Here is a 72,089-nt window from a genome sequence, read left to right on the forward strand (position 1 = left end):
GGCTGATTAACCTCTTGATCGTCTTCACCAACTGCGACGATATCATCTTCATTACCAGACGTACTGTTCTCATGACGACAGGCAGCACCTGGTGGACATACATAGTTTTCATTTGCGAGGTGGCCAACCAATCTCTTGAATGGTTCATCCGGACCTCTCTTTTGCTTGACTCGATTGAAAGTCAAATCGTTCAGATGATTTAGCTTAATCTCATCCTCCCAAACCTTATTCAAACCTTGCATTTGCTTTTCAATCATCAACTGCAAGAACCTAGGAAACATTAAGTGGCTCTTCTTTTTCACGTTCACCAACATGCTTCTGAAAATTACTTCGGAGAAGTTGAAGTCCGCATGAAGAACTAGTGCTGCAAACATTGAGCTATAAGTCTCATTCAGCTCATCAAAACCGCCTACCATTGGACTCATGCATCTCAACAACACCAAAGTTAGGTATTTGTATTGATGACATAATCGAGTTCTCTTAACAGCTCCTTTCATTGGATCACCAGAGTATCCACATCTTACTAGACACCTTCGGACCTTAGTTCTATTCAGTGTGACTGGCATAGAATCATTATCTGGAAAACCTAAGTCTTCACGAACTGTCTGTGCCGAGATCTTTACAATTGTACCACCAACGCTGCTTCGTATTACCTTTCTTCCTTGTTAAGTGACGATAGAAGCATTGTTCCAGAATTCTCGTTGGTGTGAGTAGTATGCCTTGCATTCTAGAGTTATTGCAGTATGAATCCTGGACCTTTTCAAGAATTTGATAATATCAACGAAGCCTTCCTTTGCTTCAGGTCCTTCCTCGTTTAGACATGCCTCTAGATTGGCATTTTCGCTTGCCGTCAGGCCTGGAAGATTCTTGGACAGAATCACCTCTTTCTCATGTACATCTTCGTTCACTGGACTACCTAGTTGAGCCATTTATTCTGCTATACAAACATATATACAATAATCAAAAAGCGTTAAATCGAAAAATTTAAAAAAAATACAGGAAACAACAGTCGGTCGACATACAATGTAAGTCGGTCGATTTTCAAGGACAGTCGATCGACATACAGGTAAATCGATTGACTTATAAAGTCGGTCGACATACGCTAAGTCGGTCGATTTTCAAGGACAATCGGCCGACTGATTAAACGAAGCAAAACACAGATCTAAACATAAATTCTTCGATTTTATGGTGTTTTGACTCAATCAAAGTCTAATACATGTACAGAGGAGGCCGATTAACATTATCTATTCAACAATTACCAATTACAGGTCCTAAACACCACACATTGAATTGAAACAGAAACGTAAACACGAAAACTTCAATAACTTTCGATTTAAAAAGAATTACCTAGATTGGTTAAGGGCGCTGGAATCACAATTCAAAGATGTATACGAAAAACACGATCAAAAACTCTTCCTTGCAAAATTCGAATTTTTGGTAAATCAACACAATCGCACGAGATAAAGAAAATCGGCCGTCTGAGGCCTTTTTATACTCAGCTCGACAATCGGTCGACTTTGGTGTTATGTCGACCGACATATGTGACAATCGGTCGATACACATGACAAACGACCGACATATGTAACAAACGTCCGACATATGTAACAAGCAAGTAAGTCGGTCGATTTTTGTTCAATGTCGACCGACTTATAGTACAAATCGGTCGACTGTCTCCTCCTAATTAAAAAATTGTTTTTCGATACATAACCCCCGATAATTCCCTCTATTCACATCCACTGGCTGATTTTACACGCAAAATATTTTCGTTTTGAAGACTTTAACAAGTTTATGATTTGAGATGTGTAGTTCGTTTCTTTTTGACGTCGAGACACTATTTGTAACTTCAAGGAAAAATACACATATTCACATAAGCAAACAAATAAAATGTTTTTGTATTTTTCAAAATAAATATCAACACACTGAAAAATCTTTTTGTAGTTTTTAGGATTTTAAAACATTTCACAATAACAATGCAAATGAAGTACAATTCATGTCAGAAAGTCAATGATCAAGGTTAAGAAAGATCCAAGAATGTATGGCATAAAACATGTTATTTACAGGAAGCAGTTTCTGTAAGTCATAAACCTAAAGAAGCTAAATTATCAAAATGTATACATGTTCAATTAACATTCAGACAACAGTATGTACACAAAATTTCACAAGTAAAAGCAAACAATAACAGAGAAAAGATTTTAACCTGGTTTCTAGATTCATTAAACATTTACAGAGTTTCCTCTTAGACATTTTGATGATCAAGTTAATTAATTACATTAACATATTGCTATGTTAGATTCAATCATTGACTTAGACATCATTTGAGATCGCACGATTTATTAGGTAGTCAATTGAGCACAAGTCTATTGACGCTTTTCGTTACCACAAGCACATACGATAGGTCTAATTGAACAGGAAGATTCTCATAGTAATTTTGGAATATCCCTGTCAGCCATTAGCTTCTATCGTAACGTATACTTTTCAATTCATATGATTCTAATGGATCTCATAGTATATTCAATATTCTATCAATCGTGCAATCAACCAACTGCTATCAATCTCATTCCTTCTTTATTATTAAAGTTATTGGAGGAAACGGAATGAAAGACGTAGCTTTCTTAATAAGTGAGTATTCAGAATATCTCTCTGAAAACATCTTTCGCTGTCTAGGCCTTAATGGGTACAGTCCCATATCACAGACAATGATAATAAGTCCAATAGAATGGTTTTGTTGAAGTATGAATGATTTAAGTTCTTCTTGGTAATCTTCACACTCATTTGTATTCTTGCAAAGACTTCTCTTCTTGATTTCATCATTATCTTAACTTTGATATTTTCGTCTTCCATGATTTCACTTTTGTTTTCATGATATAATAACTTGATATGCAATGTACCTTTTTTTTTTTTAACAAACAACACATTGCAGTCTTGACTTTGATTTAGTTCTCGAATTGACTTCCTTGCGATGAAGATCTCTTTTCTTCATTTGTGTATCAATTAACTTAAATCATTCATTCATGGACTGTCTGTAATATAGAACCACACTTTTCAACCCGTTCACAGGAAAGACACTCTTATTGAGATAAACTTACTATTTTGGAGTTTAGGTACGATTCAAGAATTAAAGTTTGATAGAAGTCGGTATGCATAGTCAATTAGAACATTTTCAACGCTTATTGATCGCTTGAATATCCCAATTAGTCGTGAGACTCAATGGTGCAGCAATTTGGAATTTGCTTGGGGATATTCTACATCATGTGTTTCTAGATTATACGTCATGATAGGGGATACCCTCACCTTTTGTTGATTTCCTCAACAATTTTCTTTAAAGTATGCACCTGTGGTAATTAAGTGACTACCCTCAACCGCTGTAAACCTTTCCATGAGTTCCTTATCAAGATATTTACATGATTGTGATTATGATCATCTCATTCTATGATTAAGTCCGTATCCCATTTTTATATAGATCAAACTCGTTTTTTTTTTATTTTCTGAATATCTGATGTTGCATTCATTACTCCCCCTAAAATACTAAAAATCTAAAATCTTTTTGGTTTTTGGATTTTAAACACACAGAAACAATCAGAAAGAAAAGAAATATAACCACACAGTATATACAGCTATGCAAGCAGAACACATAAAATGAAGTTACTCGTTGGTCTCTTCGTCAGGAACGACATCTGACAATATTTTGACACTTAACTCAGTTAACAAGAAATCAAAACGCGGTTTATCAAAAGCTTTTGTGAAAAGATCAGCCCTTTGCGTAGTTGTGCCAATTTGGATAACATCAATTAGCCTTTTCTCATAACAGTCTCGAATAAAATGATATTTAATCCCTATGTGTTTGGTCTTAGAGTGATTCACAGGATTTTTCGTAACAGCTATGGCAGCAGTATTATCAACAAAAATAGGAGTGTTAGAAATATGCAAACTGTAGTCACGAAGCTGCTGTTGTATCCACACAACCTGAGATGCACAGCTTGCTGCAGCAATGTATTCAGCTTCACAAGTGGACAAGGCCACTGCTGTCTGCTTCTTGCACTGCCATGTAACTAGTCTGATTCCAAGGAATTGACAACCTCCTGATGTTGACTTAAAATCTTTCTTGCATCCACCATAGTCGGAATCACTATAAGCCGTCAGTACAAAATCATTATCACAGGGATACCATAGGCCCAAATTCGGAGTTTGCTTTAAATAACTCATAATCTTTTTCACCACAAGCAAATGATGTACATTCGGATTTGCTTGATAGCGAGCACATAAACAAACTGCGAACATGATATCAGGGCGAGACGCTGTTAGATACATCAACGAACCAATGATGGCTCTATATAAGGTTTGATCAACCTTATCACCTTCCTTATCCGGTGTAATCCCGTGATTCACCGATAGCGGCGTCCTTGCAGGACGCTCATCTTCCATTTTGAATCTTTTCAGAATATCTGATACATATTTTGTCTGATGTAAAAAGATACCCTGATTTGTTTGTACAACCTGAATACCAAGGAAGAATTTGATAGTTCCCATTAAACTCATCTTGAACCGTTTCTGCATTACCTCCTCAAAATCATCCACCATCGTCTTATCTGTAGATCCAAAGATAATATCATCCACGTACACCTGTACTAGCATTATATGCTTGCCCTTTTCTTTGATGAAAAGTGTCTGATCGATGACACCTCTTCTGAAACCATTATCAATCATATAGTTGGACAACGTACCATACCATGCTCTTGGAGCTTGATGAAGCCCATACAGTGCTTTTTCTAGACGATATACCTTTTCTGGAGAGTGTGGATCTGTAAAACCCGGTGGTTGTTTAACAAAAACGGTCTCATTGAGAGTCCCGTACAAAAAGGCGCTTTTGACATCCATTTGATAGACCTTGAAGCCTTTAAAAGATGCGAATGCAAAAAATATTCGAATTGCCTCAAGTCTAGCCACTGGTGCAAATACTTCATCATAATCTATATCAGGGATCTGCTGATATCCCTTCACAACCAATCTAGCTTTATTTCGAATTACAATACCTTGCTCGTCTTTTTTATTCTTCCATACCCATCGAAGCCCATAAGGTTTGCAACCATGAGGCGGAGTCACTAGTTTCCATACTCCTAAATGCTTGAATTGCAAAAGCTCTTCTTGCATGGCATTTACCCAATCATCATAAAGAAGAGCTTCCTCAACAGAATTTGGTTCAATTTGACACACAAAGCATGAATATGCATGTAAGAAGAGTTTGCCTGACCTATTTAGTGAAGAATAGAAAGCTTGCATAACATTCTCAGTTGAAGCTTTCTGATTTTCAGACGTTGAGGCATCATTTGATGGTGCTCCAGAAACTCCTTTCGAATCAACAATAAAATCATCTAAGTGTCGAGGTAGGACAACTGTTCGTGATGATCTACGAACGCCTTCAGGTTCTGGTTGTTCTTCCTGAACTTCTACATTTTGTGGCAGATTATGAACACTTTCGCCACTGTCTATAGGTTGTGACTCCTCTTCAGAATCAGATCCATCATAAGATGGATCATCTTGATAATCACCGGATTCTTCATCATCTTGAACAAGTTGTTGTTGCGGCACTGGGTGATGTTGTGGTGTCGTTTGAGATTTCGGAACCATTTGTGATGGAGACGTCTGCATTTCATTCAGTAATCTTGCAATAACTTCATCATCAGTAGCAACAGACGGAAGACCAAAAGAATCAAACAAATTTTCATAATCAAACTGCCATGAAAAACCTTTCCCAGCAGGAATAGCAGCATTTCTTTGAACATCTACTTCGAAATGTTCTTCAACACGTTTAGATACAGTGTTGAAAACTCTTTTGTTTGGATTCCCATAACCAAGAAATATACCAGGAACAGCCTTAGGATTAAATTTTCCTCCAGTATCTCGTATCATGATTGAACACGGTGCACCAAAGGGTTCGAAATGTTTAATGTTAGGCTTCCTTTTATGTAGCAATTCATAGCAAGTCTTTCCATGTCTCTTGACTACTAACAATCGGTTTATTGTATAACATGCTGTAGCCACAGCTTCACTCCAGAAGTCAACCGGTAAACTTGAGTCAGCTAACATAGTTCTCGCAGTTTCAATTAACGTTCTGTTACGTCTTTCAGCAACACCATTTGATTGCGGAGTATAAGCTGGACTGAACTGTTGTTGAATGCCTTTCTCATTGCAGAAACTTTCCATCTGCTGATTCTTGAATTCAGTACCATTATCTGTTCGAGTCTTCCTAACCTTTAACTTGTACAAAGATTCCAGCTTCAAAAAAAACAACTTTATATTGTCAAACGTGTCAGACTTCTTCTTTAACATCACTACCCAAGAGTATCGTGAGTATTCATCAGTCACTACCAAACAATATGAATCTCCAGAGATGCTTGTTCGATTAATCGGACCAAAGAGATCCATATGTAACAACTCTAGAGGAACAACAATTGAATGATGTTTCTTTGTTGCATGTGACTTTTTAGTCTGTTTCCCTTTCTTACACGGAAGACATCCTTCAGGAATTTGAAAACTTTTAACATTTACTCCCTCAATCATATTATTATGAACAAGATTGTTCATCTTTCTCAAGCTCAAATGACCCATACGCTTGTGCCATGAAATTGATTCTTGTTCTGTAGCTTTTGATATGAAAGCTTGATGACCTGTTGCAGCTTTAACATGGGCTGTTGACATATCCAAAATATACAAATCTTTATTTCTGGGAGCTGTCATAAGAATCATCTCTTCCGGTATTACATACTCTTTCTTCAAAATGTAGCATCTTTGATCATCAAAGGCAACCTTATGCTTTTTATCTGCTACTTGCGAAACAGACAGCAGATTATTTGACATCTGCTTCACAAAATTCACGTTATCAAAACTAACATTAGCATTAGCAATCACACCCTGAGCTGTAATAAAACCTCCTTCATCTCCTGCAAAAGAAACAGATCCTCCATTTACTGATTTGACATTAGAAAGTAAGGACATATTTCCTGTCATGTGCCGGGACGCCCCACTATCAACAATCCAGGTATTTCTACTCGGATCGTAGGCGACCTGCACAACAAGAAAAGAAGTTAGTTTGAGATGGACACCCATGCCCGAATGGCAGTGGGTTTCCCATCGACACCAATAACTTGCACATCCATCCATTGACCCTTTGATCCTGATGGATCATTGGACTTGTCAACAACCTTTGTCTCGGTTTTAGGCTTCCAAACGGTACGTTTACCAACAGATTTCTCATAATAGTCATTCGTTTGAAAAATTTTATTCACACCTGACTGTACCCTTGTGGATGAATTAGCAATAGAATTTGACTTTGGTTTATAAAAACCTTTTGAACTATTACTTGAAGTACCTATGGAACTGGAACTAGAAGCATAGTGTGTAGTTTTCTTTTCAGTGTCAGATTTTCTTTTTGGTGCTTTCCAACGCTGTTGACAGTTAACAGCACAGTGACCCTTTTTCCCACATTTATTACAGTTTTGAGTTTCTTTTGTACGTGTTTTTGAACTCATATGCTTATTGGGAAAAGACTGTTTCATGGGTGGCATAGGCTTCTCAACATGATGTTTCAAGCCTGGTCAACGGTTAGGATGCACATATTTAGGCACATTGTTAGTATTAGGGCTCCTTTTATTAAATAGTTCTTCAGGTGCTTGTGTAAGAACATATTCTTTATCTAGGTTGAGTCCCTGCTGATACTTGACAGGTGTCTGAAATATTTTCTTTCCATTAGCGTTCCTAGAGTTTACTTGTTTTCTAGGTGTGGGTTGTCCGCTTTCACTAGCCTTACTAGCATTCAATGGATTTTTCAGGATAGTAATTGGTTTGGATTTTGGTGTCACAAACTCTGAAACTTTTTCATACTCTGAATCAGATTTACTGTCCTCAGCTAAGTATTCAACAATCGGCTTAGTGCTGTCTGATTTTTCATTCTCTACAGGCTTAACACTTAGGATTTCACTAAGGCAAGAATCAGAAGGTTTATTAATGTACTCATTCCTAAGAGGAGGAGGACACTCTTTATAACCTAAACCCTTTTTACCATCATTCTTGTTATAGACAGTATAGTCAATGACATATGACATTCGCTGCCAAGTGTCATTTCTAGCCTTTTCTGACTCATACTTAATCTTAAACTCTTCCTTTTCTCTCTTAGCACATTCAAGTTGATTTAAGTACATCATTATGGCCTTTTGGTCACCTGAAATTGTAGCTCTTAAATCATGAACTTAATTTTCTAGAGTTTTGATTGTCTCCCTGAATTCCTTTTTATTGTTAAACTGAGTTAAATTAGTCTCGTATAGGCCTTTTACCTCAAGATAAGCTGCTTTAACAATCCTAAGTTCCTGTTTTACTTCGGGACAGTATATACATCCTAAGGGGATATCATTCAGTTTAGAAACTATGGATTCAAGTTTAGCAATTTCTAACTTATGATCAGCACAATCGTTACATACCAAAGGAAATTCAGTTTGTACCTTAGAGTCACTTGATGTGTTTGCCATGAACGCATACTGCTTTTCTTCAGTCTCTGATTCAGGTTCAGATTCTGAACTAGAACTGGAACAGTCAGAATTATTCAACTCAACTGAAATCTTGACATCATCTATTACAATAGTTTCTCCATCTGATGAAGACGAACTACTGTAATCCGTCCATACATCGCCATCATTGTGCATTGCGTATTTGAACTTCTCATACACTCTCTTGTTGAGAACACCTCTTCTAACATATCTGATCATTGCATAAGTTCGCTCTATTCTTGCTTCCATCTTGCAGATGTAACACATGCATTCATTCGCAGTACCAACACAACCAGCTTTCTCTCTTTCTTGTTTCTCACTTTCAGTTTCTTCTTCGGTCTTAGGCATTCTAACAACGTTAGCATGATTTTCATCATCAGCAAATACTGTCCAATCACAACCTTATCTGAATATGTTGCAATTAAGCCTTTTGCTTTATCATTTCTGATAGTATCATCGCTCGTTGTTTCAACTGGCACATTAACCTTTGTCTTATTATACTGATTGTGAAATGGGTTGTGAAAACCAGTTTTCTGTGGCCTGGTACATGTTCTTTTGAAGTGTCCTAACTCATTGCAATTAAAACATCTCACTTTTGACATATCAAAACCTAACTTAGTATCTCTAGTAACACCTAAGCTCTGTTGACCTGTCCTTTTCAGAAATTTCTTCGCTCGTCTAATCACACTACCCATAGCCCAGAGGATATCCATCTTTTCAAGTTCATCCTCATCAATCTGCTCATAATCTTCTGCTTCTAAATGAGCATTACCAATTTGACTACCAACCATTTCATTATAAGAATTAACTACCAAAGCAACTAAAGCCATATCTTCCTCTACAACTGAAAGGGGCCTAGTTCTTAAATTCTCAGTGTTGAGAACTACAGTTTTTGGCTCCTGTCTAATGGTGGACTGATTTGTACTACTAGGCTTATTTACTTGGGTTGGAAACATCACATTTTGAGCAGGTTGTGATCTATTTACAGCACTCTCATTAGAAACAAACGTTGTTTGTAAGGGAGCATGAACATTGCTCAATCCAGAAGTACCAGCTTTGTAAATTATAGGACTCTGTTGACCCTCAAGACGTTTCTTCTTGGTTTCCATATCCAAGTCCTTTACCATCAATTTTGATGTGAATTTATCTAGGGTCAGTGATTCACCAGCAGACGAAGCTCTGTCTTCTATCTGTTCAATAAACGCATCCCACTTGTGTGGTAAACCATCTGTTAATTGTTTGATAGCTTTCTGTTCTGTAACTTCTACACCTAAGTTACCCAATTCAGAGACAAGATGACGATAGCGAATGATTGTCTCTTCTAACGTTTCATGACTTAGAGCAGCAAACCTTTTCCATTCACTTTTGATTACTTTAGCTTTCTTTTCACGATACGCCTTATTTCCTTCGACACCTATCTTAATAGCATTCCAAAGAGAATATGAAGTTAAGTGCATTTGATATTGATGATAAATATCACCGTCTAAACCCTGGGTCAATTGAGCATAACATCTACATTCTAAGGCATATGTTTCTTTTTCTGTCACGCTATAATCTTTATACTTTTTACTATTACCATCAATACCTAAAGGCTCTTTATACTCATGTTGTATCAAATCCCACATTCTAGGATCAAGGCCTCTAATGTAATTCATGAACCTAGCCCTCCATCTAATGTAATCATTTGTATTATCAAGTCTAGGAGCACGATTGGCACTGCCTTATTCACTATCAGATAGTAAAATGTTTTGAACGCCGGAAGTAATTGCCATTGCCTGATCAGACATTTTAAATTTTGATTAAGGTTGAATCTGATCCTAAGTCGGTCGACTGTTGGTGACAGTCGGTCGATGAACAGATACAGTCGGTCGATGAACAACTACAGTCGGTCGATGAACAACTACAGTCGGTCGACTGTCAATGATTTCTTGGTCGAAGTTCTGTTTACATTTAGGCAAATGGTAGTACTTTTTCAATCGGTCGATGTTCCTTCAATCGGTCGGTTTAGTACTTAAGTCGGTCGGTTTACAACTTAAGTCGGTCGGTTTATCATATGTCGGTCGGTTTAAAGACAATCGGTCGAACTAATGACAATCGGTCGAAATACACGAAAATCGGTCGATTGTCTCCTAAGTCGGTCGACTGTACTTTCTTTCAGAGCCAGAATCAAAACCGAAGGTTTAACGTAAAAGTATACAAAATTCAATCCAAAACCAATTTTTTGACCCAAAAATATACCAAGAACTCGTTTAAAACAATTGATTCAGCAAGCCAAAGCTCTGATACCACTTTGTAGTCGCTGAGAGAGAGAGGATCTTAGAATCAACCTAACACGATCTAGAGGCGGAATAACAATAGAAAGAGCTTAAACGAATATCTATGGGTTTTCGGGTTCGTACAAGTCAAACCAAGACTAGATCTTGATAAACACGAAGCCTAGACTGACATTCTGTGGTATTTGGACATGAAGATTGAGAGAGACTCGACCAAGAAGTGTTTTTCGTGTGTGTGTTATGTGCTGAGTTGTTAACCAAATTAATGAAGATTAATTAGGCTTAAATACCTCAGTTCCTATGTCGGTCGACAGTGAATGACAGTCGGTCGACTGACCATGTCAGTCGGCCGACTGTCGAGTAATATTACGAATTATATTTAAACGTTTACAAATATAAAATAACACATCGACAATCAACGTTTAACAATATTACAGGTTACAACATGATCGAATAAAACGTTAAAGTTCATGGAACTAGGGATTACAAAATATGCACTAACAATTGTTATGTACAATACACCATGTCTAATTGATACTTTATGTAATCTCCCTTTTAGTTTAAGATGCCTGTCTAATTGCTACCGTCATACAGTGTGTTACGTCCTTGTTGATTCTCCTTGATTTGAGCAGCATCTAGCCCATTTATCTAAAAAAAACTCGTGTCGCTACTTCTTTCCTTCATGTCTGATACTCGTTTAGATGCATTTGTTTTGTACCTGTTGTCAGGTAGAATGCTCTCTTATTTTACGCTTTGCTCCGACCTTCTCCCGATTGCAAAGGGCATTTTACGGTTTCAATCTTTAACTAATTTTGTATTATGCTTTGTTCACCCACAATATCAAATACATTTAACATTTTACAAGAACTGATCTTATAAAACCTTGGGGTGATCGATAATATGTAGACCAAATTATAAAATCAGTATTGGAAATATTAAATCACGTTTAAAACATGTTTGGATCATGTTTTCTTGATTACATTATGTGTTAGCTAGGAAGAGAATTTTATATCTACATGTCCAGTTACCATTTACTTATAGTAACCCGCTAGGGAAAAACACATCACACAGGTTATAGGTTATGTTCTGCTGACCCCCAACATACATAATTAATCCTCCAAATAATGTCAACATTATAATATAATGTTAATACTTCTAACTTCTAAGCTACCTTTAGTTATTCCAACTTCTTGCGCTTCAAGGAGTAGGTATCTAGAATATAATACTATTAGTATTAGTATTTGTATTTAAAGTAATACTATTAGTATTTAGTATTACTTTTAAAAGACTAAATGGATCTAAAGCTAATTTTAGACTAATGGATCTAAAGCTAATTTTATCTCTCTACAGGTCTATATCAACACCTCAATTATCTTCTTATTTATATATTATAATGATGATAATTAATAATTAGTAATAATATTAATTAATTATTAATCATTAATGATTTAATAATGAAAAATTAATATTATATGACCACTAGTTCTGCCATGTGATATAACATATAGAATTTAATAATGATTTTGAACTTAATAATTCATGAAATTTAATATATAAAATTTAAAATGACAATAAGCTTGTTGCCTTGTTGGTATCCTTTAAAAATAGTCATCAAAATACAGTCAATACCGGGCCCATATTTTCAACCATGTTCAGCCAAAAATATGTTTGGTCAACACATTCAGCCTATACAAACTAGTCCCCCACACTTCAAAATTATATTAAAATAAAAAGTTGACAACCATGGTTCAATGAACATTCCTATTCCTATGTTCAAAAATTCATATAACAACCTCATTATATCAAAATTTTTACATGATCATTCAACCAACAGCTAAAATTATCATGAATTTAAATTACAAAACACCAAAAAATATTTATTTTATTATTTTATTCTTTCTTCTCTTCAATTTTCATTTCCAAGTGAATTCTCAGTCAACTAGAATCAACCATGGACAAGTAATAAGAGATGGAGAAACCATAGTTTCTCAAACCGGCGTATTCGCACTCGGTTTTTTCAGTCCCGCAAATTCAAGTTTACGATACATCGGAATATGGTATAATCGAATACCTATTCAAACCGTCACATGGGTCGGCAATAGAGATAATCCTGTATCCGGTAACTTAGGCGTATTCGGTATTCAAACTAACGGTAGTTTAACTCTTTCTGATCCAAACGGGATGGTATACTGGTCAACGGACAGTTTTCCGGCAGCCGGAAACTTAACAGCTATGCTCTTGGACACCGGAAATTTCGTTCTTTCGACGGTTGAAAACGCTGGAGACGATCAAAACGCGTTATGGCAAAGCTGTGAGCATCCAACTGATACTTATTTACCGAATATGAGAGTTTATATGAACGTAACAAGGGGCGATAGCGTTTCGTTTGTTTCTTGGAGAACAAGTAATGATCCGTCAACCGGGAATTATTCGATGGAAGTTGACCCGCGTGGGGCCCCGCAGATCATATCGTGGGACCAATCACGTCGTAGGTTATGGAGATCGGGTCAATGGAACGAACAGATATTTGTTGGGTTGCCACAAATGAGGTCGCTATTTTTGTCGGGGTTCAATCTTGTTCCGGTAAATCGTGATGTCATGTACTTTATATTTAACACGCGTCAAAATATGACTAGTTTGATGAGGTTTGTGATACAGTCTAGTGGTGAGTTGCAACAGTTGACTTGGGACGAAGGACGGTCAACATGGGATGTGCCGTTATCACTACCTTCGACTGATTGTCAAGATTATAACAGATGTGGTAGAAATGGAATTTGTAATATGAGAAATTCGGTTGGTGTGTGTTCTTGTATGCAAGGTTTTGAGTATGATTCGAATAATGAGTGTGTTAGGAGAACACCTTTAGAATGTGGATCGAATTCAAGCTCGAATGATGGATTTTTAACAAGAAATGGACTCAAGTTGCCTGATTTTGCGACTATTTCAGGCGCACAAAACCAAAACGATTGTGAAGATGGATGCTCGAGAAATTGTACGTGTAATGCATACACGTATGTCACTGGAATCGGCTGTTTGATTTGGGGCGGTGATTTTATCGACATTGAGGAATTTGAAGATGGTGGACAAACACTTTTCGTTCGCCTTGCGAGTTCAGAATTAGGTAATTTCTTCGAGTTTGTTTTTTTAATAGATTTTCCTAATGACAACGGGGTTGTTAGGTTGTCGTTAAGGTGGATAAAATGTTTGTACAAAAGAATAACCGTCAATCAAAAATTAACAATAACCGTCATGTACTACTCATTACTCATTTGACAGCTGTCGTTAGAAAATTTCTTATTAATATACTTAATTTCATTCACTTGTAGTTATAAATTTCAATTAAATTTGACATTAACCCGAGCTACTTTATGTTTTATAGGTGCTAAAAAAGCTTCCCATACGACAGTTATAGTGATATTAGTAGCTGGGATAGTTGTTCTTGGTCTAATTTTAGTGTTACTTTGGTGGTACAGGCAAAACATCAAAGGTAAGTTTCATTTGGTAGTTAATTTAGCCAATTTTATTTTTTACCCAATTACAAATAGTTTTATAACTGATTGTTTTAACAGGATTTTTGAAACTTGGGAGGAAAAAGAAAAACTTGTTACCGGCTTACATTCAAGGGTCAAGTAGCCTAGACATTTCAGCTGGTACCACAGGAAGCGTTGATCTTTCATCTGAACGAAAACCATTTGAAGGAATATTATACAGTCTAAATTTACTAGAATTTGCAACTGATGGATTTGCTAATAAAAATAAGCTCGGCGAAGGAGGTTTTGGCCCTGTACACAAGGTTAGCTTTCGTTTTCAAGCGAATTTTTTGTCGTTTTTATGATCTTAACAACCTCTCACATTTATACTAGGTTTCCAGTTCTCAGGCTCTGCAATTCCTTTTGCTTGATTTCTTATACCCGGCCCGTTTTGTGTCACAATTTAAAATATTAGTTGTAGTATTTATAATAATGTTCATTCTAGATAAATGAAATGTTATTAAAATAACAAGTTTTTCGATCTTTGTTTTTAACAGTCTCAAGATAGCATAGTTGTTAGTGTCCCGATTTTCTGTGAAAAGAGGTCTCAAGTTTAAACCTCATTAGAATCATATCTATGGGTGGCCGGGGGAAGGGTCGAAAACGGTCACAGAATAACGCGTAACCCGTCCACGTACATCTGAGTAAATATAGTCGCCCTCCCTGGTAACCTAAACAACCTAAACAGGGAAAATATCATCCGTTTATTCATAATAACGAGTTTTTCTAACTTTGTTTCATTTAGGGAATCCTTCCCGGGGGCCAGGAAATTGCGGTAAAGCGGCTGTCGAAATGGTCCGGGCAAGGCTTGATGGAATTTAAGAATGAGATGATTCTTATTGCTAAGTTACAACATCGTAATCTTGTTAGATTGTTAGGATATTGCATTGAAGCGGAAGAAAATATGCTAGTTTACGAATACCTTCCAAACAAAAGTCTTGATACTTTTTTATTCCGTATGTTTTTTCACCCTATTTTTGTTATCGACTACAAACTACACTATTATAATACACGACTGATTATTGTTAAGTGTACTTGTATTAACAGATGCCGAAAGGAAAATGCAACTGAACTGGAAAACGCGGTTTATGATCATCGAAGGAATTGCTAGAGGTTTGCTTTACCTTCATCGAGATTCTAGGCTTCGCATTATTCATCGGGATATGAAAGCTAGCAACATATTGCTTGATGAGGATATGAACCCCAAAATATCAGATTTTGGCATGGCTAGAATTTTCGGAGGGAATCAACATGAGGCAAATACTGTTCGAGTCGTGGGGACATAGTAAGTTAAAGATCATCAATTCAATTGCTATACAAATGAAACTGGAAAAAGGAATTTAACATGTTTTCTTGATTCTTGTAGTGGTTATATGGCTCCGGAGTATGCAATGGAAGGTTTCTTTTCAGTGAAATCAGATGTCTACAGCTTCGGGGTTTTGCTGTTGGAAATCATTAGTGGTCAACGAAACGCTAGTTTTCGCTCTCAAGATTCTTCAAACATAGTTAAACATGTAAGTAATCATCTTTCGCTTTCAGTCCTCATGATACCGCATATCGAGCATAAAGAAAAGATAATTAAGAAAACTAATATAGGATACATTTTGGAACATAATGTTTGATAATAATAGTTGGAATTGGTTGGAATTGGAATAGTATCAATTTTGATCTAAACGCTATCCCCAAACCATACTAGTGTTCATCGGTTCAGTTTTTATCAGTTAATTCGGTTCAGTTTGTTCAGTTTTGATTTTTCTGAAGCAAAACCGTAAATCGAACCAAAACTGAATTCAAATTTCAAAATCCAAGCAACAAAAACCAAACCGAATGTAAATTAAGTTTGATTTCAATTAAAATCAAAAAACTTAAAATAATCATAATGAATTGATTTTGAACTCAACTTTTCATTTTGAGATTAGTTTGTGGTATATATCAATAGTCATATTGATAGTAATAGTCATAGTAATAGTAATAGTAATAATAATTAATAAGTAATAATAATTAATAATTTTTTATATTATTAGTTGAAATCGGTTTGATTTTCGGATTACACTTTTTGAAACCGAATTATTTAAAACCCCTACCAAAATTATTCTTTGATAAAAATTAGATAATATTAACCAGTAAAAAACAAATATATTTGTTAGCATCTTATGTCATTTGCCCCAATATAGACCAAAACTTCTATTGGTTTCTTCCTTTCTCTAAAATTTATTGATTATTATTCTTTTTGCTGAATCTTTAATAGGCATGGAATCTGTGGAAGGATGGTAAACCAGAAGAACTGATTGATCCTACAATTATGGATTTATGTAATAAGAAAGAAGCACTACAATGCATCCATATAGGGATGCTATGTGTGCAATTTTCAGCCGTTAACCGACCAACAATGTCGTCTGTTGTGTACATGTTGGAAAGTGAAAGTACAAGTCTTCCTCAACCAACACAAATTGGTGATATATCACAAAATTTGGGCGAAATCGACATGATCATGGAAGGTCGCGAAATAACGTACTCATCGAATGATGTTACAATTACAGAGGTGATTGGAAGGTGACCTTAATACACAAAGCAAATGAAATGAGCATTTTTATTGTATGTATGTATGCAAGTGTGGATTATGCAACTAGTAGTTTTAGCTAATTTTGTTAATTAACTTGTATATCCTAAAACAACAGCTGGCATATTTTTTAAAGGAAACTGAGTAAAATCTTTGTCAGAGTTGTTTGATTACTAGCTAGGGATTTTGTGTTTGAACTTATATAAATCACACGAAATTTGTACAATAACTTTAGTGTTGTTGATCAATAAATACTTAATGAAAGTCATAAATTTTACATGTTAACTCTTCTAGAAAAATATAGATAGTCACACATAGCTCATATTCTAAAGCTAACAGTGAAGCAAAAGTTTTTTTGAACAGAGTACATACCCACAAAGATAACTAATGACGCAAATATATAACATTGAGCCACTACATTCACGTTTAGATAAATGAGGAAATTCTAGCATGAACCCTGAGAAGCCCACCGGGCTTAATTATAAGAGTTATAGTTGGACTTGAACTTTTGTGGTGGGCCAAACATATGGGCTTGTACCATATATCTTTTTGTATTCTGAAAGCAATTCCGTGGGTGTTTTAGTACACGTTATGTAAAACAAATTATTTAATTCTGTAAATATATAGATTCACCTTGACAAAATACATAGTGTTAAAATTACTCATTAACTAAACATTTTACCAATCAAATAACGTATCTATCCATTAAATTCCCTGTAGATACTTATGTAGAGACGGAGAGAACAAAATTTAAGTGTTTTTTTTTTTTTTTTACATGAAACCATTATACAGTAACATTTTAGGTGCTCTTTTGTTTGGTCAAATAGAAATAGTATCTCCGCATACCAATGAAATTTATAAAATACATCATTTTGAAGAATTGTAGTTTACAATTTTATAAAACATACTATATTTAGTGGTATACAAATAAATTTTGATAGTGTGTCAATTATCAGTCCAATTATAGTGTTTCATCTTCAAATTAAGTCAATAATGAATTTATGAACATAATAAACCTTAAAATAAATAGGTTAGCAAACCCTACTAGATCATTCGATCTATATATAACACTAATTTTATGAGCTCGTGTATTGTACGACATCTTAAAAAATAAATAAATAATCATAAGAACACCAACAAATTAATATTTAATGTGTAAAAATTAAAGAAGTTCGTTCATATGTGAAACAATGATACTATCGTAGATAATGTAAGTCATACATTGTTTTAGCATTCATAACTATGAACTATTATCATGGACGACGTAAATCAAAACTCATTTGAGACATTAAAAGTTATGCACTATTTGATCGTACATCAGAAAATTTTGATGTGTTCATGCACCTTTCACAAAACCAATTGACGTATCAGATTCAACGGCCGCAACAGCCACCGGAACAACACATGTTGTAACACCATGTTTGGGCAAATGTAGCAGCTTGAAAAATACACAGAAATAAAATTATGATGGATATATAACTTCTGTAAAAGATAAGTCTAACTGTATGATAGCTCTCATTATATTCAAAAGCAAAAGGCATTGAGTCCGCGTGTTGCACGGCTGTACGAAAATAGATAATCAACCCTTAGATCTCAGTTTCAATTTGTTGTAGCTACAAGTCATTAAAACATGTACTAAGCTCCTTTTATCTTAGCATTGTACGTAGCCTCTTCCCCAAATTAATATCATATCCTTCTTTCATGATGAGCCTGATCAAAATTCATGTCACACGAACAAACCTAATGTCATCCGATCTAAAAATTGATGTCAACCGTTCGGGTCACATGAATGAAAACCAAACTCAGGCGATAGAAAACAAGTCCCGGCCGAATGGAATTCGAAGTTTTTTGGTGTCACCAGAACAAAAATGAAGTCACCCGAGCCTGTGAATCATGTCATCCTATCGGAATTGCTAGTCAGCCGATCGAAATCAGTCACCCGAGTGATTGAGCAGTTATTTTTTTTCCTTTTATTTTCTTCGATGAAGATTTTAGTAAACAATTGATTTTCAGGTAACGAAAGTGATTCTAATTGTAAGGATATTAGGACCCAAAACAACGCAAGTGATTCAACAAGATCACTCGCCGATAGTAATTCTACAAGATTACTAACCCACTTAATGAACGAAAGATTATAAATGCAAGAAATGTAAATCGACACAAGAGATAACGTGGTTATATGCAATCATTGTGATTGCTTTAGTCCACGGACCAACTAGAGAATGTATTTACTGAATGTTTGTGGTGTGTTTACAATGAGTTACAAGAGGGTCTATTTATAGAATGGTTTAAAGAGTAAGCTAAAAACAATTCCTTGAAGCTTCATGTGAGTTTCCTGACAGCTTCATGGAAGCTACATGTGAGTTTTCTGACAGCTTCGTGGAAGCTACATGTGAATTTCCTCACAACTTCGTGGAAGCTACATGTGAGTTTCCTAACAACTTCGTAGAAGCTACATGTGAGTTTCCTAACAACTTCGTGGAAGCTTCGTGTGAGTTTCCTGGAATCTTCCCTCTAATTGTTTTAAGTTCTTCATATCTCCAACAATCTCCCACTTGGAGACTTTGAACAAACCCAACCTTCGTCAACCCAAAATATCAACGATCTAACCAAGAACGTTAAACCACCATTATACCGCCAAACTCCATTTGGGACACGCACACTCAACACATACTTCGGATGAGCAGACTTTCGATACAAGGTCTTCAACACTACTTGTTAGAATTGAAACATTAACTATCTAATTCTCTAGTTGGGGTCTTCTCTCATCAATTCATTAGAAGACCAATTGAGGTAATGCAAAACCTCAATTTCTCTGTCGTAACAACCTTAGTAAACATATCAGCAGGATTCTTCGTACCAAGGATTTTCTCCAATAATAAAGTACCATCATTTATATGTTGTCGAATAAAATGATACCTTATCTTGATGTGTTTCGTACGACTATGAAACACCGGATTCTTCCCAAGATGTATTGCACTTTGATTATCACAATACAAGACGCAATAGTCTTGTCTTTTACCCAACTCACCTAAGAAGTTCTTCAACCAAACAAGCTCTTTAGAAGCTTCTGCAATAGCCATATATTCGGCCTCGGTAGTTGACAAAGCAACACTCTTTTGTAGTCGAGAGATCCAACTAACCGTCGTCTTCCCTATTGTGAAAACATAACCCGTAGTGCTTTTCCCCGAATCATCACATCCACCCAAATCAGCATCCGCATAACCCCTAAGTATGAGATTGTTTTTGGAGAAACACAATCCCATATTAGAAGTACCTTTCAAATAACGAAGCAACCATTTGACCGCTTCCCAATGCTCTTTCCCTGGATTAGACATATAACGACTTACAACTCCCACTGCTTGAGCAATATCGGGTCTTGTACAAACCATGGCATACATAATACTACCCACGGCCGATGCATATGGAACCTTTTCCATATCCGTTTTGTCTTTTACCGTCTTTGGTGATTGACTTTTTGATAACTTAATCGTGCTACCCAAAGGCATAGAACGAGCCTTTGAATTCTCCATATTAAACCTCTCTACTACTTTCTCAATATATTTGGATTGAGACAAGTATAGAGTACCTTTCACACGATCACGCACAATACTCATGCCAAGTATTTGCCTAGCACCACCAAGATCTTTCATCTCGAACTCATGAGAAAGTAATCCCTTCAACTTGTTGATTTCGGACATGTTGGAACCTGCAAGTAACATGTCATCAACATACAACAATAAGATTATGTAAGAAGACTTGAGTTTCTTCAAGTAGCAACAGTGATCCGCTTCACATCTTAAGAAACCAATCTTCTTCATAAAATCATCAAACTTCAAGTACCATTGCCGAGGTGCTTGCTTCAAATCATACAAACTTTTCTTTAGCTTACAAACCCACTTCTCTTTACCCTTTACCTCAAAGCCCTCGGGTTGTCTCATGTAGATCTCTTCAACAAGATCACCATGCAAGAATGCGGTCTTCACATCTAGTTGCTCTAGATGTAAGTCTTCGGATGCAACCATAGAAAGTACCAAACGAATAGTAGTCATCTTCACCACCGGTGAAAATATCTCTTGGTAGTCAACTCCTTTCTTTTGTTGAAAGCCTTTAACCACCAAACGAGCCTTGTACCTTTTCTTGCCATCCAACTCATTCTTGATTCGATACACCCATTTACTTTGCAATGCCCTTTTATCATGAGGTAACTTCACTAGTGACCAAGTTTTATTCTTCTCAAGTGACCCCATCTCTTCTTTCATGTCAAGCTCCCATTGTATGGATTCTTTTGTCTTCCTTGCCTCAAAGTAACTTTCGGGTTCACCATTCTCGGTATAGAGAAAGTAGTTTGCTGATGGAGAATACCTAGGATTAGGTTTGGGCACTCTAGTCAAGCGTCTTAGTGTAGGAGCAACCGAAATGGTTGAACCGGTTTCATTTGTGTCCTCCTCATCACTAGAACTCGCACTATGTTCGGAATCATCACCGCTTTCCGAACCATCCCCATCATTAGCATTTTCCGACGCCTCACCATTAATTGGCAATTCATTGTTACCCGTACTCCCCCCTAGAACCTGCAAGATCATTAATAGAAACATCGTCAAAAGTAACATGACCCGATTTAGAACTCCCCATTTCCGATTTTCCATAAACCGAATCTTCATCAAAAGTAACATCGCGAGAACGAATTACTTTTCTAGCCTCGTTATCCCAACAACGATAACCCATTTCATCCGACCCGTAGCCAATGAAAATACACTTCTTTGACTTAGCTTCAAGCTTGTCTCTATCCGCATCTTTGGTCTTCACATATGCATTACACCCAAAGATCCTAAGGTGACCATAACTCACCTTCTTACCTTGCCATTCTTCCTCGGGAATTCGGAAACCCAACGGTGTTGAGGGTCCCCTATTTATCAAATAAGCCGCCGTGTTAACCGCATCGGCCCAAAACATTTTAGGCAAACCGGCATGTAGTCTCATACTCTTAGCCCTTTCATTTAACGTACGATTCATACGTTCGGCTACCCCATTGTGTTGCGGTGTCTCTGGTACCGTTTTTAACATTCTAATACCGAGCTTTACACAATGGTATTTAAACTCAAAACTACCATATTCCCCTACATTATCCGACTTCAAGCACTTGACCTTCAAGTTAGTCTCATTTTCTACCATAGCTTTCCACTTCACAAATGTATTAAATACATCAGATTTAGCTTTAAGAAAATAAACCCATGCCTTTCGAGTGGAGTCGTCAATGAAGGTGACATAATAGCGAGAACCTCCATGTGATTCTACATTGGTTGGACCAAACACATCCGTATGAACAAGCTCCAATTTCTCCAACTTAGGAGCATTTCTCGATTTCCCAAAAGTCACCTTCTTTTGATTCCCATATACACATGGTTCGCAAAATCCAAGTTGTACCTTTTTCAAATCTGAAATTCTCCCACTCGAAACAAGCATTTTCATACCCTTCTCACTCATATGCCCGAGTCTTCGGTGCCATAGAGTTGATTCGGACTCAACATTAACCGTAGCAACCACCGTGTCTTCATCAAACACTTCAACCATATAAAGAGTTCCCCTTTTATGTCCACGAGCCACGACACAACTACCCTTAACCACCTTCCATTGGCGGTTTTCAAAAGTAACCGCGCTACCTTCATCATCTAATTGACCAACCGAAATAAGTTTCCTTTTTAATTTAGGAATGTACCTTACGTTTTTCAAGGTCCAATTAGAGCCAAGAGTAGTCTTCAATACAACATCTCCAATGCCCTCTATATTGAGTTGTTTGTCGTCCGCTAATCTCACCTTGCCTTGATATGAACGAAAATTCTTCATCATGCTTTTGACATGAGTAGCATGAAATGAAGCTCCCGAATTCAAAATCCAAGACTCCATAGAATTTTCAACACTACATAAAAGTGCATCATCACTTTCTTCCTCGGTCAAGTTCACACCTTTCGCCGGACCATTTTTACAATTCCTTTAAAAGTGTCCTTTTTGATTGCAACCCCAAAAAACAGTTTCACTTCTATCTTTCGATGGATACCTCTTCTTAGACTTCTTTCTACCCTTCTTCTCACCGCGATCAAATTTCCTACCACGGTTGTCGGTACTTAACGAAGAACCGGATGTCGATTCCCCCGAGTTTCTCCTACGAGTATCTTCACCAAGAATCAAATCCCTTATTGCTTCAAACGCTAGCTTAGTAGTTCCCGTAGAGCTACTAACCGCGGTAACCGTACCCGACCAACTTTTCGGTAATGATGAAAGCAAGATTAGTGCTTTTAGTTCATCATCAAACTTAATTTCTACCGATTCAAGCCTTGAAACGATATTATTAAATTCATTGATATGATCCGTTGCACTCGTACCTTCCTTCATCTTTGTATTGAACAATTGACGCATGAGAAATACCTTATTAGAAGCGGTAGGTTTCTCATACATGTTAGAGAGTGCTTTCAAGCAAGCAAACGTCGTCTTCTCATTCACGACGTTGTATGCAACGTTCTTAGCAAGTGAAAGACGAATAGCGCCCAAAGCTTGACGATCCAAAAGCGTCCAATCGGCATCGCTCATGCTTTCGGGTTTGGTCTCTAACAGAGGTTGATGTAGCTTCTTTTGATACAAGTAATCTTCAATTTGCATCTTTCAAAAGCCAAAGTCTCTCCCATCGAATCGGTCGATTCTAAACTTCCCGTCTTCCGCCATCGTTCCCTTAACGAAACCTTGTGCTCTGATACCAGTTGTAAGGATATAAGGACCCAAAACAACGCAAGTGATTCAACAAGATCACTCACCAATATTAATTCTACAAGATTACTAACCCACTTAATGAACGAAAGATTATAAATGCAAGAAATATAAATCGACACAAGAGATAACGTGGTTATATGCAATCGTTGTGATTGCTTTAGTCCACGGACCAACTAGAGAATGTTTTTACTGAATGTTTGTGGTGTGTTTACAATGAGTTACAAGAGGGTCTATTTATAGAATGGTTTAAAGAGTAAGCTAAAAACAATTCCTTGAAGCTTCATGTGAGTTTCCTGACAGCTTCATGGAAGCTACATGTGAGTTTCCTGACAGCTTCGTGGAAGCTACATGTGAATTTCCTCACAACTTCGTGGAAGCTACATGTGAGTTTCCTAACAACTTCGTAGAAGCTATATGTGAGTTTCCTAACAACTTCGTGGAAGCTTCGTGTGAGTTTCCTGGAATCTTCCCTCTAATTGTTTAAAGTTCTCCATATCTCCAACACTAATTTGTATCTTCTCCTTCTGTAACTGAAACGAATCATTGCCAGTCGTTTGTACACGTTTTAATTACTTGAATATGTTGATGAACACACAACACTAAAATTAGTTCAAAATTAGGAATTCGATTCTTGATGTTTCTCTAATCGAATTGAAGCTCTAAACAGTTGCACTAGATGAATTTAAACACTTATGTTTCTATAGATTGAGTTGAATTGATCTGTAACACTCTGGTGGACCTAAGCAGCTTGAGAGTATCACTTTTTCGGCAAAAATTTCAAGTTTCGATCAAATAATGTATTGTAAACATGATTTAGTAATTATCAAAGGTTGTAGTGTTGCTCAAGAATGCATTTCACCAATAAGTTTTAGTTTTAACTGTTAAACTCGAGTTTTGGTAATTTTGATCAATATGGTAGTATACGCAGGTTTTGATGAAGCTATGATGAATTTGAAACAATGAAACATGAATCTGATGATAATGATCGATTAGAACTTATCTATTTCGCTCTGATATCAAATGATAAGGTAAGATTTCATGCTTTATTTGTGTTCTAGGTGATTTTGCTATATGTGTATGTATGTATCGATATGAATCTGGTGGGTGGGTGTGTGTGTGTGTGTGTGTGTGTGTGTGTGTAATTGATACTGCTATGAATATGAATGATGAATATGTATTGTCTTGAAGATCACAAGTTGTTACAATTCATAAGTTAGAGAGAGTATCGGTGAGTGTTTAAGATCAAGGTGTAGGAATTAATATGTAAAGATATGAGGTAAGGGTTAAGTCTAAGTGAGGAGATGATGCATATTTATAGGTCCATATACATCATGTATAAAGTAGGCGATTAAGGGAGATATAAAAATCACATCAATACAAAATATGACCTAATACACTTCGTGTAAGCCACCCATTCTAACTCGATCTATGTCTACGGACCAACATAACTATAAAGACTGTAACATTTGTTAGCTACAGATTACTTAAATATGAAGGTTATGTTAAAAAGATGATGCATATTTATAGGTCCATATAAAAAGAACTCATTCTAGGATCATAATTCAATGGGGTCCTATACAATATGAGTAGAATATTGTAAAAAAAATTCCTAATGAATGACTATTTACTTTCATAAAAATCACTAATTTTAAAAATATATGGGGTCCTATCTATGAATTTAGGGATGTCCTATTCAATTTTAGTAGTATTTTATACACAATTTTTTTTTGTTAATGAGGTCCTTTGACCCCACTCCACTCTACGTGGAGTCGCCACTGCTCATACCTCCTCTAAAGCCAAGATAATGGAAGGAATTTACTTAATCAAGTTGATCCACTCCATGATTGTATACAATTATACCGTACAGTTCGAGCTTAAATAACCAACCTTGCTACAAATTGTCCGATATTTTATTTTTGGATGTACCAAATTAATTGTTCACTTTCATAAATGAAAAAAAATAAGAAGATTAAGTTCTATTAATATACCTCTAATATATATGAATAAGATTAAAGAAGAAAGAAAAAGTAAAGATAAAACTGAAAAATAAACAGAAAGTACAGTAATTTTGTGATATTTTCTTAAACTGTGTGTTTTTTGTCGATCGACAATAATTATGGGACGGAGGAAGTACTAGTTTTCTTTTTTTTTTTTTTTATTTGCATTTCACATAAATTAACTTTTAATTCAAATCAAATTCAATTTCAAATATATTCATATGGTAGATTTATAAGATTTATGATTGGAGGCTTAGGCTTGAGTATTTTCAAAAGAGCCAAGTTTAATTCCAAATATATATATTTTATTTGAGTTTCTTATTTTTTTAGTGATTTTTTTTGTAAAAATGTCAACCCTTTGGACATCACCTCCTCGAAAAGTAACTTAGCCCACTGTGCACTTCTTTCACACCAAGCATTGAAGCGCGTGTGTCGTTTTGACATTCGCGAAATTGCAGTCTGTAATTTAGGGTAAACAAAATCGGTGGTCAACATCAATTCAGAGAATCTTCTTCGATCGTTTACTCAATTTATCATTAAAAAAACAATTATGTTTTTTTGTTTTTGGGTATTTACAGTTCTTTACATGTACACATCCAATGCTTGTCCGATCGATACATTTTTAAATTCAAAAACCATCTACAGTCTCAATTCAAATCAACAACTTAATGATGGTGAAACTTTAGTTTCATCAAATAATCGATTTGAATTAGGTTTTTTTTGCCCTTCGAATCCATGCAAAGATGTTAAGTTTTTAGGGATTTGGTATAAAAATATATCACCGATGACTGTTGTTTGGGTTGCAAATCGAATCCGACCAATTCGAAGACCTTCATCTGATGTACATTTAGTGTTGAATGATCATGGTGTTCTTGTTATATTAGATGGTAATAAAAGAGCTTTATGGAGGAATGCTCCTAATCGTTTTTCGTCTGGTAAATCGGTTTTGCGTCTTTTGGATTCTGGTAATCTTGTTGTTCAAATGTGCGATAATTCGACGTGTAATGGAGGTTATTTATTTGAAAGCTTTGATTTTCCTGGCGACACGTTGTTACCAGGTATGGAACTAAGTTTTGATTATGGATCGAAGGTTAAATATCGCGAGATTAGTTCGTGGAGAAAAAAAGATGATCCGTCCAATGGCGATTTTAGGTTTGGTTTCGATAGGTTAGTTCAAGCTCCACAATTAGTTCTTGTTAAAGAAAATGGTGTTAGACTCTCGCGGTGGGGCCCATGGGATGGACAAAAGTTCAGCGGTATGAATTCGTTAATGAATAATCCAATGTTAAAGCCAATATTAACGTTTCGTCATGATGAAGTTTCTTTTAAGTTTTCGGTGTTAAACAAATCGAGTTTATTGAGGTTTGTGTTAAGTCCATTTGGAAGTTTACAATTTCTATGGTGGAAGAGTAAAAATGAAGGATGGATAACAATTTTGACATTGAATAAAGATACGTGTGATCGAATTGGATCGTGTGGATCTTATGGCGTATGTTATAGTGATGATCCAAGTTGTAGATGTATGGAACAAGGTTTTGTAGCGATTTCATCGATTGATTGGTGTGGATTCGAGTGTTCACCCGGATGCAAACGTCAAAATCATTTGAATTGTACTGCTGGAGATGGATTTATAAAGTATGAAGGAATGAAATTGCCTGATAACTCAACGGTTTGGGGATCTTTGAGTATAGATGAATGTGAGAACAAGTGTACGAAACAATGCAATTGTATGGCGTATGCTAGTTTGAACATGTATGGCAATGGGAGTACTTGTGTCGTGTGGTTCGATGATCTTATTGATTTAAGAGTTATACATGGAGGTGGTAATGATCTTTACATACGAATGTCAAACATCGATGTAGGTATGTATTATATCTTTTTAGTTTTTTATTTGGCTTGCTTAGGGTGCGTTTGATAAAAGGGAATGATTAAGCGCTGAATGGTTCAAAATCAACGACAATGACGTGTTTGATAATCATTCTGAATGAAGTCTATGATGTATTAACCTTATAAATGAATAATCAAAAGAATATAAATTTTTAATAAGTGTGCTAAATATAATTCAAGTAGGATATTAAGGAAATGGAAGTGTTGAATGGTTAAAAGATTATTTTAACTTTGAATGGTTCAACACAGATTGCTGAACGGTCCAACATCATATCATGTGTATGTCACAAACTAACGCACTGAATATTAAACAGTTCAACATTCAATGTTGAACCATTCAACTCAATTAAGAGGCAATCAAACGCACCTTAGCTTCCTTTGTGCAGTTATTTAAGTTAATTAACACTGATCTGTTAAGAATTTTCAAGGGAAGATTGATCTGAATGCCTATCATTTTGATTAATGAACACATAATGAATGTAATGTGTAGCCTAACATTGTTAATGAAGATAATACATGCATGTTATTAAGTTAGTTTAAGAATGCATTATCTTCTTATTCCATTGACCTGTAAACACCAAAACAACCACCTTTGGTAATGCAAAAGTGTTCACAACTTGCAAGCATAAAAAACATATCACTAAATCGTATTGCGGCGCATCTACATTGGTCAAGAAAGTGGTAAACTAGCTTACAAAGGCTTAATACTTATGTTATGGTGTTTAAATTCATCTGTTGTGGTCCAGCATATAGGCTGCAGTTACTTAACAGTCTTAAGCTCTTTTGCTTTCTTTGTCCTTAAATGACATTTAAGTACTATTCTAATCTGATCAAGATTTATAATTCAATTGATTAATATCCCTTGTTATGTTATTTATAATCAGAGTCCACCAGGCACAAAAAGAGGAAGAAAGTAGTCTTTCTTGTGGTTATGGTTTTACTGGCTACTGCATCTTGTGTGATTCTGCTAATAATATTAAGATGTCTTTGCATTTCTAATACACCGAAGATGAGAGGTACTAGTTTTCGTCTTTTATCAATCTTATGTTAACATTTGTATCTCTTTTTGTCTCACAAAATTTGTATTTTATAAACTTTCTTCGTCCGATTTAGCATCTATTCGGGAACAAAATTCATTAAAAGAGTTTGGATCTCAAGAGGACGATTCAGATTGCCATTTCTTTGTATTGGACGAAATTATCGCTGCAACAAATAACTTTTCTTGCTCCAATGAGATTGGTGTTGGAGGCTTTGGTAGGGTCTACAAGGTAACTTTTTTATATAACATAAGTCATAAACGGTAAACAGTTAAGGTTTTTCTGTTGAGCCTACTGGGAAGGGAACTACTTTTATATAATGTACGCCATAGTTTCTCATAATAAAAATTAGCAAAAAAATAAATCAAATGAAACGATTCGATTTTAGGGTGAACTAGCAAGGGGAGAGGAAGTAGCGGTCAAGAGATTAGCCGAGGGTTCTTGGCAAGGCGTTCGAGAATTCAAAAACGAAGTCACTTTGATTGCGAAGCTTCAACATCGAAATCTTGTGAAGTTATTCGGATATTGCGTTGATGGAAATGAAAGAATACTAGTTTATGAATACCTTCCAAACCACAGCCTAGACCATATCATTTTTGGTAAACAAAAAGTTCATATGAAATTTGGATTGTATTATTTGTAGATTGTGGAATTTATGTTTTGAAATTTGTAGATCAAGTCAAGAAACGACTGTTGATGTGGGACGATCGTTTCAAGATTATTAAAGGAGTCGCGAAAGGGCTTTTGTATCTTCATGATGATTCAAGACTTAGAGTAATACATCGCGATTTAAAGGCAAGTAATATTCTGCTTGATAAAGAAATGAACCCTAAGATTTCTGATTTCGGATTAGCGAGACTTGCAAGTGAGAAAGAAGAAACTACAAACCGAGTAATTGGAACACAGTAAGTATACATTTTAGATATATACCGAGCTTTTTTAATCAAACTGTACTTACCTCTGTTAACATTTGAATCGAAACTACTTATGTATTTGCAGTGGCTATATGTCTCCTGAGTACATAATGAATGGGCATTTTTCAACCAAATCTGATGTTTACAGCTTTGGTGTTTTGGTCTTGGAGATAATTAGTGGCAAAAAGAATTGGGGATTTCATCATCCTGATCACAATTTAAACCTGATCGGGCATGTAAGTACCTAAAACTTGTTGTACTCAAGGTTTCAAAACCCAAGGAGTACTCGGATGTTGACCAAGGTTGACTTTGACCAAGTTTTGACCGAGTTTCGGACTAATCCCGAGTATTGAGTTATGGCCGAGTTTTGAATGATTTTCGAGTAATCCCAAATTTTGGCCGAGTTTGACCATGTTTGACTGAGTTTGACCAAGTTTGACTTTCTTTGACCGAGTACTCCCCGAGTTCCTAAAACAGAGTACTCGCCCAGTTTGACCCATTCTGACCAAATTTGACTGATATATTTGGATCACAAAATTTTGATTGATATTTTTTTTCGCAGGCATGGAAGTTATGGACTTCTGGACGATCGCTAGAATTAATGGACCCCGTTTTAGTTGAATCAACCATACAAGAGGATGAGGTTGTAAAGTGTATACATATCGGTTTGTTATGTGTCCAAAAACTGCCTGAAGATCGGCCGACAATGTCTGAGGTTGTCAATATCCAACAAAATGAAAACTTTGTTACAATGCGGCAACCGAACGAACCTGGTTTTTACGCAGGAAGGTCATTGATCGGAACGGGGTTTTCAACAACAGAAGGATACCTTGATAGTGTAAATGACGTAACAATGACAACTATAACGGGACGGTAGCTCATAAGAACATAATTTTAACATTTTAGATAAGAAGAATAGATAAACTTAGTTATTACAATGATCGACATTTGCATTCCTTATTTTAGCTAGTATTGGACTTTTTTTGTTGTAACCAAAATTGGAATGCAGGTATCGATCATTTTAAAGGTTGTTTTGTCGTTTATGTACTCTGTTGATATAGTTTATAGTGAGGAGTCAACATAGATTAACAATTTGTTGTGGGTCTTAACTCACTGATGCACAAAATGCCTGTTATTAGAGTGGTATGATTCATCATCTTTTATTGTTTTTAGCAAAAGCATGAAAAAATAGGCGTGATTTTATTTTTCAGTGGTTTCAAAGATTTTGTGTTTATCGTCTCTATCTTTATGAATTATGACGTATGCATAAATATGTAGATCTGTACGGGTATATACACGACTCACTACTATATAAGATTATCTTCTAACAAAAAGTAATAGAGATATGTCATGTTGGAACAGGTCCATAACATACTCAAATATAAATATATATATATATATATATATATATATATATATATATATATATATATATATATATATATATATGAGCACAATAACTATATTTTAGCAAAATTTTTCTTTATTCATATTGTTCACATCACAAGGGCTATAAATAGCCGATGTATACATACATAGAAGTAGCAACAAACTTCCAACTTACCCAACTAATTCTACTAATTTCACAAAACTAATTGATAGCTTTTAGTTGTAGTTTTTAATTAGTAGTTGGTAGATTTTAGTTGATAGCTGGTAGCTCTAAATTTTTAAATATATTTTAGTGTTTGGCAGAGTAGCTAAATCCGTTAAATAAAGATAAATGATAAAAAATTAGAAGCTAAAAGCTACTTCAAGTAATTTTTAGGTTTTTCCCTCATGTCTAAAAGCTTTAAGCTTCTCTAACCAAACACAACTTTTTGTTAAATAGAAGTTTTTTCACAAAAACTAAAAGCTAAAAGCTCTAATAAGCTCCAATAAGTTCGTCGTCACATAGCCTCAATACATAATTAATTAAAACTGACACATTTAATTATTAATAAATACTTTATTAAATCTAAACTTGCATGTTACTGAAACCGATTAATCCCACATATCATACTTTGTTAGCAGAACAAACACATCATATCAATTTTTACCCTCACCTCTGCTTCCATGTACACTTTGAACTAGCCTTGTCTCTATAGAAATGACACAAGACAATAGCCGATAGTAAAAGTAATTCATGGTAACTACATGTTCTTTTTATCACATATAAAATTAGTAAAGCAGTTAATTCCTTTAAAATAGTAAAAATGAAACTTATACAAGCCTAATAATGAATTGTATGTAGAAACTATAAAACTGGTGTTAGGGAATTACAGGACCCAACAAGACAAGTGATTTATACCAATCACTCACTCACAAACGATAAACGAAATAGCTAAAGTATACGAACGATAAATATATGCATAAATGACACGTGATATAACATGGTTATTGATCAAACCAAAATCGTCTTGTATGAATATATTTCGGGTTTGAGTGCTTGATTTGGGAGAAATAGAGAGTCATATGTTTTAACTCCAATAATTGTGCAAACCCCGATTTGGAATCTGGATTCCAAGGGCGTAAAACAATCGATTGAATTAGCCTTATTCGATCGGAATCGAATAAGCTAATATCTAAGAGTGAGGATTAATTCCGACGATGATCGGAGCACCGGCCGGAATCGGTTTAACGACTGGAGTGACGTTACCGCAATTGATTTGGGCAGAGTAACGTTAATGCATCCAGTGTTGTGTGAATGAAAGATCTTGTTTACGTATTTATAGATGTTTAGGAGGCAATGGTGACGTGGCACATGTCCCTTTCATTGTTGTAACGAACTTTGTCAATCCCGAGGGGTGACGTGGCACCTGTCCTTTTCGTGGGGAATAACAGGTCCTAACGAACTTCCCTAGATTTGCGGGCTGACGTGGCATGCAACTTGCTTGCATGCTCGTTCCGTTATCAGGTGATCATTCCGGGACAGAGCGTCTTTTCCGGGATAGTGCACTTTCTCCGGGACAACGTGCATGTCCCGGGAGAATATCTTCGTGTCGGGTTGGAATGCCGTGATGGTACTGACGGCAGGTTGATTTCGGCTGAGGCATCACGGTGCTCTCAGTCTAGCCGGGTGGGTCTCGCCGAACACTTGTTCCAAGTGTTTCTTCACAGTTATGATTATGATGACTGGCTTCGCAACGCTTGATTATGATTGTCATGACCGGCTGTATGGTGCCGGTTGTGTGTATGTCATCCGGGTTATCGGTCTTGCCATTTGCCCGGCGTGGTAAAATTCCCTGGATGACGTCAGACGGATGTCGAGAAAAGAAGTACGTATTCCGGGACGCGTAGTACCGGGTAGGATTTTTGCCGAGACGCTTGCCTGTTTTTGAGACGGATCATTATGCGTATCATTAAGTCCCCCAGTTTGATGGCGGTAGCCGGAACGGTTACCGTCGTCAAACTTCCGAGACAAGGCCACACTTCCTGATTGGATGTGCATTTAATGTTTGTCAGCGCGAAAAGACAGTTTCTGCAAATGCGCCTCCTTTTTATGCTTTTTCCTTTTTCGATGTCTTGGAACGTTTTCCAAGGGGTAATACCACTTTCATCATTACTTCTTGTTTCCTGTGCTTCTATAAATAGCTTCGCTTTTCTCCTGAGTTTTGCACTTTTTACTTCCAACTATTCTACATTTCTGTTCTTCAATACTACTTCACTTTTGTAAATTCTCAGCTTTCGAAAGTTGCCTTTCGATGTTATGGATAATCCCTTTGCTTGTTTAGTTATTGATGTTATTGTTGTTGTTGGTGCTGTAAAGACCCGTCCTAATCAATAAGAACGAATACAATAACATATGATTACATTGCGAGGTATTTGATCTCTATATGATACATTCTACAAACATTGCATTCGTTTTAAAAGACAAACTTTCATTACATCGAAAGTTGACAGGCATGCATACCATTTCCTAATATCCAACTATAAATGATCTAATCTGTCATTTACTTAATCATAATCTTTACTGAACTCAACTACTCGAATGCAACGTCTTTTGAAATATGCCATGAATGACTCCAAGTAATATTTTTAAATTGAGCAAATGTACAGCGGAAGATTTCTTTCAATCCTGAGAATAAACATGCTTTAAAGTGTCAACCAAAAGGTTGGTGAGTTCATTAGTTTATCATAATCGATCATTTCCATAATTTTAATAGACCACAAGATTTTCATATTTATAAGCAGAACCTCTCGTCTGCATAAAGATAAAATTATTCATATGGATTGAACACTTGGTAACCGACATTAACTTTAATGCATAGAATATCCCTAAACAAAACCTCTCGTCTGTATAATAATAATCTTGAAGTACTAAAGCCATCCATAACCTGAATGGGGTTGTTAGGCCCAATAGATCTATCTTTAGGATTCACATCAATTAGGAACAGAACCTTTCGTCTGCCTAATTCTTAGGTTACCAAGCTAAAAGGGGTGATATTCGATTTCGATAATCCAATCATAAAATGTAATTTTGATCACTTGTGTCTATTTCGTAAAACATTCATAAAAACAGTGCGTGTATTCTCAGTCCCAAAAATATATATAAAAAAGGGAGTAATGAAACTCACAATATTGTATTTCGTAGTAATTAAACATATGATGGCATCGAACATGTGCAAGGTTGACCTCGGATTCACGAACCTAAATTAAGTATATATATTTGTATGTTGGTCAATATCTGTTTAACAACTTAGGTTAAGTCATAGTGTACCACAATCCCAGTGCTCGAGACTAATATGCAAAAGTCAACAAAAGTCAACTTGACCAAAATGACTTCCAAAATCTATACATGATTATTATGTAACATAAATATAGTCATTTTATATAATTAACTATTTTTAACAGATTTTATTAGAGTAAATAATATAATTCATTTATTAATAAATAAAATTTTATATTAAAGTTTATATAATAAAAATATACTTTTATATATCTTTAAGTAATAAAATTTATAAAATTCATTTAATGTCATAAAAATATAATGATAAGTATTATTAATGCAATTATATTACATGTGGTAAAATATCTTTGTATCACATATTTATTTGATAAAATAATATCGATAATAACAATAATAAGTAAAAGTTGTATTATTTTGTAATAATTATTATTATTTTACTAATAAAAATAACAATATTTATATTTACTAAAAATGTTATTATGATAAAATGATAATAAAAATACTAAAATGATAGTAATAATGATATTTTATAATAACAATGATATTTCTATTAAAAATAATAATTTTAGTAAAAAATGATAGTTTTAATATTAATAATACTTTTAATAATAATAATAGTGATAAAAATAATGAAAATGATATTTTTATCTAAATCAATAACTTACAATATTTTTATTTCATCATGATACTTATACTCATTATTTCCTAATCGATTCGTTAAATCGTTTTTAGTCTTCTTTTAAATCACATTCATAATGATAACAATATTAGTCATAATAATTAAATGTTAATAATAATAATTACTATGATGATATTACTAATAACTACCTTAATGATGAAAATAATAATGATAATAATAATAATAACAACAACAATAATAATTATTATTATAATAATGATAATGTTAATAATAACGATAGTAATAAAAATGACAATTTTTAATGATAACATTTATAATTATTATTATTATTATTATTATTATTATTATTATTATTATTATTATTATTATTATTATTATTAGTTAGTAATAATCACGATGATAATAACGGCGATAGTAATAATAATAATCATCTTAACAATAACACATAAAATCATAGATAATCTAATTGACTATAATTTCTAATCCGTTCATCGAAATCACCGATATCTAAATGAAAAGTTCTTAATTTTTCGCTAGCTTTCCAACGACATGCATATCATATACCCTATCTCAGTAGCATATGTATCTAATTCAGGATTCAACATAAATTATCTAACGACAATATTAAACGTACAAGCATGCATAATCCTAAATACTCGAGCACTAGTCAGGGATACACTAATAATATATAAAAGTTAAGTTATGAGTGCTCACGTATCAATATTGAGATTCAATATTGCAGGAAAGTACGTAGACGCAACGGAGATGATAAACACTAGATTGGTCTCACGAGCATACCCTCGAACATTACCCATAACCTCCATAGATATAACCCATATTTTCCTTAGCTCTATCCCGCTCATAAAACCCATTTTGGAATAGCTCGCTCATGACCTCGTCGTAATATTTTATGTGTAATACTTAATAATAATACTCCTAACTATAAGATTAATAATAATATTAATCTTAATAATAATAATAATAATAATAATAATAATAATAATAACAATAATAATAATAATAATAATAATAATAATTATATAAATATAGATATTGAGAGAGATATCGAGAGTTGAGTGAAAAATGAATCAAAAAACGATTACGTTCGAGCTTTTAAAGGAAGTGAGCCACACCTAACCTCTCATGCAATTGCATGAGAATGTGAGGGTGGCCTCATGCGATCACATGAGCCACACTTTGGAGTCCAACACGTTTTTTACAAGCCTGCCGACACTTTCTTAAATATTATTATATATAAATTAATATTTAATCTATATAATTAATTATATATTATGTTATATTTACGTGTATAGTTAACTTGTAAAATTAATTCCATTGTCTTGGACGTTGTCACTCGACTAATGTTCCGGTTTCGGTTTTTCAAACGAAGTTTCGTACGCTTAGAAAACTATCATTTTACGTTTAGTAACTCGTACCCTTAACAAAATATAGACTTAGAGGATTAGTAAACTACATTACACGAATTGTAGCTTATGCATTTGAGTGTTTTGGTCATTTGCTTCCATAAATCAGCGTCTCGTTGTATATACATATTATTGAAATGTTTTATGACTAAGTTAATATATATATATATATATATATATATATATATATATATATATATATATATATATATATATATATATATATATATATATATATATATATATATATATATTTTCATTTCGAAATATAAATTTGAAATATTTATAAAATATATAGTTTTTCAAAACTAATGATATTCAAAACTTATATATTTTGAAATCGTTTAAGAAATATTATTTCGTAACATTTGATTTTAAAGTTTAAAATTGATATAATTCATTTATATACAAACGTTCATAAAGACATTTTAATAATGAAATCATTTTATATTCAAAATCATTTTATGTCATAATACGTCCTTAGTAATAAAAGTCTATTATATCGAAAAATGTTTTCGTTTAAGAAACACTGTATATATACCTTTATAATATAAAGCTTAAATTCTGTTAATTCTATATAATAAAAAAAACAGATTTATAATAACTCAGTTTTTGAAATCATTTTCTTATGTTTGAAATAAATCAGTTGAATATTATGAAATCCTATTTCCCACTAACCTTTGTCTAACGTTCGTCAATTGACACATTTGTTCTTACATGTAAATTACTTTACCAAATATTCCGAATATCGTTAAAAAGGAAAGATTTCTCAAATCAATGTGGACCTCTCAACAGAGACTCGTAATCATAATTCAATGTTTCTGATAATTCAATCATTTGATCGTATCTTTTAATTTCGTCGATAATCATATTGAAACAAATACGTTCATGTAAAGCATTATACGTTTAATACTTTGTTAATATACTCAAGTTATAATATATATATATACATATATATACATATTCATATCCAATTATATAATGGTTCGTGAATCGTCGGAATTTGGTCGAGGCTAAATGAATGTATGAACATAGTTTTAAATTCTTGAGATTTAACATTACAGACTTTGCTTATCGTGTTGAAAACATATAAAGATTAAAGTATAAATTTGGTCGAAAATTTCCGGGTTGTCACAGGTGCCCGAAGGACGGCATTGCCGTTTTTTGCTGAGTCATTTTACCCACAGCATTGGTGAGCACTTGTGTTTTTCCTTTTCTTTCTTCTCTTCTTGTGCGACCCTCTTATTGCTGTTTTGTTTTGTTTCAGGCTTCGATTTGGATCTGAAGATTTGTTTTGAATCCTTGGATTTTTCCGAACGTATTCCGCCTTTAACTGCGGATAGATTGGAAACAACCGAACGCCGGTGGTCGTTCGATGAATCTTACGTTATCCGACTGGTCGATGGGTTGTTGGATCTTCCGGGCTCGAGGAATACGATTCATTTGCGCTCGGATAACGATGTGCTATGCACATCCCTTGCGAACGAAAGTTGTTTCTTGTGCTTCCGGTTGATTTCGAGACTGGAATTATGACCTGTAGGGCTGTCGGACACTCGCCTGTCTTGTGATCTTCCCAATACCAGCCGGGCCATGTTGGTGATTGCTCGTTGAGAGCTTTTGATTTCTTTCAACATATGTGCCCATTTTTTACTTCTTCCTGGGAACTAGCTTTTGACAGGTTATGCGCGAGAGTTTCTGTTTGTTTGTATGAGATTCGTTTGATGTATTTGTGTTGCAACCATAGGTTGTTAGGGTTTGCGACTTCTATACATGTAGCTTTCATGCTGATTAATGAAATAAACTGCGTTTGTCTTTTGTCTTGAAATAAACTTCTATGCAATATATTGGTGACGTATACGCTTGACAGACTGTCTTTACTTTTGTCGTTGTCTGTGCTGACATACTCTATTTTGAGAGAATTTTTGTAACTGCGGAGGTATCCGTAATTCCCTTGACTTTTCACTTTTGTGCTTTAAAATAAAAGCCCACCGTGATATGTTCATATTTTCCATGGTGCCTGATGGCTCTTGCGAATTTAATCTTTAAGATTTTTCGAGGGAAAATTTGGGCTTACCGGGAGGGGTGGGTTTGCCCGATCGTTCTCCGAGTTAAATGTCAACTATGATGTCCACAGAGATGTCGTTTCTAAGGGGTTTTTTCCCGAATATGTTGGGATTTATTTCCGCCCTATCTGTCGATTAAAATGTGAGCTGCTTGGGTCTGAACTCTCGCAGCTTTTGCCCCTTTTTCTTGTCAACTTTAATTAGGGAAAGCAGAATGTCACGACCCGGGAGTCTATTGCTCGGGATTTGTGAGTGACGCTGAAGGCTGCTTTCAGAGAGTCTGACTGCTCGCAGTCTAAGCTTCCATCTTTCCTGAAAAAGATGCATGGTTTCGTCATCTGTGACGGGGCCACTGGGTTCGTTCTTGTAATGCCTTGTAGTTATCGGTGCATTTGTATGAACGCACTATCTCGGATTCAACTTTGTTCTTAATCCAGGGATGGCCAGTAAGGTCAGAGTGGATGCCTTTCAGGAGGCTCGGATGGCACAGGTAGCGGTGAATACCTGGTTTAAATATCGTAGGAATTTGTACACCAAGGAGAGTATGACGGTCAACCAGTTTTTAGAATTCAGTGGCAGTTGCGTTGCATCCAGGGCATGTATCGCGGATGTCAATTTTTGTAACAGTTGTCCCGTTATATTTTGTGTACTTTTGGTGAAACTTGCAATGAATCATGTATAGCTAATGAAATTTTTGATTTCAAGTATTTTGCATTGAGTTTTCTTGAGTTGAACTAGTTCATATCTTCATATGTATGTCTAGAATACATTTGTGTTAGTTTTGGCGTGTACACCATGCAGTCACGCGTGTTTATGCCATCTACTCATTGGCTGTTTATCAGTATAAACTTGTACCGACGAGGGCTAGACAATCACCTCTTAAGGGGGGTACAAAATAACTAGTGTGGGACTTACGTGGATGCCGGAATCCTTCTGCCGCTAACCGGTTATTAATATATGAACATCGTTTGTAAATAACGTACTGAACAAGTTATTGTAAACGGTAAAATGCTTTTATTCATTCCTGAAAATGAAAAACATACATAGATTCTTTATTAAAAAAGAGACATAAACATCAAGATAGCCGTAAGTTGAAGTGATCAGTTTCAGTCACGGTATCCATCTAAATTGCAATGTAGCATCTAGCCACTTTTGTTTCCCTTAGTGGGAGTTCCATCTCGGTTGGAGCTTTCACGACTTTCTGGCCTGGAACGTTTTGGTGCCCGACTAAGGTGTTCAGTTGTTCCATAGTTATTGATAAATTTTTCTTCCCACCCCGGCCGATAGTGCTAGCTGGCGCTCCCGCTTCCGGTCTTGTAAGAGTTAGTTGGGCGCTTTTGGTTGGAGTATGATGCTGGAGGGAAGTAACTTAGCCGTTTAAGCACCGACACACGTTTTTCTTCCAAGATGTGCTGTGTTTTACTCGCATGTGTTCTTCGTGTGACTTGAGTATTGCCTCTTACCGGGAAAGGTTGTCGGGTCGATTCGACTGTATCCACACCTTTCCGGGTTGAAAATTTAAGCAAGCCGTGAGCAGTGGAGGTTATGGCGTGATATGGCCGAAATGGACGGTTTTTATTTGCACGGTGTCGTCGGGCTGCGGCTCGCCAGGATCAGCCACTCATGGGAGAGGATACTGTTTTAAATTTATATTTAGCGGGGCATAAATCTTACTACTCCTTATAAGTAAGGGAAGTATGACCTAGAGTCGTATTTTTGAGATATCAGTAGAATCGAACCTATATTTAAGCCTAAGATAGTTAGGGAATAGTGGTTATTTATTTTGGGATTTTCTAATTTATAAGATAGATAAAGTAAATGCGATAAAATTCGTAATTCAGATAAGGTTAAAGTGAGTGCATACTATGACTTCATCAGTTATTCTGCCGAGATTATGGAATGCTGGCTCATGAATAGGCAGAGACCTTGTATTCATTACACTGGTCCTAAACGCCCCTATCATAAGACATGTCACTGGGTATTGCGTTAGGCTTGAAGATTCTGAATAGACAGCAACGTCCCTTACCCCCGACGCAGTACAGTCTGACTACAGGCATACACGTTCAGACGGCTTATCCAATTGAGCGACTCGGTTGGGTGACGTATTAACATTCCAAAATGGTCTAAAATTTCTTAAGCATAATAGAATACATGGTTTACCATATCCGAGAGACGTGATGTGTTTCAATGCTTTCATTAATGATTGGTTTTGAAAGATAGTTAGGCCCTTAAAAAGAGTTTAACCGTAAAGAACACCATGGCCAAGTCAAGCTGACTTCCATGAACACGTTCGGTTATCCTAACGGTCCAATCCTTTATGTGTCTAAACAAACAGTTCTTTAATTAACTAAGAATCCCTCAAGTGGGGTGCAATGCTTGAGACCGCGTTATGGTGCAGTGTACTGGTCAACACTAACCGGGTTCCATGGCCTTACTTAGCAGAGGTGTAACGACCCGGAAATTTCCGACCAAATTTAAACCTTAAACTTTATATATCTCCGACACGATAAGCAAAATATGTATTTTCGAGTCTAGAAAATTTGAAATCTATATTTGGATAATTAGTTACCCTTTTTGAATAAGCCTGACGATTCACAAACATTTATGTGTATATACGTTATATATTTATTCATTAAAAACGTTAACAAAGTATTTAATGTTATACTCTGAGTTTATTTGTTTAAATATATAATTGATATTTAAATCATAATTAAATTTGATGTAATTGAAATATATATATATATATATATATATACATATATGATTAAGATAGATAATTATTGATTGTATATTATATAAATAATCAATATTCAATATATATGTTAATATATATCTATATACTTATATATTATAATATTACATAACTAATAAATTGTAATATTAATATAATTATTATATTAATATCCTCATTATGCCCATTATAAGTATTGATATCAGTATTTATGTTAATAACTTTAATATATAGATATAAGATTTGTTAAGTATAATTTATTATATCAACATTATTAGTGTTATTTTTATTATTATTATTATTGATATTATTATTATTTTTATTAATATTAATGGATTATATTTATCAATATATTAATTATTATTATAAATTAATCATTATCATTAAAAGCAGATATCGAACGAGCAATTTTGTTTCCATCTGTTTCCTTGTTTCCTATTTACTCGTGATATTATGTCCCTACTTCTACTTCAGAATCGAATTCCATCACAGGAACTATCCAAATCCCATTTAGATTTCGCTTTCAACTTTTGTCCAGTATGTTTATCTTTTTCTTACTGAGTGAATAATGTGTCTATCAAATTGAGCTATAAAACAATTACGTGTGAGCAAAATCCTTCAAGTCTTCGTTTAATTATCAATTCACACATACAGCTGTAAAATAATCGAATTTAAAATTAGAAACAGGAAGAACATTCATCTCTCTATCTATACATCACTCTCTATATCTCTTTTATTTTCTGATCGACACCCAAACTAAAATCTCACCTGCCATTCACAGATACGGTTGATACAACTATCTGTTTCTACTCGCCTTTCTATTTACAATACAATCGCCACTAAACCATTTTCACCATCTTCAATTGATCACCACTTTCTTCAAATCCATTACCACCATTATCGTTGAACAACACCATAGAACCACCTTCGAACCACCTCTCTCTCTCTCCCCTAATGTTGCAACCGAGAACCATGAAACCTCCACAAACCCATCTCAAACACCACCGTGATAATCACCATGTCGCCACCACAGTCATCTAAACCTACCACCCAAATTACCATCGTGAAAAATCACTAAAACACCACCATGATCATCGAAATCATTCACAAAATATTTGCGATGCAGTTTCTATTTTTCTATTTCTCCATCTAAAATCGAACCACCTTATCATCGAGAACCACCACAAGACAACCCACTCTCTAGCTGTGTACAGTTCCTGTTTACAGCCCAAGAACGAACCCATTTGAACACGATGAATCTTACTGAATCTTTCTGCTTTGCTCGATAGATCACAGACCTGCAACTTGTTTATTTATCTCCTGTTCAAACCATCATCATAAACGTATTATTGCTATTTCTTTCTGTGTCATTCGAACATAACAAACCGAACTCACCTGCACAAGTCGAACCTACTGCTGCTGCTCGAGATCATCTGTTTATGTTTTGTTACAATAACGATATTGGAGGAACAAAGAAAACGTTGATGATGATGGTTATGATAACAAAGATAACCATGGAAATGATATAAATAATGATATGATGATGGCATATTCCTTTTTAACCCTTGTTGGCCGACAAATACAAGTTTAAACAACCCCACACATACCTATAAACTTTCTGTTACTTCCTTTTTTTTTTATGTAAACCGAACACCTTTGATTTATTTCATGAGTCCTATTTCGGTTGGGCTACCACCAAACATACATGGATAACAATACATGGACTGAGTTTCTTTAGTGGGCCGTGTCATGGTGTTTAAGTTAATGGACTGCCTTTCTTTTATTGTTGGGCCTATAGGCAATAACATCACATTTAAACGGGTATTCATACCCTTATTGCTACTGCCCTGCGTTTTTTTTTATGACATGGTGATAATGATCGATGTTATATGTTATTAATGGTGATAAGAAAATGATAATGATGATGGTGTTTGGTTATTAGATGATGATTATAATTCGTTAAAGATATGTTAAATAACAATAATAATAAATACGGTTAAGGAGTGTTATCGGGTTAGCATGTGGTCGATAGGAGATGAATACGGATATGATTACGAATATGATAATGAAGATTATGATCATAATAACGGGTTTAGGAGAGGTCGTGGATTCGAGTCCCGTCCCGGGAAGTCTATTTCTTTTTAATGATTTTAAGGTATTATTTAACATTATTATTATTATTATTATTATTATTACAAATTATGTTAGTATTAAATATTATTTTTTTTCAACAAAAGGTATCTATATATGAAATAAATATAATTAATTAACTAACAAATTATTAATACAAGAAGTATATTAACAATATTAATATATAAACTAATTAATTGTCATTATATGTTTTAATATATATATCCGATATAGGTTCGTGAATCCGAGGCCAACCTTATACGTGTTCAAAGATGTTATATGTATTTTTACTACAAAATACATTAGGTGAGTATATAGTCCCTTTTAAACTTTAAATATTTTTGGGCTGAGAATACATGCGCTATTTTTATAAATGATTTACGTTATGGACACAAGTGACTAAAATTACGTTCTACATGGGTTTGAATCAAAAATCCCCTAGCTTGGTAACTTTAACTATTGGTTTATGAACTGGTAGGCGCGAATCCTAAAGATAGATCTATCGAGTTTTACACCCCCACCCAGATGTTATTCTAGTCACTACTAAACTAGAAGAACGGGTGTTTAGTACTTCGAGGTTAACGGAACGCACTTGATTCGGTGCACATATTATTATAACTCAGGGGTACACACTCTTGTTAAGGCTAGTTACCGGGTGCCTACTGCTTGGAATGCTTTTCATACACTTGCGAGTGTATTATGTTTATAAACATGAAATCTTGTGGTCCATAGTTATAATGCTGCTAGCATCAAACCTATATATCTCACCAACTTTATGTTGACTTTTTAAAGCATGTTATTCTCAGGTACGAATTAAGTCTTCCGCTGTGCATTTGCTCGTGTTAAGAACATTACTTGGAGTCGATCATCGCAATGGAACCAGATGTTGTTGATTTCGTCCAGGGGGATAAGGACGGGTTATTACATTTGGTATCAGAGCGTTGGTCTTAGTGAACCAGGTCTTGCATTAGTGTGTCTGACTAGTAGTTGTTAGAATACATTAATGAGTCTGGACTTTGACCGTGTCTATATGTCAAAAGTTTTGCTTATCATATTTAGTCGAAAATCATCTGCTTATCATCCTTAGAAATTGCCTGCTTATCATTCTTAAGTCTAGACACGTCTTACTGCATTCAGTGCATCGATAGTGTATAGACGAAATTCATATCTTAGCACATCTGTAGACTTGTTTGTCATATGCCGTAAGATCCTCTGTAGGCTACAAAATCTTTATTATTATAGATATTCTATGAAGTTAGAATATCATTCTATATTTGAAAATCATTTCACGTTAAAGAATCTTCTCAAATTACCCTCCTGGCGATGAACCTGGAGCGCTTACTGGCGAACCTGTTCGAGAAACCCTTTTCTCTCCCCTTTTTCCGAGTATCCCATCACGATTACATACTATCCCATAGTTCGAATCTTATTCATTCACTCGCTTCAACCGTCAATCATTCCGTAGTACTAGAAGAAGTTAACGAACTACGCGCTCGTGTGACGACTTTGGAGAACCTGGTGCAAAGGTTACAAACACCAGCAGCAGCACCAGCAGCATAATCAGTACCACCATCATCGACGTCGACAGTACCCTTATCATCTCTAAACCATAACCGCACCGTAACTCTCAAAATCACAATCTGTACCTCGAATATCAACATTACACGTCTCAATATCACCATCTGTACTTCGAGTATGAACTTCGTTCTACACATCGATCTACATCGGCTATCTTCGCTTTACGTATCATTCTACCTCATTTTTCCTCGTTCGACATAGTGAATATGTAATTCCTAAAGTTTTAGAGATTATGTAATTTAGCATTAACGGTAAATCAGATGAGTTTTTGACTCATTAAATCCATGATTACATCCGATGAAAATATATATGCAAGTATATTTTCATAAAGATTGTAAATTCTTTTGTACAAACTGTTAATGATGAAAATATTTTAACGGGTGGGTAGTACCCGAGGAATATTTAAAATTCACATTAACAAGATACACTGTACATTCTTCGAATCTGATTCAACGGTCGTTTATTATACTACTTACAGCCACCGATATCCATATCCGCTCACCCTGGAATAACCATTTTCATTCAAATTTCATATTTGGATTTTTACCTATCGGAATCCAACAAGTGGTATAACGAAGAAAACATTGGACAAAATAAAAAGTGTTAGAAACAGACGAATTAACTAATTAAAATTTGGTTAGGATTACACGCTAACTGTTCCGGCTAACTGATTAACATTTAATTTATCGCAATTTACATTCTCGCAATTTTATTTATCGTCATTTAATTTCTGTTATTTACTTTTACGCACTTTAAATAACGGGACACGTATGCAAGGTTTCGACTTATCATATCGACCCATCTATATATATATTTCGGAACAACCGTAGACACTCTATATGTGAAGGTGGGAGTTGGCTATACAGGGTCGGAGTTGATTCCAAAATATATATATACTTTGAGTTGTGATCGACACCGAGACCGGTACACGGGTCACGATATGTATTATTTAATTCGAATATTATATATTAAATTATATATGAATCATTGAACCATCGGACTATTGGACTGCTAACTTTGGACAATTAAAATGAATTAAATTAAAATATTGATTATAACATATGAAACTAAATAATTCTTCAAGCTTGCCACTTGATTTCATCTTAAACCTCATTTGTATCTCGACAATTACAATGCGTGCTCAAATCTTTCATGATTCTTGAAAACCCCTCAATCGAGAGGATGAACCAACCGCGTTTCATCTACGGAAGAAAATAATTATGCTCCTGTAAGACTCTCGGAGACTGAGTCAACGTTTAACACGCAGCAGTGTTAATTTCTTTAGTGTTATTATTACCCAAAATAACTTTGTAATTCTTTTTTTCAAATTATCCAATTTTGTCACAGCTCCAGCAAGTTAACCTCGACTTCTCAGAAAGGTTAGTTTCGATATATATACACGTTATTCTTTCGCTGTCGTTACCAGAGAATCTTTTATATTTCATCATCAGCGTTTAACCATCTAAAAACACAATTCTCCTGAAACCACCTCAGTTTGATAACCGATGACCCAGATCCGTTAACTTTGAGAATGCTGACGAAGCAGCATGTGTAGATGGTCTTAATAGCCAAAAGTGGATGATAAAGAACGGAGTATTGGAAACACTCAATAGAAAATTTAGTATCAAAAAGCGGATTATGCGAAACTATGAAGTAAGCCGTGAACAAATCACAAAGAATAAGTTTGACTTTAAAGAATTTAAAAGATTCAGTGCCTGCTGAAATCCTTAGTACATACCCTACTCCTTACTCTAAAACCTTTGCTGACACTATTCTTCATCATCATCCTTCGGCATTAGAAGTTCCAAGATATTATCATATCTTTCATTATAAATATCCTCAATGTTTCTGAAGATATTTTTATAACTATTCTTATCGGAAATCATCTATCTTCTCGCGCTATCTGTATCACATCATAAAAGAAACTGTGTTAGTTTCTAAATTCTGAAACCTTCGAATTTAAAATATGAATGTTTTGAAGTAGTGTTAGGAACTGACGCATGAATTAGTATAATATAATGAAATTTGATCAACTTCATTATATTACAGTAAGTCATGTTAAGTTTCTAATGGAATGTGATGATTCACAGTACCGTTATCATGTGCCATGTTACAAGGCTCTTACATTCTATCTAATCCCCAAACGTATTAGGAACATATCGTCTTGATAGTTCGATCTTTTCCAGGATATTCCGGTAATTGGACAAATCAAAATCGTGCCATTACCATTTCTTTCTAAGAGCATTAGCTATGTTCATACCTACGAATTTCGGATCATTACTCGCTTGACTTGAGGAAGGGAAGATATCAAACTCAACCACCACTCAGAAATTACAAACCGTGTATATCAATACGTATTGCAACGTAAAGACACGGGAGAATTAGAAACATTATAAATCCAAGAAAATCATAAAAGTGAATAGATTCTTCTGGCGATAGATAAAAGAGAAGAATGAAAGATATGAAAGTTAGAAGTATAACAAGAATCAGGGCGAGATGGAGCATATTAGCGAATGTTTTAAAGTAGGAATTAAGGAGAAAGAGTAGAAGATGTAGAATATGGAAGTAAGGAAACGAAGGAGGTGGATTTATAGTAAATTATCCGACAAAGAAATCGAAACAGATTACTGCATTAAATCAAAGGAGATCCTATTTCCTAAATCGTCGAAGAACCAAATCTTATTACATAAGATTTTCTTTAAATCCCATAAATTTTGGAAATCAATCCTAATCACATCATCGGTTAAGACAATTCCATATTCACTCATTTCATTCTTTGTGATAGCTTCACTCGTGCGTTTCACATTATCGAATCGTTTTATCCATATCTTCCAATAATGATAAAACTCTATTATTACCTCATATTTGTCGTGAAAACATTCCTTTTGTTATTTATGACAACCTCTACCAAATTTCGGGGACGAAATTTCTTTAACAGGTGGGTACTGTAACGACCCGGAAATTTCCGACCAAATTTAAACCTTAAACTTTATATATCTCCGACACGATAAGCAAAATATGTATTTTCGAGTCTAGAAAATTTGAAATCTATATTTGGATAATTAGTTACCCTTTTTGAATAAGCCTGACGATTCACGAATATTTATGTGTATATACGTTATATATTTATTCATTAAAAACGTTAACAAAGTATTTAATGTTATACTCTGAGTTTATTTGTTTAAATATATAATTGATATTTAAATCATAATTAAATTTGATGTAATTGAAATATATATATATATATATATACATATATGATTAAGATAGATAATTATTGATTGTATATTATATAAATAATCAATATTCAATATATATGTTAATATATATCTATATACTTATATATTATAATATTACATAACTAATAAATTGTAATATTAATATAATTATTATATTAATATCCTCATTATGCCCATTATAAGTATTGATATCAGTATTTATGTTAATAACTTTAATATATAGATATAAGATTTGTTAAGTATAATTTATTATATCAACATTATTAGTGTTATTTTTATTATTATTATTATTATTGATATTATTATTATTTTTATTAATATTAATGGATTATATTTATCAATATATTAATTATTATTATAAATTAATCATTATCATTAAAAGCAGATATCGAACGAGCAATTTTGTTTCCATCTGTTTCCTTGTTTCCTATTTACTCGTGATATTATGTCCCTACTTCTACTTCAGAATCGAATTCCATCACAGGAACTATCCAAATCCCATTTAGATTTCGCTTTCAACTTTTGTCCAGTATGTTTATCTTTTTCTTACTGAGTGAATAATGTGTCTATCAAATTGAGCTATAAAACAATTACGTGTGAGCAAAATCCTTCAAGTCTTCGTTTAATTATCAATTCACACATACAGCTGTAAAATAATCGAATTTAAAATTAGAAACAGGAAGAACATTCATCTCTCTATCTATACATCACTCTCTATATCTCTTTTATTTTCTGATCGACACCCAAACTAAAATCTCACCTGCCATTCACAGATACGGTTGATACAACTATCTGTTTCTACTCGCCTTTTTATTTACAATACAATCGCCACTAAACCATTTTCACCATCTTCAATTGATCACCACTTTCTTCAAATCCATTACCACCATTATCGTTGAACAACACCATAGAACCACCTTCGAACCACCTCTCTCCCCTAATGTTGCAACCGAGAACCATGAAACCTCCACAAACCCATCTCAAACACCACCGTGATAATCACCATGTCGCCACCATAGTCATCTAAACCCACCACCCAAATTACCATCGTGAAAAATCACTAAAACACCACCATGATCATCGAAATCATTCACAAAATATTTGCGATGCAGTTTCTATTTTTCTGTTTCTCCATCTAAAATCGAACCACCTTATCATCGAGAACCACCACAAGACAACCCACTCTCTAGCTGTGTACAGTTCCTGTTTACAGCCCAAGAACGAACCCATTTGAACACGATGAATCTTACTGAATCTTTCTGCTTTGCTCGATAGATCACAGACCTGCAACTTGTTTATTTATCTCCTGTTCAAACCATCATCATAAACGTATTATTGCTATTTCTTTCTGTGTCATTCGAACATAACAAACCGAACTCACCTGCACAAGTCGAACCTACTGCTGCTGCTCGAGATCATCTGTTTATGTTTTGTTACAATAACGATATTGGAGGAACAAAGAAAACGTTGATGATGATGGTTATGATAACAAAGATAACCATGGCAATGATATAAATAATGATATGATGATGGCATATTCCTTTTTAACCCTTGTTGGCCGACAAATACAAGTTTAAACAATCCCACACATACCTACAAACTTTCTGTTACTTCCTTTTTTTTATGTAAACCGAACACCTTTGATTTATTTCATGAGTCCTATTTCGGTTGGGCTACCACCAAACATACATGGATAACAATACATGGACTGAGTTTCTTTAGTGGGCCGTGTCATGGTGTTTAAGTTAATGGACTGCCTTTCTTTTATTGTTGGGCCTATAGGCAATAACATCACATTTAAACGGGTATTCATACCCTTATTGCTACTGCCCTGCGTTTTTTTTTATGACATGGTGATAATGATCGATGTTATATGTTATTAATGGTGATAAGAAAATGATAATGATGATGGTGTTTGGTTATTAGATGATGATTATAATTCGTTAAAGATATGTTAAATAACAATAATAATAAATACGGTTAAGGAGTGTTATCGGGTTAGCATGTGGTCGATAGGAGATGAATACGGATATGATTACGAATATGATAATGAAGATTATGATCATAATAACGGGTTTAGGAGAGGTCGTGGATTCGAGTCCCGTCCCGGGAAGTCTATTTCTTTTTAATGATTTTAAGGTATTATTTAACATTATTATTATTATTATTATTATTACAAATTATGTTAGTATTAAATATTATTTTTTTTCAACAAAAGGTATCTATATATGAAATAAATATAATTAATTAACTAACAAATTATTAATACAAGAAGTATATTAACAATATTAATATATAAACTAATTAATTGTCATTATATGTTTTAATATATATATCCGATATAGGTTCGTGAATCCGAGGCCAACCTTATACGTGTTCAAAGATGTTATATGTATTTTTACTACAAAATACATTAGGTGAGTATATAGTCCCTTTTAAACTTTAAATATTTTTGGGCTGAGAATACATGCGCTATTTTTATAAATGATTTACGTTATGGACACAAGTGACTAAAATTACGTTCTACATGGGTTTGAATCAAAAATCCCCTAGCTTGGTAACTTTAACTATTGATTTATGAACTGGTAGGCGCGAATCCTAAAGATAGATCTATCGGGTTTTACACCCCCACCCAGATGTTATTCTAGTCACTACTAAACTAGAAGAACGGGTGTTTAGTACTTCGAGGTTAACGGAACGCACTTGATTCGGTGCACATATTATTATAACTCAGGGGTACACACTCTTGTTAAGGCTAGTTACCGGGTGCCTACTGCTTGGAATGCTTTTCATACACTTGCGAGTGTATTATGTTTATAAACATGAAATCTTGTGGTCCATAGTTATAACGCTGCTAGCATCAAACCTATATATCTCACCAACTTTATGTTGACTTTTTAAAGCATGTTATTCTCAGGTACGAATTAAGTCTTCCGCTGTGCATTTGCTCGTGTTAAGAACATTACTTGGAGTCGATCATCGCAATGGAACCAGATGTTGTTGATTTCGTCCAGGGGGATAAGGACGGGTTATTACAAGAGGTACAGCCTACAACAACCGCTGTGCTTCAGCATGCACGTATGAAGTTTATATGCTTGGTGACTACACTAGCATGGTATAGGACCGACAATGTACTAAAGGTCTAGTCAGATGTTTCACTATGAAAGAGTCCTCAGTCGGAATCTAAAGCTTGATAGACTTACTACAACCGGTGTGCCTCAGTCGATCTTACGTTGTATCTGATAGACTTCTCTTACCAAGGGGCGACACAGATAGTGTACTCTGAATCGGGGTTCACGACTTCCCAATAACAGAGCCTATAACTACGTTCTATTAGTTGGAAAAGCGATTGAGTTTAAAGCATAATCGGAAAGCATTTCAATAGCTGATAGTGCTCCAAATGACCATATATTTAGTAGCAATATCCTTCCGATATGTAAAGTTTTCAGTTGCAATTGTTCTATTTTCAAGTAATATTCGTTTAAATAAATAAGTGCGAAGATAAAAGGTGAAAACGAAGATTTGAAGACGCAAACATCCAAAAAGCTCAAATGTACAAGATACAATCCAAGTGGTTCAATTTATTGATATGAAACGTCTAAAAATGACAAGAGTACAAGTTGCGGAACGCAAAGTACAAGATATTAAATTATACGAAAGGACGTTCGAAAATCTGGAACCGGGACATGAGCCAACTATCAACGCCCGACGCAACAGACTAAAAATTATGAGTCAACTATGCACAAGAATATAATATAATATTTAAATAATTATATAAATTATTTATATATTATATATATTTAAATAAAACGTCGACAAGCAAATGGCCAAAAATTGGTGAGCTAGATTCTGAAGTTCCGCACTCGCGGAGCTGTGAAGGCTTAAACCTCCACGATCGCGGAGCACATCAGGATCAAAATTTCCTATAAATACAACGAGCTTCTGCCGAGTTTTTTACACCAAAAATCAATCTCTCTCTCTGATATATATATATATATATATATATATATATATATATATATATATATATATAATATAAATTAGTTTAGTTTTATATTAGATTAGTTTAGTTAATGTAACGGTTAATTACGGGTTTTGAAGTTGAAGTTATGTCCGTGTAACACTACGCGATAAATAATCAATGTAAGCTATGTTCTCCTTTTTAAATTAATGTCTCGTACTTAAGTTATTATTATGCTTATTTAAGATGAAATAATCATGATGTTTGGCTAAAATACTAAAATTGGGTAATTGGGCTTTGTACTATAATTGGGGTTTGGACAAAAGAACGACACTTGTGGAAATTAGACTATGGGCTATTAATGGGCTTTATATTTGTTTAACTAAATGATAGTTTGTTAATTTTAATATAAAGATTTACAATTGGACGTACCTATAAATAATCATATACACTCGATCGGACACGATGGACGGGATATTTATATGTACGAATAATCGTTCATTTAACCGGACACGGGAATGGATTAATAGTTAATAGACTTATTAAAACAGGGGTGAATTATGTACAAGGACACTTGGTGTAATTGTTAACAAAGTATTAAAACCTTGGGTTACACGCAGTCGATATCCTGGTGTAATTATTAAACAAAGTATTAAGACCTTGTTACAGTTTAAGTCCCCAATTAGTTGGAATATTTGACTTCGGATATAAAGATAATTTGACGAGGACACTCGCACTTTATATTTATGACTGATGGACTGTTATGGACAAAAACCAAACTGACATATTGAATAATCCAGGACAAAGGACAATTAACCCATGGTAATAAACTAAAATCAACACGTCAAACATCATGATTACGGAAGTTTAAATAAGCATAATTCCTTTATTTTCATATTTAATTGCACTTTTAATTATCGCACTTTTATTTATTGTCATTTTATTTAATTGCACTTTTAATTATCGTTCTCTTTAATTATCGCAATTTTATTTTATCGCACTTTTATTTATCGCAATTTCATTATCGTTATTTACTTTACGCTTTAAATTAAGTTATATTTATATTTAATATTTTACATTAGGTTTTAACTGCGACTAAAGTTTTAAAATCGACAAACCGGTCATTAAACGGTAAAAACCCCCTTTTTATAATAATAATATTACTTATATATATTTGTATTTTTATAAATTAAAACTAATATAGCGTTAAGCTTTGTTTAAAAGATTTCCCTGTGGAACGAACCGGACTTACTAAAAACTATACTACTCTACGATTAGGTACACTGCCTATAGTGTTGTAGCAAGGTTTAGGTATATCCCATCTGTAAATAAATAATTAAAACTTGTGTAATTTGTATCGCTTTTCGTATCAAAAATATATAGTATTTCACGTACACCTCGCACGACATCAAGTTTTTGGCGCCGCTGCCGGGGAATCGGCGAAACGCTATATTTTTTATTTTTAATATATATTTGTGTAAATATTTATATATATAATTTTTAGAAAAACAATATAAAATTTTTAAAAAAAAAAAAATTTCAGAACCTGTCGAATGAAACCAGTACCTCATTTGAATTTTCACCCTCCGCGACTTGCGGAGTTCGCCTGGCACATGGCACCGCACACGCGGAGCCGTCTGATACGAGCCTGGTCCAGCAATTAATACGATTTAGGTTTTAATTAGTTATTATTATTATTATTAAACCTAATTAGGTTTTATATATAATATTATTTAGTTTAAGTTTTTAATTAATTTGTAATATTAAGTTTTATTATTATTTTTAATTATATAAATTAATACTTTTTAATAAATAATATAAAAATAATATTTTTATAAAAATTGTAACCTTAAGTTTTATTTTTACTTTTTGTTTTTTTTAATCGTTTAATCGAAATTTGTATATTTATCATTCGTAATTAGTTTTAAACTTAGTTCTTGCCGTAGTTATTTTATATTTCTAGATTTTTAGGCGTTGCCGTAAAATCCCTTAAGTGCTTTTTCTTTAGATTAAGATTTAGGCGCTTTAGAATTTTACGACGCCGTTTTTCGCTTTAGAGATTTTAGTGCCTTTTAAGTAATTGCCGTTTTCCGAATAAAATTGCATTTACCTTTAGACCTTTAGGCACAACTTTTTAGATATAGTTTTTAGACTTTTAAGTTTCGACGTTTTTCTTTCTCATTTTTATTTTTCGACGTTTTTCGATGCGCTCTTTTTCTTTTTTATTTCTCGACGCTCTAGTTTTTAGGACTTAGAATTTTTTCTATTTCTCCTCTAAAATTTCAAAACGAAAAATTATTTTAAGCGGTTAAATTGATAGACATCCAAATTTTCTGCTTCGTAGTAATAGTTGAATTTGTTAGTGGCTGAGTTGTGAGCTTCCGATTTAAAGGGTTCTGGCTCCCTGCTGCATCTATTGGCTATTCGAAACGTGGGCAAAAGTAGAAAAGTCTATTAATTTGATAACTTATATAATTTTTATTTTTATAACTAATAGGATAATTAAGTAAATGCACCACATTGTAGCTAAAATTTGGTAATAAGCGCATTATGGAAAATCTCGAAAATATTTTGGAAACTCTTTATGACATATGAAATCAATACTCTCAAACGGGTGTTGATGACAATTCGTTCGGTCAATCTTGGATCACGAATGACGAAACAATAACTGGTTGTGAAATCTGTGGAGATTATCACTCAACATGGGGATGTTATTATTACGTTCCTATGGAAAATTATGCATCCATGGAACCTGAATGGAATGATTATGAGGAATACAATTCTAATTGGGATTATTTCCAAGAATATATCCAAACTCAACAACCAGAAGACGAGGAAAATTATGTGCCTGAAAATTCTTTAGATTATATGAAAATCAAACTCAAAGAACTTGATGCTCAAAAGGAACAAATGAGAGAGTTTGTAAATCAGCAAGCTGAAACTCTATCAGATTACACACCTGTTGATCTGAGGAGTCGTGTGCAAGAAAATCTCATATCATCGAATTTTGATGAATTCGAGAGCTCCGAAATCACCAACTATCCCGATGATACTTTTTATTCAGCTTTACCAATTTCACAACATATCGACACATTAGCCTCTACCGACGAAATCATCGATCCATCAATGGATGAAGAAGAAGTAAGGGTGACAAATTGGTACTCTTGGGAAAACGATAACGTTGAAAATTTTACCCCCGAGACCAAAGTGGTGGGACCGATAAGTACCATTAATGAAGAAGAATCTACTTCAATCCCGAAATTCACCATTCCACAACCTTCCAACCCAATATTCTCATTAGACGAGTCATCTACCGAAGATGAACTACAAGCTGTAATAGATATTGACACCTCGAATTTCACCCAATTGGGTAATAGAGGTGAAAACTTTGATCCAGAGAATAAACGGAAGGAAATGTTAGGAATTGTCCACCCTATAGAAATATGTATATCGGTGTATATCGATCCATTTAACCAAGAACCAGAAAAGAGACATATCCATTTACTAAAAGCTACACTTAAAAAAAAAATTAAGTAGTGACGATCGGGTGGTTCTAAACTTTAAACCCATTGATATATTATACACCACCCGAGATGTAAATAACTGGCTCACTATTCTAATTCGTGGAACTTATTCTACCGACTTCACATGTCGTCAGCTAAGTGTGGGGAAGTCTAACCCCACTTAACGTTAAATTAGGGGTTCGGGTCAGTGCATAACTCGTTAATAAAAATGCATGATAAGTTAGGGTAAAATACGCATTTTCAAATATTAGCAAACAGTTCAGAAAAGCAACTGTTTTTGAAGAAAAACATGTGTGATAAAACAAAAAGGAATGAACGATGAGGCGCGCCATCTATCATTCGACGAGTTTTGTAATTACAAACTGGGTATTTTCAATCACTTTTCTACCCTAATCACCCTCATGAATTTATAATTAGAGTCTGATTTCATGCAAATGAGGGCATTGCATGATCTCAAGTGTGGGGAAGGGTTATAAATTCTCTCGAGTTTATACTTGGTTTATTTTCTAAATTTTGTGAAAATTTTAAAAAAATTTCAACTAAATGAATTCAAAATCATGTTTATACATATTTATGAACGATGAAAACTAGGTGTTAATACCGAAATTATCGTTACCTCAAAAAGGACATAAATTGAGAAACAACTAAAACGCTTGAATTTATTTATTAAGATTTAAAAAGACGCATGAAAAAAGCCAAGTGTGGGGAGAATGTACCAAGTTATTCAATTAAAACCTATCTACCACATGTTTCTGTAAAGTTTATTGCAGGTGCTTTTGTTTTGGACTAAATTAACTGTTTTACCCGGTTTACTGTAATATATTTGAAAGAGAGATGGATCTACACGATGAATCAATTTCATCATTAAAAGGAAGTAAAGACTTCCGAAAAAGAAACGCGCTTCTTGATTTAGGTTAAGGAGTTGTCGTCCAGACCAGCTGTAGGTTGATGAAAAATCTAGAAAAGTCATCTCTAAAATCAGCAGGAAATCCACGGACCTCAGCATCAAACAGGGTCACCATGTGGTCAGACTTATCCTAACCATGAGAGGATCTGTCTCGTAAAATGGGGAGGGCGTCGTGCAAATTAGCTTGATAAAACTAATGAATCAGACCCCCAGAAAGGATAATATCCTTAAAGATTAAAAAATCAGCATTTAAGCCTGATATTATTCAATCCTTGAGATTGACTTTAAAGATTGAGAATTACAAACTCATGGAATTCGATGATATCTAAACTCGAGCTTGAACGAGAAAATATTTTGATCAAATTACAAACCGAGTTGTTTTCTGAAAACCCATTTTCAATGCGTTCATTACCATTGAACGTAAAATCCTAAGAATTCACCTGGAATTCATTAGGTCACCTGAACCAAATCGGGTGTCAACCTTAAGAACGGTGGTTGCATAGCATGGTCGAAGACAGGACCTTGTGCCAGACCGAAAAACTATAGGATGATCTTTACTATTGCTCATACAAAGGATAGTACTAGCATCCGACACGATATAGACCATAATCAAAAGCATGTCACGGGACATTGCCTTAACAATTGCTTGTTCAACGCTTTCCTTTACAACCGGACGGTAGTTTGCCGAAAGGTAATATACGGGACAAGTGAACTGGACGTGTTTCTTTCCTAAATACAAGGTTAGCAAGTGGGTAACACAAAACCGCAAGTGTTGAGCTAAAATTTTCAAATCTGAAACCCACAAAACCCACAAAAATATTTTGCAACACCGGTGAAGGGTTATTCCGGAAAACTTTTCTAGGGTAAAAGCTAGATTGAATTTTCAAAAGATCAAATATTTTCATAAAGATTCAATTTCCTAAAGGATCTAAATTTTTATAGTCATGTGGGACTGTAAACCACAATGTTACTATCATTGTTTATACCGCTGTACCAAAATCACTGATGTATAAAGTGTGAGAATAAAAAAGTGATTCGAGTGAAGTGAGATTTAATTTTAAGTTATGTATTGCTTGAGGACAAGCAACGTTCAAGTGTGGGGATATTTGATAGTGCTCCAAATGAACATATATTTAGTAGCAATATCCTTCCGATATGTAAAGTTTTCAGTTGCAATTGTTCTATTTTCAAGTAATATTCGTTTAAATAAATAAGTGCGAAGACAAAAGGCGAAAACGAAGATTTGAAGACGCAAACATCCAAAAAGCTCAAATGTACAAGATACAATCCAAGTGGTTCAATTTATTGATAAGAAACGTGTAAAAATGATAAGAGTACAAGTTGCGGAATGCAAAGTACAAGATATTAAATTATACGATAGGACGTTCGAAAATCCGGAACCGGGACATGAGCCAACTATCAATGCCCGATGCAACGGACTAAAAATTATGAGTCAACTATGCACAAGAATATAATATAATATTTAAATAATTATATAAATTATTTATATATTATATATATTTAAATAAAACGTCGACAAGCAAATGGCCAAAAATTGGTGAGCTGGATTCTGAAGCTCCGCACTCGCGGAGCTGTGAAGGCTTAAACCTCCACGATCGCGGAGCACATCAGGATCAAAATTTCCTATAAATACAACGAGCTTCTGCCGAGTTTTTTACACCAAAAATCAATCTCTCTCTCTGATATATATATATATATATATATATATATATATATATATATATATATATATATATATATATATATATATATATATATATATAATATAATTTAATTTAGTTTTATATTAGATTAGTTTAGTTAATGTAACGGTTAATTACGGGTTTTGAAGTTGAAGTTCTGTCCGTGTAACACTACGCGATAAATAATCAATGTAAGCTATGTTCTCCTTTTTAAATTAATGTCTCGTACTTAAGTTATTATTATGCTTATTTAAGATGAAATAATCATGATGTTGGGCTAAAATACCAAAATTGGGTAATTGGGCTTTGTACTATAATTGGGGTTTGGACAAAAGAACGACACTTATGGAAATTAGACTATGGGCTATTAATGGGCTTTATATTTGCTTAACTAAATGATAGTTTGTTAATTTTAATATAAAGATTTACAATTGGACGTACCTATAAATAACCATATACACTCGATCGGACACGATGGGCGGGATATTTATATGTACGAATAATCGTTCATTTAACCGGATACGGGAATGGATTAATAGTTAATAGACTTATTAAAACAGGGGTGAATTATGTACAAGGACACTTGGTGTAATTGTTAACAAAGTATTAAAACCTTGGGTTACACGCAGTCGATATCCTGGTGTAATTATTAAAAAAGTATTAAGACCTTGTTACAGTTTAAGTCCCCAATTAGTTGGAATATTTGACTTCGGATATAAGGATAATTTGACGAGGACACTCGTACTTTATATTTATGACTGATGGACTGTTATGGACAAAAACCAGACGGACATATTGAATAATCCAGGACAAAGGACAATTAACCCATGGTAATAAACTAAAATCAACACGTCAAACATCATGATTACGGAAGTTTAAATAAGCATAATTCCTTTATTTTCATATTTAATTGCACTTTTAATTATCACACTTTTATTTATTGTCATTTTATTTAATTGCACTTTTAATTATCGTTCTCTTTAATTATTGCAATTTTATTTTATCGCACTTTTATTTATCGCAATTTCATTATCGTTATTTACTTTACGCTTTAAATTAAGTTATATTTATATTTAATATTTTACATTAGGTTTTAACTGCGACTAAAGTTTTAAAATCGACAAACCGGTCATTAAACGGTAAAAACCCCCTTTTTATAATAATAATATTACTTATATATATTTGTATTTTTATAAATTAAAACTAATATAGCGTTAAGCTTTGTTTAAAAGATTTCCCTGTGAAACGAACCGGACTTACTAAAAACTATACTACTCTACGATTAGGTACACTGCCTATAGTGTTGTAGCAAGGTTTATGTATATCCCATCTGTAAATAAATAATTAAAACTTGTGTAATTTGTATCGCTTTTCGTATCAAAAATATATAGTATTTCACGTACACCTCGCACGACATCAATAGCATACACAAACCATAATATTATTACGGCATTATAACTGCTTACATCATAGCAAACACTAAAGATAACTACTCGCTAATCATGGCAACAATATCATAAAGCATTATATAAGATAAGGGATAGAAGTACCAGTAGATTAAACGAGTTCTGAATACAAAAGTGACAACCTCAAGACTCCAGACCGCTCCTAATACAATCTTCAGCATTCTTCTCCGAGTACTAGGTTTCCCGCACGGAGTCGAAGGCCTTGAAAGTATAACTAATATTGTACAAGAGAGAGAAAGAAGTGAATTGAAGTGTGTGTTGGAATGAATGACAAAGACTCTTTAAATAAGCAAAGTTTTTGCCTGCAAACGGCTGGCAAGCCGTATGGCAAGCCGTTTGGCAGGCCGTATTTGGCAAGCCGTTTGCTTGGCAGCCCGTTTCTTGGGGCCGTTTGTTGGACCGTTTGGCAATCCGTACCCCATACTGGCAAGCCGTATGGCAAGACGTATGGCAAGCTGTATGGCAGGCTGTTTTTGGTGCTGGTCAGCCTTGATTCACTGGATCGTAACTTAATTTCTTGTCTTTCACCATTTTTGCTCTAGAATCTTCATTTTAGCTCCGATTCTCTTGATTCTTTTTGCACCGCCTTCGTAATTACTTGTTCTTCAATTCTAACCGACGAAGTGGGTATTTTGCCAACAAAGTTCGAATCTTTCTTGTTTTTGGGCCTTAATATCGGGGTGAAAACGTGACTTTTTAGCCGATATCAAATATCCCACACTTAGACTTTTCTTGTCCTCAAGCAAACTCTCATTTCCTTAAGAATCTTTTCGACGTTTCTTTTCTAATAGCCTAAATGGTTTGCTTTTATTATAAGAGCAAAAGATAAGGTGAGTCATCTATGTTAGGATTGAAAATATCTCTGCAAGCATGCGAGGAGGTTACATGACATAGGCTAGCTTTCACGGGTCACTCAAATAACTCAAGTGTTTAGGGTTCCCTATGGATCTAAGAAATGAAAACGCTCATAGCCAGTCATGCTGTACCCATCGTCATAGGCTTGATAAAGACTCAAATCCTTGCTCCTAAGGCAAGAACGGTAGTAATCTCAACTTTATGGGTCATTTGTCAATGATGGAAAAGGAATTTTGGAGTGGTAGTGAAGTTGTTTTTGAGGGGTGAGATAAAGGGTAATGTATTCTTTATACATACTTTTATTCGGATAGATAGGAGTGCTGAAGTATTTTGAGAAGCACTTTTGAACTTTTCTTCATTTGATAATCATTTTCGGTCGAGTTCTCTTCGGCATTTCTCTTATTTAGTTCTGCTCCTTTTTCAGAATATATATATATATATATATATATATATATATATATATATATATATATATATATATATATATATATATATATATATCATTTTTTTTTCAGATAACTTCATCTCGAGAAACTTTTAGCCCGTAAACTTTTTCAAGACCTTTGCCATGATACTTGAGAGTTTTATAACATCGGGTTTTCGGAAGGAGTTCTCATTTTCTGGATTTTTCGAGTAATAGTAAAGGTGATGTGGAGTAGAAGTGGTGGAGGTGCAGAAGGCTTATGTTTGACAAATGGCTAGCTCTTTTGATTACAACCTATTCACGTTTCGCTGCTTGGAGATGTAGATCTAAAGCAAGATCTGATTCTGAGCTCAGACATCGGCACTCTCAACGAAAAATAGTGAAGCATTAAAGATGAATGCTGGTCTTATTTGGGGTGCCTTACCATAATCAATTTAGGTCGATAATGCCTTAGTCATGCAATGCTCTATTAGAGATTCCAATCTAACAAGATTTCCACCTTACTTAAGCCTTATTTTTATTGACAAACGTTTCAGGTTTTCAAAAATACTTCTTTTGAAAAGGGTTTCTTTTGCAAAACTTTTGAAATTTGGCTTAAGGACTTGGAATCTTCGTAATGGGTTATTATAATACAGCATAAAAAGATACCAACATCCCACACTTAGACGAACATTGTCCTCAATGTTCCTAGTATATCCCACACTTAGGAGTTTTAGTTAAAGATTTGGGAGTATTTGTCTAGTGCTTTTATTGGGTGTTATCCCACACTTAGTGATAAGCTAAGATGTGGCATAGTTTGAATCTTGAGATAGTAGCGAAAAAGAAAGAAATACCCCTACCAGATGCGGCTGGCTTCCAATCCTTGCGTCTTTATCAGCTCATTTGTCATCCTTTATTCTTCTACCCCTAGCAGAAGCGCTTTTGTTTAAGGTCGTTGGCTCGACCGTAGTGATGTGTCAAAGAGCAAACATTCCTCGCTGATGGTTGTGATCTTGGTCTTCTCAAGGGAATGTGAGTCTTGGTGGATAAATCCTGAGAAAGTTTCAGACCAACAGTGGTAAAAGATCCGGTACTTCTCTTGAAGATCTTCTGAAAGATAAGTAGTGCGCATTTTCGGCTCTTGATAAGTCTTGAAGTCCGAAAAGAATATGATCCACGGCTCTGCTGGTTGACCCATGAATGTCAATCATAGAAGCAGTGCTGGTGATGATAATTTCTCTGATGGGATGCTCATTTCGGAGGTCTTCAAATAATGTCAGAAACTGTATCTTTAGAATCTCGAAGTCTTCAGAACGGTGATCTCCACAGTAAGAGTCGGCAGCTTTACACAGATTAGTCAAAAGACGAAGCTGGAAAGAAGTGAACAGCAATCCTGATTCGAGTATTAATTTCACCGTCTTTGAGTGTATCTCCCGACATCCATCTTTAAATGTGAAATTTGGATCTGCAGATTCGTGAAAGATACGTGATATCTGCTTCATAACATAGGTGGCAATGTTGACTCGGTCTGGTTCAAGATGAGAGAACGGATTTTTTCGCCTTTGATAGTGCTCCAAATGAACATATATTTAGGTGCAATATCCTTCCAATATGTAAAGTTTTTAGTTGCAATTGTTCTATTTTTATGTAATATTCGTTTAAATAAATAAGTGCGAAGACTGAAGACGCAAATGACGGTTAGAAGACGCAAATGACAAAAAAGCTCAAAAGTATAAGATATAATTCAAGTGGTTCCATTTATTGATTAGAAACGTCTAAAATTTACAAGAGTACAAGCCGCGGAACGTAAAGTACAAGATATCTACGCGTACGAAAGGACGTTCGAAAATCCGGAACCGAGACATAAACCGAGCATCAACGCGTGAGTCAACGGACCGAAAATTACAAGTCAACATTGCACAAGAACATAATATAATATATATATAATTATATAAAATTATATATATTATATTATATAATAAATAAATCAAGCCGCCCACGTTTTTAATCGACAATGTGAGCTGGTACAGCTGGCCATGCGATCGCATGGCCAGGAAGGAGAATTATCATGCGATCGCATGAAGTAAAAAAGTTGGCCAAGTGCTATAAATAGCCACGAATTCGGACGAGCTCAACACACCTCAATTTTCTTTCTTCCTCTTTAAAGAATTATATATATTTATATTTATAATTTAAAGTTTAAATTATGTTTAATAATAATTGGGTTAATGTAAAAAATGTTTTAAGGTTTTGTAAGTCGGAACTCTGTCCGTATAACGCTACGCGATTAATCATCACTGTAAGCTATGTTCTTCCTTTTTAAATTAATGTCTCGTAACTAAGTTATTATTATGCTTATTTGAGCCGAAGTAATCGTGATTTTGGGCTAAATATTAAGATAGGGTTATTGGATTTTGTACCATAATTTGGGTTTGGACAAAAGACCGACACTTGTGGAGATTGGACTATGACTATTAATAGATGGGGGTATTGTCTAATTGAGCGACAACTCATTGGATCCTGTCGAACCTATCTTCTAATTAGTTAATCTAATAATTATTAAAATGATTACGAATGTCCTATTTAGTGACGTTCATACGACATCGTTTACAATCATTTAATTAATTAATTGGATTGGGTAATTGATTATTCATTTTGGCCGAGTGAATAAATTAATGTATCATGGACTAATTAAAACAGGGGCGGATTACATACAAGGATAATTGGTGTAATTGTTAACAAAGTATTAAAACCTTGAATTACACGTAGTTGATAACCTGGTGTAATTATTAACAAAGTATTAAAACCATGTTACAGTCTAAATCCCTAATTAGTTGGAATATTTGACTTCGGGAATAAGGTTAATTTGAAGAGCATTTTATAATTATGACCGATGGACTATTATGGACAAAAACCAGATAGGTATCAAATAAACCAGGACAAAGGACAATTAACCCGGGTAACAATTAATTAAAATCAAAACGTCAAACATCATGATTACGGAAGTTTAAATAAGCATAATTCTTTTATTTCATATTTCATCGTACCTTTATTTACTGTCATTTTAATTACTGCAATTTACTTTATCGCAATTTAAATTCTGTCATTTATATTATCATAATTTATCTTTACGCTTAAAATATAAAATCGACAAACCGGTCATTAAACGGTAAAAACCCCCTTATAATAATATTACTATATATAATTATATATATTTTATATAAATGTAGTTGTTAAAAATATAGCGTTAAACTCAGCTAGCTCCCCGTGGAACGAACCAAACTAACTAAAAACTACACTACTCTACGATTAGGTACACTGCCTATAAGTGTTGTAGCAAGGTTTAAGTATATCCCATCTATATAAATAACTAAAACTTGTGTGAATTGTATCGTAATTTGTAATATAAATAATAGTATTTCGTATTACTCCGCTCGCACATCAAGTTTTTGGCGCCGCTGCCGGAGAGTCGGCGAAACACCATATTTTAAATTTATTTTTGTAAAAATATAATTATAAATAAAAAGATTTTTATTAAGTTTTAAACTATTTTTGTAAAAATATAACAAGTTTTAATTTTAAAAATATAAAAATATAAATAAAAAAAGAGAAAAAGTATATATATCTATATTTTTTAGTTTATATTTTTTTTAGTAAAAACTAATAAGTAATTTTTTTTTAGTTTTAAGTCATATAATATTTTATATAAATTAATATCAGAAATAAAGTTAGAAAAAAAAAACGATTTGGGCCTGCAATGTTTAGCCTGCATAACAGCTGAACCTGCATCTCATGCGATCGCATGAGATGGGAGCTTTAATCCCATGTGATCGCATGGTTAGGTCTGACACGCCCAGAACCTAGTACGTACAGATTAGGGTTGCGTGTAATTATTATTATTATTAATTAATTAGTTAATTAGGGTTTAGTTTACTTAATATTTAGTTTTAGTTTTTAATTAAATTTGTATTTTTAAGTTTAATTTAGTTTTATTAATTATAAAATTAATACTTTTATAAAATAATAATATAAAAATAATATTTTTATAAAAATAAGTAATTTTATCATTATTTGTCTCTTTTTATAAATTGTATATTTTTAACGTTTAATTCGTAATTTGTGATTTATCGTTCGTAATTAGTTTTAAACTTAGTTTTGGCCAGAGTATTTTATATTTCTAGATTTTTAGATTTTGCCGTAAAATTCCTTAAGTACTTTTTCTTTAGTTTAAGATTTAGACGCTTTAGAATTTTACGACGTTGCTTATCGCTTTAGTTTTAAATAAGTTTTAGTGCCTTTTTAAGTTATTGTCGTTTTGGATATAGAATTCCTTTAAGCCTTAATACCTTTGGACACAAGTTTTAATTTTTAGTTTATAGACTTTTAAGTTTCGACACTTTACTTTCTTATTTTTGTTTTTCGACGTTTGTTTTTCGACTCTTATTTATCGACTCGCTTTTTCTTTTTCATTTCTACGCTCTAGTTTTTAGGACATAGAATTTTCTATATTTTCCTTAAATTTCGACGAAAAATTATTTTAAGCGGCTAAATTGATAGACATCCAAAATTTTCTGGTTCGTAGTAATAGTTGGATTTGTTAGTGACGAGTTGTGAGCTTCCAATTTAAAGGGTCCTGGCTACCTGCTGCATCTATTGGCTATTCGAAACGTGGGCAAAATCAGAAAAGTCTATTAATTTGATAACTTATATAATTTTTATATTTATAACTAATAGGATATTCAGTGAATGCACCGAGCAAAACCTTTCACCACCTTTTTATAAATTGTATATTTTTAACGTTTAATTCGTAATTTGTGATTTATCGTTCGTAATTAGTTTTAAACTTAGTTTTGGCCAGAGTATTTTATATTTCTAGATTTTTAGGTTTTGCCGTAAAATTCCTTAAGTACTTTTTCTTTAGTTTAAGATTTAGACGCTTTAGAATTTTACGATGTTGCTTATCGCTTTAGTTTTAAATAAGTTTTAGTGCCTTTTTAAGTTATTGTCGTTTTGGATATAGAATTCCTTTAAGCCTTAATACCTTTGGACACAAGTTTTAATTTTTAGTTTTTAGACTTTTAAGTTTCGACGATTTACTTTCTTATTTTTGTTTTTCGACGTTTGTTTTTCGACTCTTATTTATCGACTCGCTTTTTCTTTTTCATTTCTACGCTCTAGTTTTTAGGACATATAATTTTCTATATTTTCCTTAAATTTCGACGAAAAATTATTTTAAGCGGTTAAATTGATAGACATCCAAAATTTTCTGGTTCATAGTAATAGTTGGATTTGTTAGTGAAGAGTTTTGGGCTTCCAATTTAAAGGGTCCTGGCTACCTGCTGCATCTATTGGCTATTCGAAACGTGGGCAAAATCAAAAAAGTCTATTAATTTGATAACTTATATAATTTTTATATTTATAACTAATAGGATATTCAGTGAATGCACCGAGCAAAACGTTCACCACCTTTCATACGTTCACCACCTGTAACTCGATCAAGACATCTATCCAATATTGTCGCCATTGATTTTTCTTTAGAATCATCATCTAGTCGAACAAGTACTCCAATTCAAATTTCCGATAATCCATTTTTTGAACCCGACTTCACAATTGAGAACCCGGAGGATATTCAAGGACAATTCCAAGATCTTGAACCACAAACCGTTAAATCAGAATCTTCTAGTGATTCTTATTCAACAAATTCAATTATGGAAGTAACTGAACCTCTAAGTATGGAAGACCGAATGAGAGCCACACGCACGGGCCAAGGTCACGCCATTATTAAGCCAGATGTTAATGCGCCAGATTATGAAATCAAAGGACAAATTCTACATATGGTAACTAATCAATGCCAATATAGTGGTACGCCAAAAGAAGATCCAAATGAACATCTTCGAACCTTTAATAGGATCTGTACTCTATTCAAAATCGGAGAAGTGGAGGATGAACAGATCTATCTCATGTTGTTTCCCTGGACTTTAAAGGGAGAAGCCAAAGATTGGTTAGAATCGTTACCCGAAGGAGTGATTGACACATGGGATGTTTTAGTTGAGAAATTTATTAAAAGATTCTTTCCGGCATCTAAAACCGTGAGACTTCAAGGAGAAATTGTTACGTCCGCGTAAAATCCAAATGAAACTCTATATGAGGCGTGGACAAGATTCGGAAAGTTGTTGAGAGGATGTCCTCAACACGGTTTAGACACTTATCAAATAGTGCAAATATTCTACCAAGGATGCGATGTTGCAACATGAAAAGACATAGACACAGCAGCTGGTGGTTCCATTATGAAGAAAACCGCAACCGAAGCTCACAAAATTATTGATAACGCAACCTCCCACTCACATGAGTGGCATCAGGAAAAATATATCTTTCATTCATCTAAGGCAGCTAGAGCCAATTCTAGCCATGACTTTGATTCCATTTTCGCAAAAAATAGATGCTTTCGAGAGACGAATGGAAAAGATGAATAAAGATATTCACGCAATACGAATCAGTTGTGAGCAATACGGTGGACCACACTTAACGAAAGATTGTCACATTGAACAAACCATGGAACAACGTGAGAATGTTTCCTACATGAACCAAAGGCCGGGAAATAATTATCAAAATAATTATCAACCGCTAAGGCCAAACTTTAATCGAAATCAAAACATTCTTTACAATTAAATGGACCCAACAATAACTCGTACAACCAACAAGGTTCAAATAACCAACCAACTCAAAACAACACTTTCAATCAACAAAGACCTAGCTTGTATAAACTACCACAACAAACTGAAGAGAAAAAGCCAAATCTGGAAGAAATGATGGCAAAGCTAATGGAATCTCAAACACAATTTATTACATCTTAAACCCAAACGAATGAGAGGTTTGTTCAGTCATTAAGAACTCAACAAGCTTCCATTTTGAATCTAGAAAAACACGTAGGTACTCTTGCTAACATGATGAGTGAGAGGGAACAAGGAAAGCTACCGAGTAATACTGAAGTAAATCCTCGGAATGAGAATGTTAATATGATGTCAACAAATTCTAAAAAACCAGCTCCAGAAGATGGGAAGGTTTTCGATGTGAGTAACAATGAAGAAGTTACAACACCACCACCACTACCCCCCAAGTATGTAAAGCCAGTGGTGGCACAATACAGACCACCCATCCCGTTTCCAAGAAAAGGAGTTGAGTATGAGCAAGTAATAGGTAATAAAATTTGTGATACCTCTAGAAATAAGAAGAAGAAGAATAAAAAAATGCAAGAAACAAAAACCGTAGAAGTAAACCTGGTGAAGACAGTTCCACCAAAACTTCCACCAAGGTTGGGTGATCCGGGTGAATTTATTGTTCCTTGTCTACTTAGTGATTGTGTCATGTATGATGCACTAGCAGATTTAGGTGCGAGTGTGAGTGTTATGTCTCTTTCATTATATAAGAGATTAGGAGTAGGTGAGTTAAGTCCAATGAAAATGAGTGTTAGACTCTTTGATCAAACCATTAAGCACTCAGTTGGAATTTCTGAAAATCTACCCGTTCAAGTAGGTAATTTAACCTTTCTAGTCGAATTTATTGTCATTGACATAGAAGAGGACCAAAACATTCCTCTAATTTTAGGTCGACCATTCTTACCATCCACTGGGGCGTTATTTGATGTAAGAGAGGGTAGAATGACACTTAGTAATGATGAAAAATCGATCACCTTTGTGAGTCGAAAGTCTAAATCTCCACCAACCAAAACCGTTGAACCAACAAAAACGATTGATAAGAACCATATTGCTTTACCAACTCCAACGGTAGTGCTTAGCAATAATAAAATGCCTAAGTGTGGGGAAGATGAAGTAACACCTAATGATGACCTGATAACAAAGAACCCCGTTGTTGATACGAAATTAAATGACCCCGTTATTAATAGTTTAATGAAGAAACTTATTAAACGGATTCGCGATGCTAGAACCAAGGGGAACTTTAAGTTATGTAACCGGTTAGTATCCAATATTTCACCTAAAGAAAATATGAAAATAGTTGAATTTGTGAATATTACACAGGAATCCGACCAATGGCTTAAAGCAAAAGTCACAGATATACAAGTTGATTATGGTCCAAAAGAAATTGACGATGAAGTTAATCACAAATTTGACACAACAGCTACCTAAGTGTGGGGAGATTCAAATGTTCTAAAAATAAAATGCTATCTAGAGTTAGTTGTTCTGTTCTCGTGTAGTTTCGAGAATGGAATCCGATTGGTCTTTTCCACTATCAGACACTAAAGAACTAGTTTTCTCCCCACATTCTGAATTTATTTTTGTTTTGTAGGTTTTGTATAAAATTAATACGCTTTTTAAATTTAAGTTTTGTGTGAATTTAAAAACAAAATTTACTTTATTTCATTAGGTAAAAAAAATGATTTCTAAAATTCGCCGTAAGTTAAAGACTAGATCATAGAATCGAAATTGCTTTACCCAAGGACGGGACGAAAAATTTTGTTATCATTATTTTAATATTATTGATCTAAAGTAAGTTAAAAAAAATTAAAAAAACCCGAAAATCTTTGTTTTTAAAACAATCGCTTTAAAATGACAATTTTTAAATTTTGTCGAGGGATGGACTAGGTAAATGTACCGAAACTACCTCTACCTAAAGTAAAAGGAAACAAAATTATTCATTTAAATTGTTTTAATAAATAAAGGTTATATATATATATATATATATACATATATGTATATACATATATACATATATGTATACAGATGTATACATATATATATACATATGTATATATATATATATATATGTGTGTGTGTGTGTGTGTGTGTGTTTGTATTTTATGTTATATACAAAACAGGGTAAAACAGCGCACTTTCAAAGACTGGCATTAAGTTCAGCAAAAGCTACTAATTTTGACGATAAGACGCAAAATATATGTGAAATTACAACAAAAGGAATGAACGATGAGGCGCGCCATCTATCATTCAACGAGCTTAGTAATTACAAACTGGGTATTTTTAATCACTTTTCTACACTAATCACCCTCATGAATTTATAATTATAGTATAATTTCTTGCAAATGAGGGCATTGCAAGATCTTAAGTGTGGGAAGGGATTAAATTCTTTCAGGTTTTAAACATTTGACTTATACACTTGGTTTAATAGCTACCGTTAAATTTTACTAGTAAAGCAGTAGTTGTATTAGAATCTAGTGCTCTCTGATAATAAAGAACAGCCCTAGTCTTATATACTGACTACCCACTTCTAGTAAAATTTTTAAAAATTTTTCAAATAAATGAATTCAAAATCATGTTTATACATATTTATGAACGATAAAACTAGGTATTAACACCGAAATTATTGTTACCTCGGAAAGAACATAAATTGAGAAACAACCCAAAACGCTTGAATTCATTTAAAATGGAATAGAAGAGAATAAAAAGGCAAAGAAAAAATATAAAAGCCAAGTGTGGGAAAAATTTACCAAGTTATCTAAATCACATATCACATATTTTTGTACAAATAATTGAAAGTACTTTTGTTTTGGACGATTTTAATCAGTTTTACTCGATTTCTTATAATATATTTGAAAGAAATATGCCACTTGATTTAAAACGAAGTAAAGTCTTCCAAAAAAAGAAATGAAGGAAGTAAAGTCTTCCGAAAAAGACACACGCTTCTTGATTTAGGTCAGGAAGTTGTCGTCCAGACCAGTTGTAGAGTCTACGAAAAACCGTGAAAAGTTTTCTCGAAAATAAGCTGGAAATCCACGGACCTTAGCATCAAATAGGGTCGCCAAGTGGCCAGACTTATCCTAACCTTGAGAGGATCTGTCTCGTAAAATGGGGAGGGCGCCGTGCAAATTAGCTTGATAAGACTAATGAATCAGACCCCCAGAAAGGATAATCTCCTTAAAGATTTAAAATCAGCTTTTAAGCCTGATATTACTCAATCCTTGAGATTGACTTTAAAAGATTGAGAATTACAAACTAATGGAATTCGATGATATCTAAACTCGAGCTTGAACGAGAAAATATTTTGATCAAATTAAAACCGATTTGTTTTCTGAAAACCTATTTTCAATGCGTTCATTACCATTGAACGTAAAATCCTGAGAATTCATCAGAATTCATTAGGTCACCTGAACCAAATCGGGTGTCAACCGTAAGAACGGTGGTTACGTAACATGGTCGAAGACAGGACCTTGTGCCAGACCGAAAAATTATAAGGTGATATTTACTATTGCTCCTACAAAGGATAGTAATTGGAACAGACATGTTGTGGACCATGAACATCTGCATGTCATTAGACATTGCCTTAACAGTTGCTTGTTCAATGCTTTCCTTCACAACCGGATGGTAGTTTACCGAAAGGTAATATACGGAGCAAGTAAATGGACGTGTGCTTTAATAATACAAGGATTAGCAAGTGGGTGACACAAAATCGCAAGTTTTGAGCTAAAATTTTAAAATATGAAACCCACACAACCCACAAAAATATTTTGCAAACACCGGTGAAGAGTTATTCGGGAAAACTTGTCTAGGGTAAAATCTAGCTTAAATTTTCAAAAGATCAAATGTTTTCATAAAGATCCAATTTCTTTAAGGATCTAAATTTTCATAGTCACGTGGGACTTTAAACCGCCTTTCAAATGTGCACTTTGCTTTGGAAATCGAAAGTAAATCGGCTATTTGATTGCAAGTGTCGTTGACCTAAACCCGAGGCAACTGTGGATGGCACACCCACCTTTAACCATGGTTCTATTGTTATTATCATTGTTTATACCACCGTATCAAAATCACTGATGTATAAAGTGTGAGAATAAAAAAGTGATTCGAGTGAAGTGTGATTTTATTTCAAGTTCTGTATTGCTTGAGGACAAGCAACGCTCAAGTGTGGGGATATTTGATAGTGCTCCAAATGAACATATATTTAGGTGCAATATCCTTCCAATATGTAAAGTTTTTAGTTGCAATTGTTCTATTTTTATGTAATATTCGTTTAAATAAATAAGTGTGAAGACTGAAGACGCAAATGACGGTTTGAAGACGCAAATGACCAAAAAGCTCAAAAGTATAAGATATAATTCAAGTGGTTCCATTTATTGATAAGAAACGTCTAAAATTTACAAGAGTACAAGCCGCGGAACGTAAAGTACAAGATATCTACGCGTACGAAAGGACGTTCGAAAATCCGGAACCGAGACATAAACCGAGCATCAACGCGCGAGTCAACGGACCGAAAATTACAAGTCAATATTGCACAAGAACATAATATAATATATATATATATATAATTATATAAAATTATATATATTATATTA

At 34.2% G+C, this 72,089-nt stretch overlaps 2 protein-coding genes across 2 annotated transcripts; both read left to right on the forward strand.

Annotated features, from left to right (window-relative positions):
* Positions 1 to 12,403: 12,403 nt before the first annotated feature.
* LOC139861609 (G-type lectin S-receptor-like serine/threonine-protein kinase B120) lies at positions 12,404 to 17,117 on the forward strand. The gene is made up of 7 exons (XM_071850045.1): positions 12,404 to 13,931; positions 14,190 to 14,297; positions 14,380 to 14,603; positions 15,086 to 15,296; positions 15,388 to 15,625; positions 15,707 to 15,854; positions 16,589 to 17,117. The coding sequence occupies exons 1-7, from the start codon at positions 12,626 to 12,628 to the stop codon at positions 16,895 to 16,897; spliced, it is 2,544 nt and encodes an 847-aa protein (XP_071706146.1). The 5' UTR covers positions 12,404 to 12,625; the 3' UTR covers positions 16,898 to 17,117.
* Positions 17,118 to 26,212: 9,095 nt separating this feature from the next.
* LOC139861579 (G-type lectin S-receptor-like serine/threonine-protein kinase At4g27290) lies at positions 26,213 to 30,377 on the forward strand. The gene is made up of 7 exons (XM_071850014.1): positions 26,213 to 27,524; positions 28,434 to 28,565; positions 28,663 to 28,817; positions 28,975 to 29,185; positions 29,260 to 29,491; positions 29,586 to 29,736; positions 30,063 to 30,377. Exons 1-7 carry the CDS (start codon positions 26,213 to 26,215, stop codon positions 30,375 to 30,377), a joined length of 2,508 nt encoding a protein of 835 aa, XP_071706115.1.
* The last annotated feature ends 41,712 nt before the right edge of the window (positions 30,378 to 72,089 follow it).

The sequence above is a fragment of the Rutidosis leptorrhynchoides genome, chromosome 8, assembly GCF_046630445.1.
Source record: "Rutidosis leptorrhynchoides isolate AG116_Rl617_1_P2 chromosome 8, CSIRO_AGI_Rlap_v1, whole genome shotgun sequence".
Lineage (NCBI taxonomy): Eukaryota > Viridiplantae > Streptophyta > Magnoliopsida > Asterales > Asteraceae > Rutidosis > Rutidosis leptorrhynchoides.

Bases quoted from the DNA above. Each gene is read 5' to 3' on its own strand.
- LOC139861579 (XM_071850014.1), top strand. From the start codon at position 26,213: ATGTTTTTTTGTTTTTGGGTATTTACAGTTCTTTACATGTACACATCC. The intron at 28,566-28,662 runs GTACTAGTTTTC...CGTCCGATTTAG, and splicing joins TAATACACCGAAGATGAGAG to CATCTATTCGGGAACAAAAT. The intron at 29,737-30,062 runs GTAAGTACCTAA...TTTTTTTCGCAG, and splicing joins ATTTAAACCTGATCGGGCAT to GCATGGAAGTTATGGACTTC.
- LOC139861609 (XM_071850045.1), top strand. From the start codon at position 12,626: ATGATCATTCAACCAACAGCTAAAATTATCATGAATTTAAATTACAAA. The intron at 14,604-15,085 runs GTTAGCTTTCGT...TGTTTCATTTAG, and splicing joins GTTTTGGCCCTGTACACAAG to GGAATCCTTCCCGGGGGCCA. The intron at 15,626-15,706 runs GTAAGTTAAAGA...TGATTCTTGTAG, and splicing joins GTTCGAGTCGTGGGGACATA to TGGTTATATGGCTCCGGAGT.